The sequence below is a fragment of the Phocoena phocoena genome, chromosome 12 (assembly GCF_963924675.1).
Source record: "Phocoena phocoena chromosome 12, mPhoPho1.1, whole genome shotgun sequence".
NCBI classification, from domain to species: domain Eukaryota; kingdom Metazoa; phylum Chordata; class Mammalia; order Artiodactyla; family Phocoenidae; genus Phocoena; species Phocoena phocoena.
This window is the reverse complement of record NC_089230.1, coordinates 67,288,989-67,361,077: the sequence shown is the minus strand read 5'-3', so window position 1 is coordinate 67,361,077 and position 72,089 is coordinate 67,288,989. Positions and strand designations below refer to the sequence as shown.

At 40.0% G+C, this 72,089-nt stretch overlaps 2 protein-coding genes and 1 pseudogene across 2 annotated transcripts; 2 read left to right on the top strand and 1 right to left on the bottom strand.

Moving 5' to 3' along the window:
* Positions 1-22,601: 22,601 nt before the first annotated feature.
* PNRC1 (proline rich nuclear receptor coactivator 1) lies at positions 22,602-26,477 on the top strand. The gene is made up of 2 exons (XM_065889159.1): positions 22,602-23,288; positions 25,399-26,477. The coding sequence occupies exons 1-2, from the start codon at positions 22,749-22,751 to the stop codon at positions 25,840-25,842; spliced, it is 984 nt and encodes a 327-aa protein (XP_065745231.1). The 5' UTR covers positions 22,602-22,748; the 3' UTR covers positions 25,843-26,477.
* Positions 26,478-40,306: 13,829 nt separating this feature from the next.
* On the bottom strand, positions 40,307-56,691 carry SRSF12 (serine and arginine rich splicing factor 12). Its single transcript, XM_065889010.1, has 5 exons — positions 56,627-56,691; positions 48,200-48,321; positions 46,796-46,903; positions 46,476-46,617; positions 40,307-40,676 (listed from the first exon to the last, which is right to left on the bottom strand). The coding sequence occupies exons 1-5, from the start codon at positions 56,689-56,691 to the stop codon at positions 40,307-40,309; spliced, it is 807 nt and encodes a 268-aa protein (XP_065745082.1).
* Positions 56,692-59,652: 2,961 nt separating this feature from the next.
* LOC136131890 (high mobility group protein B3 pseudogene) lies at positions 59,653-60,278 on the top strand (annotated as a pseudogene).
* The last annotated feature ends 11,811 nt before the right edge of the window (positions 60,279-72,089 follow it).

Genomic DNA, 72,089 nt, shown 5'->3' with positions numbered 1-72,089 from the left:
CCAACATGTGGGGTGAAGAGAGAGCAGGAGAGGGTGCCGTGGGCAGAGAGGCCGTCAGAGGCCAGGTGGGCACTTGGAATTTTTCTCTGGCAAAATAAAGGAAGCCATTGAGTAGGGCAGTCATAGGATCTGATCCCATTTTAAAGAATCACTCTGGTGCTATGTGGAGGCTAGACGGTCGAGGGGTGAGACAGGGCAAAGGGAGACCAGTTAGGAGGTTACTGAAGTAGTAGGTGGGAGTTGAGCTTGGGTGGTAGCAATGAAGGTGGGGAAAATGGTCCGATAGGATTTGCTGATGCATTAGGTATGAAATGGGAGACAAAAAGATTAAAAAGATGACTCCAGGGTTCTGGCCTGAGCCACTGGAAGGATGTCATTTACTGAAATATGGAGTTTTCAGGGAGGAACAGGTTTGGGGAAGATGGTGTTTAAATCAAGATCACCTAAGGAGTGAGATACAGAGAAATGCAAGGCTTGAACACTGGGATGCTAGGGATAATGAGAAGGGGTAGGCAAGTAGACTGAGTCTTAATCGCTAAGAAAAATGCAAGAGAGGTGGGACAGGACAGGACACTGCAAACCAAGGCAGGGTGGGTGTTCAAGAAAGAGGAAGTAGTCCATTATGTCAGATAGTGATAAGGATGGAAAACTGATCATTGGGTTGGGCGAGGGGGAAGCCATTGAAAACATAGTTTCAGTAGAGTGGTAGGGGGGTAGAAAGTCTGATTATTTGGGGTTAAAATGGATCTGACAGACTCAGAATCTACTAGTACTGATTACAGGAATTGGGCAAATTCAACCTCTCTGCCTGTCAGTTTTCACATCTTCCAGTTTATCTTTCTCATAGATGTTTTATAGTAGTCTCCCCTTATTCGTGCTTTCGTTTTCTGTGGTTTCAGTCACCTGCAGTGACTGAATATGTTTAATATTTAAAAATATTAAATGGAAAATTCCAGAAGTAAACTATAAGTTTCCAAATTGCACACCATTGTGAGTATTGTTATGAAATCTCGATCCTTCCTGCCTGGGACTTGAATCATCCTTTTGTCCAGTGTATCCTGCCCATTAGTCACTTAGTATCCGTCTGGGTTGTCAGATTGATTGTCGCAGTACTGCAGCGTTTGTAATCATGTGACCCTTATTTTATTTAATAATGGCCCCAAAGTCCAAGAGTAGTGATGCTGGCAATTCCAATATGCCAACGAGAAGCCATAAAGTGCTTTCTTTACGTGAAAAGGTGAACGTTCTCAACCTTAATAAGGAAAGAAAAAAGGTTTGCTGAGGTTGCTAAGATCTACAGTGGGAATGAGTCTTCTATGAAATTGTGAAAGAAAAGTAAAGTTGTGCTAGTTTTACAGTCGCACCTCAAACTGCAGAGGTTACGACCACAGTGCATAAGTGCTTAGTTAAAATGGAAAGGGTATTAAATTTGTGGGTGGGAGACATAAACAGAAAAGGTGTTCTGATTGGTGGCAACGTGTTGTGCCAGAAAGCAACGAGCCTATAGGAAGACTTGAGCGAGGAACCCCCTGAAATGAGTGACAGCAGCTACTTCCTGTAAGTCAGGGATGGTTACACACTTGGGAACAGGTTTGGACAGGGCGAGAGGGGGCTACAAACTACTGGGTGTAAGATAGGCTACAAGGATGTATTGTACAACACAGGGAATATAGTCAATATTTTGTAATAACTGTAAAATGGAATATAACCTTTTAAATTATATAAAAATTTAAATAAACTGCAACAAAAAAAAAGGAACTGTCATTGTAGAATCCACAAAAATAAAAAATTACTGGAGAGATCAAGTCTGTTGATGAAGAAGCCACTGCCACATTTCGGGCAGAGTTGAAGAAATTGATTAAGGAAAGAGACCACATTCACATAACTTTTATCACAGTTGACCCTTGAACAACATGGGTTTGAAATGCACTTAAATGTGGGGTTTTCTTTCAATAAATACATACTACAGTACAGAATCCACAGATGTGGACACAGAGGGCCCCCGGTAAAGTTACAGCGGGTTTTCCACTGTACAGGGGGTCAGTGCTTCTAAGCCCCGAGTTGTTCAAGCAGTATGTATAGTGTTATAACTGTTCTGGTTTATCATTAGTTGTTGTTAATCTCTTACTGTGCCTAATTCATAAATTAACATTATCATAGGTGTGAATATATAAGAAAACACATAGTATATGTTGGTATATATAGGGTTGGGTTCTATCCATGGTTTCAGGCATTCACTGGGGGTCTTGGAATGACCCAGAGATAAAGGGAGCACTATTGTACAGATTAAGTAAGAATTCAGAAATTCTTAAACTATATGCAAAATCAACCCTAATATTTTAGTGTTATCATGTTTAATGATACATATGTTTTTAAAAATGGAAAAGAAACAAATATGTATTGAAGGCTTACTATAAGACAAGCACTTTGCATGTTTGATCTTTTAGTTAATTTTGACTAGCTCAAATATAAACACACTGAAGCGTTGTGGCCTTTTCCTTAAAAAGACCAAATAGAAGTCACAGAGGAAATGACTCATTTAATTTTCTGTATGGGATCCTAAACATTTCTCTTTTGTTATTATTGAAATAATCGGTGCTGAAAATCTTTCTAAAAGGATTTATGTCTAACTGAAATCTAGACCTTTGATATTCACTTTAGAGAAAGAAAACACCTACTTAATAACATTTTTCAAATAAGACGACTTTGTGGGGTTTTTTCCCTCAAAAAACAAACAAACACAAAAACTAGAGTTTCTTTTAAAGATATATTACCCAATCTAGCTATGTACACATACCACCCAGTATCAACTTGTATACTTGTTTCTGTGGTTCTGTGGGGTTTGCCCTGTTACTCTGTAATACTGTGTTTTCTAGTTAAAGTCCTTCCTCAGCCTCAGGCCCTCTTCCCTGCCTTTTCTGAGAGGGAGGGCCCCCCAGCCCCTAGGAGATCTACCTTGCCAACCACCCTCTTCAGGGTTCAGAGGCTGTGCTTTAATTTTTAAAAACAGCCTCTCCCACACAGACCCGGTGACTTCAGAGGTGGGAAATCACCCACGCATGGGCAGACTCTCTGAGTCCAGCCTTGCACAGCTGCACGGTGTAGTGGGAAGGGCACCGGCCTGGACACCAGGTGATCCAGCTTCTAATTCCAGCCCCAGAGGGGACCTCCGGCATCTGGGGAGGTGTCCCCGAGTGAAACACATGGGCCAGGAGCCCTGTCAAGTTCTCGCTGTCCCTATTCCTCAGATGACAACGCTAACACATGGAGATGGGAAAAGTATAACGATGGATTCCTCTGAGGCTGTCAGAGGAGAACAGAGTGGATATTGAGGATAATTCATTAATTTCTTTTGGCGAAGAAAATTGTACATGGTGAATAAAAGTCCACCTACTCGTGTACAGATTCACACTAAGGCAGTCTAGGGAAGAGAAATAGCAGCTTGGTACGAATGAGATTTTTCTTTCCATAAAACCAAATAGTGGAAATTTCAGGCATTTCTCAGAAATGCTAGTAATTAGATTTCTTGAGAGTCATTTTCAAAGCGGTTATATCTCTTAGGCCTGGGATTAGTGGGTAATTTCTATTTCCTCTTTTATCTCTTTATGTATTCTCTGAATCTTTTACTAATATGTATTAATTCTGTAATCAGAATAGGTATTTTTTTAAAAAAAGAAAAAGAAGTAAATGGCTTAACGGTGCTAATGGACGAAAAGAGGGAAGAACCTTAAAAACTAATAATGATGAAACTGACATTTACTGAGTGTCATTTATTATCTACTGGGTAGTAACTGGCTCATTTACTTCCTCTCAACTCTGAAGAAGCTATTATTATCCCCATTTTACATACAAGAAAAACAAAGCAGAGGGGGTCAAACAAAGCAGAGCTGGTAAATGCAGTCACTGGGACTCACTTCACCTAGATGGTCCAACATCAGGGCCTCTTGCCATTTTATCACCCTGCTATACTGCCTCCTAAATATTCTAAAATAAACTTTAAATAATAAATACATAACTAAATAAATTTTGCTGTGGATAACCAGTTCTGTGCTAGGGTTAGTTGTACAGACAAGTACTGGTCTATGCAGTGTTCAACTAAGCAAGGACGCTGTTACACTGAGGGGGTCCTAATGCCTTAGAGGCGTAAACAGACCCAAACCCGAGCCTATAAATACCTCACGGTGAAGAAAGCCGAAACTCAGGACTGCCAATCACAAACAGCCAAGCAGGTTTTCCCATATAAGGCAGGCACTTAAGCTATAGCCAATCAAATAATTTCCTTGCTTTGCATCCACCTTCTCTCGTAAGTCTTTCCCCTAGCTCCTATTGGTGGAGTGCTCCTGACGACTTCCAGTTTGGCATTGCCTGATTCCAACTGATTTCTGCTCAAATAAACTCTTAAAATGTTTTATATGCCTCCGTTTGTCTTTTAACAGCTGACATCCGGGTCATTTTGTGTAGGCACCTCAAAGAGAGTTGAAAGAAGGTGATTCAAATGGCTTGGGTAATGTTTGGGAACACAGGAGCTGCCTCTCAGCTTTTTAAAATATTTTTTTCTTTTCTTTTTCTTTTCTTTTTTTGGCTGTGCCAGACAGAGTTCCCCAACCATGGATTGCACCCAGGCCTCAGCTGGGAAAGCCCGGAATCCTAACCAGGCCACTAGGGAACTCCCAAAAAATAAATTTTAAAAAAGGCACAATCTATCCATGGGACAAGATTCCATCAGCACAGCAAACAGTCAAGGAGAAACAGCAAAGCTGTCAAGGAGAAACCACACAGCAGAGGGAGGCCTCATCACCACAATCTCATTTCCTGTAAACAGCACGGTCCCTGTGTCCTGCTCACAGCCAGGAATGGCAGCTCCTTTAGGGCTGGCGAATGTGGCTCTTCTTTCTCCTCTCATCCTCCACCTCCTGACGTTTCAGCCTGCTGTCCTCCTGTGGCTGGATCCATTCCACTGCATATCACATTTCAGGGAACTGGATCACAGAAGCGGTTTCAGGCCTCAGAACTGAGAAAAGTCCTCAAGCTCAATAAACATTAGCTGGATGAATAAATAATGCCTATAGGTGTGGTCCTTCTGAATCAGTAATTTCACCTAATATCCCAGGGTGGGGAAGGACACAGGACAGCAAGATACAAGAAAGACTACCTACACTAACCAATCATGTTCTGATTGTGGTGGGGTGGGGTGGAGCTTAGGGGGGCAGCAGCATGGATCACTGGCAACTGCAAATAGGCAAACCTGGATTCAAACCCTGACTTTGCTCCTTGCTTAGCGTAGGACTTCAATTTCTTTTCTTGAGTCTCATTCGATAGGCCTACTTAAAATGTCTGACTTTCAGGGATGCTACAGTTTGGGCATGAGAAGGGAGTCTACTCAGGCTCTTTCTTGGTCCTTGCTTTCATTCCCCCTCCAAAGAGGAGACCGCAATCTGATGGGTTAGGGATTGCGCCACAGGAGAGAGGGGCTCTCTCCCTTTCTTCTTTATCTTGTCTGAAGGTCAGCATGGAAGGAGACCCACCACCCCACCCCTGACACACACACACACACACACACACACACATTGTTTTTCTCTTAGCCCTCTCTTCTCTTTCTTTTTTTAAAAAAATTTTGTAAAAAATATTTATTTATTTGGCTGTGTTATGTCTTAGTTGAGGCACACGGGATCTTCCGTTGTGGCGCGCTGCCTTCTCTCTAGTTGTGGCATGTGTGGGCTCAGTAGTGGTAGCACGCGAGCTTTGTTGCTCGACCAGGGAGCGAACCCACGTCCCCTGCATTGGAAGGTAGATTCTTAACCGCTGGACCACCAGGGAAGTCTCCTCTCTTCTCTTTCTTGTGTGCATGCTGTAAGTGGTAAGTGGTCAGATCTCTCTCTGCTTCTTCCTTCCAGGTGGCCTAAGTGGCAGAGAAAATGGTTCCCATTTCCTTCTGGAGAAAAGACCTGTCCAACCTGTTCTCTTTTCCTTCTGGCATCTCTTCGCTTCAACTTCCTGTCTCCCATGTGACCAACTGGTCGTTACATCTGGGTTAAGGCTTAAGGAGAAGGCAGGGTCTAATGGGGTCACTATTGCCGGAGTTCCCTGCCCCAGGATTTCACTTACGAGCCCAGCAACAATAAAAGGTTAACACAGCCAGATCGAATTTTGATCACACATATCTCAGACGTGCAAAGAAAATGTTGGAGATGGAGCTTAAAATCACCAATGAAAGTATCTCACTCTTCTAATGAAAGAGAGTATTATCCCAGGTAACAACTCTCTATCAGAGCTGTTTCTCTCCCTTTTTTCCATTCCTCCTGGAGACGGTGTCTAGAGGGAAGATGTTACAAAGTTCAGGCACCCCATGATGGCTCTTCTCCTCTGGATTGTCACCAACCTGTGTTGCAAGGATGCTAGTCTGGTCTTGCCCTCGAGCTGCCAATCCTAAGGTCTGCTCTCCTGGTTCTGCTCCTTCCCCCACTCCCGTGGCTGGCAGGAACTTTTCTTGCATCATATCTACCTCCTCACCAAGAAGAAATCTATAAACACCTACTTCCCAGAACTGTACTAGCAGAATGGCTCCTGGGGAAACATAATTTATGGGATAGAAGAAAACACATACATACACCCCACATACATATCTTTGTCACATTGCTTTCCTTTATCATCGTCTGTTGTCTGAATATGACCTTTGGGAATCTTGTAGGGAAAGAAACCTGGAATTTCGGATTATTCCCCAAACTTCATGAAATCAAGCTCTTACAAATAATTTCTAGTATTATTTCTACATATGGCTCGATTTCCCATTATACTCTTTTTTATGTTCTCCCTATATACCCCCGGTAGAACATTCAGGGATTTTCTGTTTTGCTTGCTACTGTAACTGCAGCATCTAAAATAGCACATGGGGCTTCCCTGGTGGCGCAGTGGTTGAGAGCCCGCCTGCCGATGCAGGGGACGCGGGTTTGTGCCCCGGTCCGGGAGGATCCCACATGCCGCAGAGTGGCTGAGCCCGTGAGCCATGGCCGCTGAGCCTGCGCGTCCGGAGCCTGTGCTCCACAATGGGAGAGGCCACAGCAGTGAGAGGCCCGCGTACCGCAAAAAATTAAAAAATTTAAAAAATAATAATAATAAAATAAAATGGCACAGGATAGGTGCTCAATAAATATTTGTTGAATGACTGAATGGTCCATCACATCTTCTGTGTGTAGATTTATTCAGTCCAACTCTCAGGGCAGTCTTACTTCCCTTCTCTCCGGGTCTTTGCAGAGTGGCACCCAGGAGCTTGCGTGCTGCCCAGGGCAGTCACCAGCTTGGAGGTGGTAGTTGAAGCAGTGGGTCTTGGTAAGGTTCCTTGGGAAGAGCAAAAAAGAACGCACATGGGGGCCGAGATTGGCCCTAGAGCAGCAGTTCTCAAACTTTTAAATCTCAGAACCCCTCTACACTTTTAAAAATTGTTGAGGACTCCACGCAGCTCTCCTTACATGGGTTATGTCAATATTACTTGTATTAAAATTAACACAAAAAATTTGAAACATTTATTAATTTATTTAAAATGAAAATACTCCATGTTAGCATAAGTAATATTTTTATTTAAAACAGCTATTTTTTCTTTTCCTTTTTTTGTTGAAGCATAGTTGATTTACAATATTGTGTTACTTTCAGGTGTACAGCACAGTGATTCATATATATATATATATATATATATATATATATATATATATATATATATGTACATAGCATAGTTCCCTGTGTTATATGGTAGGTCCTTGTTGATTATTTTATATACAGTAGTATGTATAAAGCACAGCTATATTTCCAAAAGAAAAGTTACCGAGAAGAGTGGCATTTACTTTTTTTGCAAGTCTCTTGTGTCTGGCTTAATAGAAGGCAGCTAGATTCTCAAATCTGCTCCTCTGTTCAATCTGTTGTGGTATGTTTTGGTTGAAATCTGGCCTCACACTGACATGTAGCTAGGAAAGGGAAGATCTTGGGGACTTCAGGGGTTTCTGACCTCATTCTGAAAACTGCTGTCCTAAAGGGACAGTTGCTGCAGCAGTAATGACCATCTCTGTCACAGAGCCCCAGCCCTCCAGAAACTCTAGATCCTGCTGTAAAAACAGAATCCCCATTTCTCACCTTCCCTGCCTCCCGTTTCTTGGCTTAGGATTGCACAATTCTTCAGTCATGTATAAGACAGCTGGCAGCCTGGAGCAGGAAAGTTAGCTAAGATGTAAGTTCCTGAGGGAGGGTTCTGGTCTTGGAAGAAGGGCGTGGACTAGACATCCTAGAAAGGGGGTGAGGGAAAGAAAACATACCATCCTTCTTCAGCGAGAAAGGAAGTTCAGGCACATTTTTGAACAAAGATGACTCAGTGCCTGGGCTGAAAGAAGGAAACAAACAATGAAGCCCAACCTGCTGGGCATATGTGGAAGGAGCTGGTTCTCAGAAGGGAAGGAACTGGTGTTATAACATAATTGTCTTTCTACCTCTCTAGTATCTTCCTGGGCCTGGCTGGCAGGCTGGCTCTCAACCACTGCGCCACCAGGGAAGCCCCTGACTTTTAACTTTTGATCACTTAAAAATCATTAACTCACACAAATCAGGTCATTGTCCTGCTATCATTATTTCATTTTTTAAATTTACTTTTATTTTATTTTATTTACTAGATTGTATTTAGTTCCACTTCTCACTGTGGACAGTTCCCTGAAAACACAAAAATATCAGAGATCCTGGTTTTCTTGATTTTTTGACTTACCTATTTATAGTGTAATAATTTTGAAAAACTAAATTTTCTAAACCAAACATGGATAGGTGGTTAAAAACAGAAAGTTTGAAGTATAATCTCAAAACAGGTAAAAGAAGAAAAGGCAAAAAAGAAAAGGGGGGGGGCAGGGGGAATCAGAATAACCTAAAATCACTAAAGGTTGAAATAGACATGTCATTTCTTGTCCCCGGGGCACCCCGAGATGAATTTGATAGGAAAGTAGATGAGAAACAGCACTTGTACAGCTGTAACTACTGAATCATTAGGAAGGAACATAGGGTATTCTTAGATGCTTATTAAAATATGGGTTTAACCTGCAGTGAGTGTGCACAAACAAGGACCTTGATTTTTTTCTGTTTGAGAATACCCTGACCAAAAAATGGCAAGAGATTTTGCTTCTGCAGTCATATTTAAAAACCAATAATGGGGCTTCCCTGGTGGCGCAGTGGTTGAGAGTCCGCCTGCCGATGCAGGGGACACGGGTTCGTGCCCCGGTCTGGGAAGATCCCACATGCCGCGGAGCGGCTGGGCCCGTGAGCCATGGCCGCTGAGCCTGCACATCCGGAGCCCGTGCTCCACAATGGGAGAGGCCACAACAGTGAGAGGCCTGCATACAGCCAAAAAAAAAAAAAACAATAATGTATATCTGATAAGGGCCTAGTATCTGAATATATAAAGAATACTTACAGCTCAACAACAAAAAGTCTTATTTAAAAATGGGCAAAGGACTTAAATAGACATCCAAAGAAGACATGTAAATGACTAATAAGCACATGAGAAGATGCTCAACATCATCAGTCCTTAGGAAATGCAAATCAAAACCACACCCACTAGGATGGATATAATCACAAAAACAAACAAAAACCCAGAAAACAAGTGCTGGTGAAAATGGAAATTGGGAAATGGAAAACAGAAATTGGAGGACTCTTTCATTGCTAGTGGGAATGTAAAATGGTGCATCCCCTGTGGCAAACAGTTTGGTGGTTCTCCAATAAATGTATGATTACCACGTAACTCAGCAAACCCACTCCTGGGTATATATCCCAAAGAACTGAAAACAGGTGTTCAAACAAAAACTTGTACACAAATATTCATAGCAGAACTATTCACAATAGCCAAAAGATGGAAACAACCCAGATGTCCATCAACTGATGGCTCGATAAACAAGATGTGGTATATCCATACAATGGAATAGTATTTGGCTTTAAAAAGGGATAAAATACTTTTATGCTACAACATGGATAATGCTACATGGATATGCTACATGGATATGCTACAACATGGATAAGCCTTGAAAATACTATGTTCAGTGAAAAAAAAGGCAGAACCAAAAGGCCACATTTATATGAAACGTTCAGAAAAAGTAAGTCCATAGAAGCAGAAAGCAGATCAGTGATTACCAGAGGTGACAGGAGGGGGAAATGAAGAGTGGTTGCTTAATGGGTAAGGAGTTTTCTTCCAAGATGATAAAAATGTTCTGGACCTAGACAATGGTGATGGTTGCACAACACTGTGTACTAAATGTCACTGAATTGTATACTTTAAAATGGTTAAAGTGGTAAATTTTATGTTATGTATATTTTACCACAATTTAAAAAATAATGCAAACTTTCAAGGAAAAGTATATTAATTTTTTTTTTTTTTTTTGCAGTACGCGGGCCTCTCACTGTTGTGGCCTCTCCCGTTGCGGAGCATAGGCTCCGGACACGCAGGCTCAGTGGCCATGGCTCACAGACCCAGCCGCTGCACGGCATGTGGGATCTTCCCGGACCGGGGCACGAACCCTTGTCCCCTGCATTGGCAGGCGGACTCTCAACCACTGTGCCACCAGGGAAGCCCCATATTAATTTTTTCGAGACTTAAAAGCCACAGCAGAAACCTATTTAGTAGAAAGGACAAACAAATTACAAATTGCTTGAAGACCCCCAGAAAATTGATTGGGCCAAGAGTGAATAGCAAATACAGCAGGCTGGGTCACTCCAAGCCCTTTCTTGGGAATTTGGAAGAGGAATTCCCATGGCTGACTTGGCCACTGGACAGGAAAGCAGTACTCTGTGAGTTACTAGATTGTGTTGATGCTTGGTTAGTTTTCCATAGATTCCTTGAGCTTGGCATTCTTAGAGTAATCCTGTTTTGCTTGAGTTAGCTTGTATGGTTTCTTTTCCTTGAAACCAAACATCTGGGACTTCCCAGGCTACGCAGTGTTGGGAATCCCCCTGCCAATGCAGGGGACACGTGTTCAATCCCTCGTCCAGGAAGATCCCACATGCCGCGGAGCAACTAAGCCCGTGTGCTTCAACTACGGAGCCTGTGCTCTAGAGCCCGAGAGCCACAACTACTGAGCCCGTGTGCCACAGATACTGAAGCCTGCTCACCTAGAGCCTGTGCTCTGCCACAAAAAGCCACCGCAATGAGAAGCCCAAGAACCACAAAGAAGAATAGCCCCCACTCACCACAACTAGAGAAAGCCCATGCAGCAACGAAGACCCAACGCAGCCAAAAATAAATAAATTAATTGTTATTTATTTTTTAAAAAAAGAAAGAAAGAAACCAAACATCTAATCCTATATATAAGACATTTAGTAATTAGCTATTTTAGGACATTTAGGTAATGTAATACTACCAATTATACTAGGTTCCTATTTCTGCCCTAATAAATTATCACAAATTTAGTGGCTTAAATCAACAGAAATTTATTCTCTCAGAGTTCTGGAGGCCAGAAGTCCAAAAGACAGGGTCAGGCTCCCTTTGGACATTTGTCATTGCATTTAGGACCCACCCAGATAATCCAGGATGATGTCTGCCTCTCTAGATCTGTAACAATAACATCTGTAAAGACCCTAATTCCATATAAGGTAAGATTTACAGGTTCTAGGTAATAGGATATGGACATATCTTTGGAGGGCATCATCCAACCCACTACACCCATATATAATGTAATATATAATAAAATAACGTCACAGTGAAAGATATGCCCATTTTGAAGCCTGCTGATACATGTTGGCAATATGTATCAGTGTTTAATATTCCTGACATTGCTCAAAATGTTTTTTGGAACTTTTCATTCGGCATTGCCCTTAGAAGTTGAGTCAGATTCTTTAGAAAATAATAATGGCTATGATAGAATCACCAGTATTTGTACAGTGTAACAAGCACTTTCACATCCTTGGGACTTCATAATGACCCTGTGATAATGTAGGTAGATCCAACCAGTGGAAGCATTTTGTTTGCTTCTGGCCAAACTCAGTGCCTTATTTTCTTAAAGATCAAACTTTGGAGCAAACGCAGGAATGAGAAGGACAATTGACATTGGACAAACTAAATTTTGGAAAAACCCAAGTCCTTCTAAACTTTCTTTTCTCCTTGCTCCATATCATATCAGTAACGCAAATCCTGTCAGCTCCACCTGGAGTATTTCTCATATATCCAATCCCTTCCACTCCCACCCAAGGTGCCTTAGTTCCCTCAGACTAAAGGAAATACTTTAACTGATATTTTAATAGCCAGATGAGATGCTGCCCAACTCATGAGTCATTTAATAAAGCCAATTAGACCTTCAAATTTATTCAGTCGATTTTTGGTTTTTAACATGCCAAATAGCAGGAGATTGGGCTTGACATATATACACTAATATGTATAAAATGGATAACTAATAAGAACCTGCTGTATAAAAAAGTAAATAAAATTTAAAAATTAAAAGAAAACACCAAATAGCAATAGAATACAATTTAAATACTTATCAATTAAAATATTTTCTAAGTAGTCTTCTTGCCTTTCAGTTTTTGGTGTCTTGGCTCTCTCTTTTTTTTTTTTTCGGCCCTCTCAAACCCCTCCAAAATATACTCTCCCACACGTAGCATCTCTACTCCCCCACACGTAGCATCTCTACTCCCCCACCTTCTAGGGGTACCCACAGCACAGACAATGAATTCAAAATTCCTCTGCAGAGCCCTGAGTGCCCCTTTCAGTTGACCTCCATCTAAATTTCCAATTTCTCTGGATTATTTTGTTTCCTACCCATGCTTGCCCTGCACACTCATGCCTCTGTGCCTTTGCTTTAATATCGAAATCCTGTAGGTTTACTTTAAAAAAAAAATGCTATTTCTTTAAAATAAGTATAAGGCCTTAAATGAAATCAGCCTTACTCTACCCACCCTTTGCTTCCTGTCCAAGCTTCCTCCCGGCACCTCCCCCCGGCACCTCCCCCCAACCTTCTAACACTCTTATCCGTTCTTTTAGTATTAACCTTCATATTTTAAAATAAAATGCCAATAATGACATATTTGTTTTTTTGGTTGAATACAAACTGATGACTTTCTACTACAAAGAAGAGGTTTTCGCTCTGTTATCACCCAGATCCCAACTATACATATATACTTACCCATATACATATATGCATATACTCTCCTTCCCCATCCTCCTAATATAGTTATAAGTATGGATTCTGTTGCTATTTGGTGTGTTAAAAAACAAAAGTCAACTGAATAAGTCTGAAGGTCTAATTGGCTTTATTAAATGACTCATGAGTCAGGCAGCGTCTCATCTGGCAAGCAGAGAGGAGTTGTGCAAAATGGAAGGTTTCTATAGCAGAAAGAGGGTTGGACAAGGAAATTACAAGAGCAGATTATTTCAGGGAAGGTCACCTTCCCTAAGGGGAAGGCAGGGGGTTTTAGGCAGATTACCTCACTAGTGCCAACCAGAAAATTTCAGACTTAATGGTTTTAAAACCTTCCAGGAGACGCTAAAACAGCAATTACTGAATAGGTTAGGTATTAAGTCTTGGTATGACTTAGCACAGTGACTGCTGTTTGAGGCCTGTTGTTTCTTTTTAACAGGCATTGACATGTAACCAGTTTTACTATAAATATATTCTCTTTCTTGGGCTTTTTCCTCTTCTTTGGAATCAATAATTGCCTTGCTCTTTCCTAGACTTTATTTTCCTTGCTTCATTTTCCATTTACCCAGCATTCATTGGTCCCCAAGCTCTCTGCCAAAGGTGTACATCTCTTCTCAGTTCCTTCAGACATATTGAGGATTCTATCAATTTCATCTTTTTCTTGGAACTCCTCCCCTCCCCCCAGAGTCATCCAGCTTCCTGCTGCAGGCTGAGCTGGTTGCCCTCTAGGCCACAGTACAGCTATTGTCCTGAGCTCACCTTTCACCCATATCCTGAAAATTCCTTCTACTCCTCTCCTGTAGGCTCTCATGTTTCCTAGTTGCCATGTTTTCCTCTTTCTTGGTTTACTCTCTTTAATGAAGTGCCTCTTCTAGTAGCTTTCTGAGGGGAAAAAAATGCATGGGAGAAATTTCATGAGTTGTTTTGTGTTTGAAAGATTTTTATTGTGACCTTAGGTTTGATTGATAGTTGGAGAGGTATCTTAGTTCAGGTTGCTATAACCAAGTGCCATAGACTGGGTGGCTTATAAATAACAGAAGTTTATTTCTAACAGTTCTGGAGGCTGGAAGTCCAATCAATATCAGGGTGCCAGCCTGGCTGGGTTCTAGGGAAAGCCCTCTTCTGAGTTACAGACTGCAGACTTCTCATTGTGTCCTCACCTGGTAGAGAGCAAAGAGAAGGAAGCAAGCTCTCTCAGAACAGTTACAAGGGCACTAATCCCATTCACAAGAGCTCCACGCTCATGACCGAATCACCCCCCAAAGGCCCCAATTCTTAATATCATCAGGGAAGTAGGGTGTTAACATATGAATTTTGGAGGGACACAAACAGGAGGAAACAGACTTCTGAGTGGTAATTCATTTATCCTTGGAATTGAAGTCATTGTTCCATTGTCTTCTAGCTTCAAGCTGATATTTCAGATACTATTCTAATCTTGTTGCTTTGTATGTGACCTGTTTTTCCCTTAGAAAGAATTTAATAATCATGCCTTTTTTTTTCTTCATGTATGCCTATTTTCATCCATTATACTGAGCACTCAGTGGGCCATTTCAACCTGCACACTCATGTTCTCTAGTTCTCAGAAATTTGTGTGGTTTATTTGTTAATTTCCTTCTCTCCATTTGCCTTGTTTTATCTTTCTGGAATTCTTATTTCGAATACTGGGCCTCCTGGAATACTGGCCTCTAACTCTCTTTTATTTTCTATTTTTCAGACTCTTCAAATTTAGATTTTACTTTCTGGGAGATTGCCTTAAATTTACCTTTTTTTTTTTTCAACTGGAATTTTTATTTTTGCCATGGTATTTTACACTTTCAATAGCTCTTTTAAAATTCTATTTCCTTGGGACTTCCCTGGTGGTGTGGTGCAGTGGTTAAGAATCTGCCTGCCAATGCAGAGGACATGGGTTCGAGCCCTCGTCTGGGAAGATCCCACATGCAGTGGAGCAGCTAAGCTCGTGCACCACAACTACTGAACCTGCACTCTAGAGCCTGTGCGCCACAACTACTGAGCCTGTGCTCTAGAGCCCGTGCGCCATAACTACTGAGGCCACGTGCCACAACTACTGAAGCCCGTGTGCCTAGAGCCCATGCTCCACAACAAAGAGAAGCAACAGCAATGAGAAGCACGTGCACCGCAACAAAGAGTAGCCCCTGCTCGACGCAAATAGAGAAAGCCCACGCGGAGCAACGAAGACCCAACGCAGCCAAAAATAAATAAATTTATTTTTTAAAAATTCTGTTTCCTTTTTATAGCATCTTGTTTTTGTTTCATGGGTGTACTATACTCCTAACACTCTGAGGCTATTAATTAGAGGGGCTTTTTAAAACTTTCTCCTACTCTGTGTCCTGCAAGTTCCTTTTATTCCTGTTTGTTTGTCTGGTGATCCTTGCCTGACTGCTTACACTTTAGGGTACAGAAATAAGAAGCTGATGGTAAACTCTGTGTGCATGGCATGTATTATTGGCTACTGGGCATCACTATGGGATGATCTGGCTGGGCTATATCTTAAAGAATCCCTGATGTCAATATTTAAGCTAATCACATGATATGCACTTGTGGTACATGTAGAATGACTGTAATATGCTAACTTACTCATTAGGCCAAAATATCACTCGCACCTCTCCTGCAACTCAAAAAGCTAATGACATCATGTTAGATTATAGCAATGAGTCATATCTGACTGCAAGTCATAATCAATATCTCAGAGAAAACCTGGCAAAATATCAACATCACAGCTTCATTCTGAGCTTCTTTGTGCTTTTCTTTGGCTCTGCAATCCAAACATTGTTTTGGTCTTTCTCTGTGTGTTCAGGAATGTTAAAAAAAATGATATAACTCAGGGAATGTCAATTTCACCTTCTTATACTAATCTTAAATTTTCAAGAATAAAATAAAACAGTAAAGATAACTCAGGCAATGTTGATTTGGTTGTTTTGGACAAATCCTAAATCTTTATGGATATTATAAGGACATGGAAAATCTTCTTTCTTAGGAAAAATTAATAGAAAAATCATTGGCCAAACCTCATTTTTCTTTTTGTGTTCTGGGGTTACAAACTACAGAAAAAACTCTATATAGTTCCACTTAGACTTGAAAATCATAAGCATTTCTCTAAAACAAAGATTAATTTTGTAACCTTTTACCATCACATAGTTGAAAGAGCCCTAGAGTCTGAAATTCTACTTTATCATATCACCCTAAATTCAAATACCATAAAAATTAGGGCATTGCACTATTTTGTAGAAATGAGATATGCTATTTTCTTTGTGGTTATAAAGTAGAAGTATATCAATAAGTCAATAAAAATGTGCCAATATTCTAGAATGCATTCTGTCACACACACACACACAAATGGCATGAAATTTTTGATGACTTGATCTGGAATAGTTGCAAGTAGGGCTGGGCCTGGATGTCCCAAGTTTTACAAGTAGCTTAAATCATGACACAGCAATAACTCTCCAGAGTTACAAAACATTGTAGGGCTTCCCTGGTGGTACAGTGGTTGAGAGTCCGCCTGCCGATGCAGGGGACACGGGTTTGTGCCACGGTCCGGGAAGATCCCACATGCTGCGGAGCGGCTGGGCCCCGTAAGCCGTGGCTGCTGAGCCTGCGCGTCCGGAGCCTGTGCTCTGCAACGGGAGAGGCCACAGGAGTGAGAGGCCCGCGTACCAAAAAAAAAAAAAAAAAAAAAATTGTAGAGCAAGAATTATCCTTTATTTCCATGCTTTGAGTATTTAAGGGAAAGGAGATGAAATAAGGATGATGATGAGAACAGTAGAAAAAAACAGAAAGATTAAAAGGGGAGTAAGTCATGAGACAAAGCAGACAGACTAAGACATCAAAGTTAATGAGGTGTTTACAGAAATGATGACTGATGAGACACCTAAGGGTTATACATGAGGGCACAACTGCAGTTTGGGTGAGGGATTAAAAATTTAAGATTATGTTAGGTAGAAAACTAAAATTTTTTACAATGGAATGAACGTGTTAAATGATTCTGTAGTGTTTGAATTAAATTAGAATTAAAAAAAAAAAAAAACAGACTCATGACTTTAATTTTTTTTTTGGCCGAGTCGCGTGGCTTGCAGGATCTTAGTTCCCTGACCAGGACTGAACCCAGGCCATGGCAGAGAAAAACGCACAGTCCTAACCACTGGGCAGCCAGGGAATTCCCAACTTGTGACTTTGAAAAGAAATGTCTTCCAAAGTTGTCAAAGAAAAAAAAAAAAGGTCTAACAGTGATACTATCATAATCCCAATCTGTACTCATGCAGAACAATCTGATATCCATTCCTGATGCCCAGATTTTGCCTCTAATGTTTTTCTTCATTTAAAGGAACTAAGATTCCTTATAAAATAGCTCATTCCACGCTTTGGGTCAGAGAGAGATGAGGATAATCTGGAACATCTTGTGTATGCAAAGCAAGAATGTTTTCAAAAATGTTTGGGAGAAGTGCTGAAGAGACAATAGAACCATCCTAAAAGGCGTTTTACTGGCCAAGCTCTAAATATTTGAGCAAAAAAGGGAAAATAATTATCGATCATCAAAACTATGTTAATGTATGAAAGTTCATAATGATTCTCCAAAGGAAAAAGTTTGCAATTTAGTAATAGGTAGTTTGGCCATAAAAGATAGTGAATGTGATAATATAGATATGTTAATTTTTTTTAAGTACAGAGAATTGTATGTATGGGGTTTTATAAAAATTGAAACCATATATTAGCTTATAAAGTACAAACACGCCTTTTCTCTAATTGTGAAAGTAGAGAGGGATGAATGGAGGAATTGGGAATCCGCCAAGCAGCCCTGGAGAAAATTATTAACTATACCAACAACAGAAAGAACTGCTTCACATTATTTGCCACACAAAACAACCAGGTAGAAAGGAGATCCAACATTTTGGTTGCAAAATGACCAAATGGAGAATTCAGTGGTGTGTTTCACAGCAGTGAAAACGCAGAGTCCTAACCACTGGACTACCAGGAAATTCCCGACTTGTGACTTTAAAAAGAAATGTCTTCCAAAGTTTCCAAAAAAAAGATGATGATTTGCCAAATGTCCTGAGGAAAACAGAAGACAGTTAATAATGTAGATTCCATCCCTGTCTCATGAAAGATGAAACCTTTTAATGGTCATATTTATCATAATTAATGAATGAGACAAAATCAGTTTGCAAAAATGAACAGTCTAGATCAATCAATATATAATGTTAAGAAACTGGGTTCTGTAAGGTGGCCAAGTGAAACAAAAAACATTTCAGGAGAGGCGATAGGTTGCATTCTATGAGTGGTAAGGATTTTTAATGTTCTAACAGTGTATAAAAGGAGAGCCAGGCAGAAGGCACAACCAGGCCTGTGACCCCAACTAAGATTCAATTGGTTGAAACCTCAGCTGGTCTAAATAACATGCTTTTTCCTTTGGTTTCATATCTAAGATGAAATAGTATCAAGTATCCATAATATTATTGTACCCCAGGGCTGCCACTAGTTCTTCTGAAACCTTTGTAGCAATAGGAAAAAGAGATCCCTTCCTCCAGGTGGCCCCAGCCCCCGGGAAAACAGCTTTCAAGAGCAGACTTAGAGTTGTATTTCAGCACCCCCTCATCCCTTCAGCCAGGCACCCTTGTGCAAAGCACAGCCTGCAAAGGCTTGCTGTCCTTCTCAGGAAGGTTTAAGAAATAAACATGTGGTAAAATTACTGCAACCCCAGAAAGGTATAATGAAGGAGGATAGGGATAATGAAGACAACAATTTCGACCTACAGTAATAATACTTCACAAGCAATTGAAGTGTCAGTATAAATTTTGTGAAAATTTGTGCATATTTTGTTTGCTTTTAAATATAAACCTTGGGACTTCCCTGGTGGTCCAGTGGTTAAGACTCCTCGCTCCCAATGCAGGGGGCCCAGGTTCTAGTTCGTGGACAGGGAACTAGATCCCCACATGCCGCAACTAAGAGCCTGCATGCAGCAACGAAGACCTGGCGCTGCCAAATAAATAAATATTAAAAAAAGTAAACCTTAAATTTCAAATAAACTTTTCAGGGTGTGTTGATAAAATAAGGTTTGTGATCAAGGCTTAAATGTCAGGGAAATTTTTATTCATTAAGTGTAAACACTGTGATTTCATGGTTATGTTCAATGTTTAGAGGAATATTATTTCATAGATTTGAAAGAGTAATAATTTGAGAATTAAGCAAAGTATAAATTGGAGTAAGTGTTCCTCTTTTCATACACGTGTCCTTTAGAGCTTAGATGTTCAAGATCTAAGCAACAATAGGCAGAGGAAATGGAAACAAAGTAACAGTGAAGGGGGAAGAAGGACATTCAGAGCAGGAGAGAAAGATGATATTCAAGGTAGAGAGAGGGAGAGGATGAGGGCAGAAGTGAAATGTGAGAGAGACAAAGGTAGACAGAAGAGAGGGCAGAGGAATTCAGAGGGCTATGGAACGTCAATGCAGGTAAACTGCTTATTTCACAAATGGGGGGACTTCCCTGGCGGACCAGTGGTTAAGACTCTGCACTTCCACTGCAGGTGGGACAGGTTCCATCCCCGGTCTGGGAATTAGGATCCTGCATGCCTCTGGAGCAGCCAAAAATAAAAGAAAAAGAAACACAGGTGGGCTTTAATTCCTGACTACTTTTCAATTGTTTATTTAAACAAACAAACAAACAAAACACCTCCTGTAAATAAACTGTTGACTTAACAAAAATAAAACCAAGACATGCAATGGAACAAAAATCTTCAAGAACCCTAAAGTCCTCTCAAGATTAACTTTACCCTTGGAATGTCTTGCTACCTCCATATTGGCCCAGACAAGCGTATCTGATCTTTTCCTTTATATCGTATAGCACAGATGAAACCAGGTTTGAATATTAAAACCAGACTTTACTAAAGACTAGGAGTCTATGGGAACTATACACAAAGGGTAAAAATGAAATCCAATAATATGGTTTATAAAACCCAAATTACTCTCTTCCAGTGGTCCATTCCAGCTCCCAGTCTCTTGGTGGTGGGCACCATCTTAGCACCTACCACCCAGGTGGCCACAGCTGCAAGGCTACCTTTCTTTTTTTTTTTTTTTTTTTTTTTTAAGGCTACCTTTCTTAAAGTGCAGAATCCAGGGTTTTATGCAAGGCCTACACTTCAGGTCTCAAAAGGATAAACTACATACCACATAATAATCCCAACACCCACCCAAGACACATACATAGACAACAACAGGTGTTCTTGATCAAGGGCCCCATTGAACTGACTACAAATTAGCAGCCCCCTGAAGGGTAAATTATTCTTCAGGACAGTTTGATAGTACACCCTAGTAAAGTCAAATCTTAGGCCTTGGGATCTGGTGAAAAGAGCACTGCATTAGGAGTTCAAGTGATTTAGTCCCTAACTCGGACCTAAGGGACTGTGGCCCTTAGGCAAGTTACTTTACCTTTAGAGGCTTTATTTATATTATCTACATGTTGCTATTTACTTTAAAGGATTGGAGTAAGAATAAAATGAGATAACAGATGAAAAAGTCCTTTGAAAAAGCAGAAACTCTTACAAAAACAAAAGAACAAATTACCTCATTCCAGAGGTTCCATAATCTTCGCCTGCTCTTCTCCACCAACTTTTTTTTTTTTTTGGCCGCATTGGGTCTTCGTTGCTGGCACAGGCTTTTCTCTAGTTGTGGCAAGAGGGATTCTCACTGCGGTGGCTTCGCTTACTGTGGAGCACGGGCTCTAGGCATGTAGACTTCAGTTGTGGCACGCAGGCTCAGTAGTTGTGGCTCTCAGGCTCTAGAGCTCAGGCTCAGTAGTTGTAGCGCACAGGCTTAGTTGCTCCAAGGCATGTGGGATCTTCCCAGACCAGGGCTTGAACTTGTGTCCCCTGCATTGGCAGGCAGATTCTTAACTACTGCACCACCAGGGAAGTCCATCCACCAACTCTTGCCAGGCTATTCTCTTCAGATGGATCTTAAATCCAACTTACAGACCTGACAATTTCAATTACAGCCTGAGGAGCTTTTACAGGGTTGGAAGTATATGATTCCCATTCATCCAATGATCATGAGCACTTACTATGTATTAAGTGTTGGAAACACAACAATGAGTAAAATCCAGCAAAAATGATAAAGTCCAGCAATCAATAATGATGGAAGGTAGTATTAACAGTTTATATAAAGTTATTGGGAAGCATTATTCTGGATATTGCCTCTGTCCAACTCTGTTATCACAAAACACTTATCAAGCACCACAAAGCTGAAGAATATTGGTTAAAGGCTGGTAGGATACAAAGAAGTTTATTGTGGTTTTCTAAAAACCTATAATCTAGTGTGGCAGGTAGTACGGATGGTGTTAAAATTTTAGTTTTACCAGACCTGGAGTTCAAATTCTGCTACTAGCCTACTGTATGACATTTGACAAGTACTTTTTGCCTAAGCCCGTTTTCTCTCCTGTAAACTGGGGATAAAATATAGTACCGATTCCTTAGAGTTGTTCCGAGGTTCAAATGAGATAATTCATGCAAAGAACAGTTCGTGGCACATATGTGCTTGAAAAATAGCCACAGTTCTTTCTGTGTGTGAGCGCAGTGCGGGGAGATGAGGAATTTCTATCAACACAGACCTAGCAAAATACACTGTATGTTGCAGAGCTGTTTCACTTTCTCCCTTTGAGACGCAAGCCTCCTCCTTTGCTTTCTTCTCGGTATCAGGCACTGTTTCGTGATCCCAAAGTCCCACAGTATGAAATCAGTAACATTTCCAATGTGCAATTACGGATTTATGGACAACTTTTTATACGTTAAGAGGCCAATTTCAGTAAGTCACTCCCTTAATTTTTACTCCGATTATCATGGCTAATGACCAGCGTTTCTTACCCGAGTTAATGAAAAAAAACGTGAGCAACACTTCATCAAATGTAATTTAAATGTGGACTGGTTTTCTTTCCGACTGCGACGAATGTAACCCCTACCGCGCACTCTGAAATCTTAAAATTAAAAAAAACCAATAATAATGCTATTATGTTGAACTTGAAATAAGTACTTCCCCAAGGTCAGTGGCCTTGATGCTTCCCGATTCTTCCTCCCTGGTTCCCGCCCCCAACCCCATCCCCATCCCCAAGATTCAGCCTAGATCTAGCCATCAGACCACCGCCTTCAGGATGAGGTGCGGGGGTGAGGAAGAAGAGTGGGTAGGGGGGTGGGGCTGGTGGAACTGAAACTGAACTTCATTGTTCGCGGGACTGACTCTTCCCGAAATAGCCCGATGGCAGCGCCTGCGCAGTGCGCGCTCTTTGTGCCGGGCTGCAGCAAGCGGGTTGTTTGTGTGTGCCTCTTCAAGGCGGTGGAGGCGGAGCCGGAGGGGCGTGGCCTCCCTGTCGCATTCTGATTGGGCTTTCTCAGAGAGGTGGGCGGGGTAGGGCGGAGCTTCCGATAACAACACTCGGAGCGGAGGCTCAGGATATTTGTTGCTGCGCCGCCACCGCCCGACCCATGGTATGTTCTTTTCTTGGGCTCTGTTAGCAGCAGCAGCCGCCGCCGCCGCCGCCGCCCTGTGATTTCTGGCCTTATCTCCTCCTTCTACTCTTGCTGAGCCACTTTTCCTCGTAGTGCTATGACCGTCGTTTCTGTCCCACAGCGGGAGCCGCTTGTTCTGGGCGGCCGCCTTGCGCCCATGGGTTTTTCCGCCCGCGGTTACTTCGGGGCCCTCCCGATGGTTACCACTGCTCCGCCGCCTTTTCCCCGGATCCCGGACCCACGGGGGCTGCCCCCCACTCTCTTCCTCCCTCACTTCTTAGGGGAAGATGGTCCCTGCCTGACCCCTCATCCTCGCGCCCCGGCACCTCTGCCCAACTGCAGCCTCGCCACGGCGGGGGGCACCCCTCGGGCAGCACCAAAGAAGCGGCGAAAGAAGAAGGTGCGGGCCAGCCCGTCGGGGCAGCTTCCCAGCCGCTTCCACCAGTACCAGCAGCACCGGCCGAGCCTGGAGGGCGGGCGGAGCCCCGCGACGGGCCACGGCGGAGCGCAGCAAGTCCCGGCCCAGGCCGCCGCCTGGGCCCCGGCTCCTGCGACCGCAGCTCGAACTGAGGAAGCGAGCCCTTTCCCTGGCTCGCTGCCGCCCGCGGCGCCCGGCCAACCCTCGTTCAATAGAGAGGTAAGGGCCGCGAGTGGGACGGGGGTACCGCTGGCGTACCGGCCCCTAGTCGGCCACAGCCCGGACGCGAGGTTTGGGGCCCTGCGCTCTGGGGTCGGGAAGGGAGGGGCCGGGTTGAGGGTTGAGGGACGGTTGTTTACTCGGGAGGGAAGTTTCCGTGACGCCCGCTCTGTTCTTGCTGGTGGAGGGGGGGAGGGGAGGCCAGCGCTGGCGCTGCTGATTGGCTCCGGGGAGCCGGCCAATGAGAGCAGCGGCTGCGCCCCAGCAACAGCCCGGATTTAGAAGGCTGGCGACGTTCCAGGGGGTTTCGGCGTTCTGGGCGCGGGGTGGGGGGTGGGGGGCGGGAGAAGGAAGAGACCCGCTGGAGGCTGACGTCAGCGCGCGCTACGTGCGGAGCGCTTCGGCGCCCATGAAGGAGGCAAGCCGGGCGGGGGTTGGGAGCGCGAGGGCGCGGGCCCCCTGGGGGCTTCCCGACCGTTGGCAGCGCCAAGACTCGTCGGGACGCGCGTACGGTCTCTCGGTACCCGGTGTGGGGTTTGTCATGGGGCGGCAGCCGCCCGCTTCCGGTTGGCTTTTTGCTGAGTTGTGAGGTGCGCGGTGTGGGGCGCCGGGCCACCTGGGGCGCTGCTCCTCGCGGGGCCGACCTACTTAGCTGTGCTTTTCAACTTCGAAAGTCGGCAGGAGCGACGGCAGAGCTGTTACCTCTTTGAAGCGATAAGTTCTCTGGGCTAGTCTATCAGATGAACGGAATTTACTGCGCATCCCCACGGTGTACTGTGCCAGGCTTTGTTAGCGGAAGGTAGTTTTATTGCTTATGTCCAGAATGAAGTTTCCGAAAGAAGAGTTCCCAATTGAATTGACGATATGCTGCCCAGTTGCTATTGGACTAGGATAAAATTGATTAAAACGTAAACGGTATTAAGTGGCTATATTACTTAAAGTAACCTTTGTATCAAAATAAAACATTTTGACTTGAATTTCAGAAACCTTTATAATAATAATGAAAGTAAGTTACTGACATTTGTTGAAAGAATATTGGTTTGAGAGATTTGCAGCTCATCTAGCTGTGCCCTTGCAAAAACTTAAATTTGTCCACCGTGATTACTTAAATTTTGTATACGTTCCTTTCAGTTCCACGGCTCTTCTGTAATATTAATTACTGTAAAAGCGAGTTTTTGTACTTGTTTCCTAGTAAGATTCCTTTATTTTCTAGAACGGTATAGAAACCGGGAGCTCTGTTGTCAGTTACCCTTTTTGACATGGATTATGTTACCTTGTGCTCCGGCTTTCTATTTGTGTCCTGGCTTACCTACCGTATTACAAGTGTTGAAAGGGCAGTGATCGAATAGATTACCCTGTCTTTCCATCTCATGGCTTCCTGTAAGGATCACTTGAGTTAGGAAAGTGACTGGAATTAAGGCAGTAAAGTTCTTGAAGTAATTTTTACAACAGAAAGTAGGGGGCAGGCAGAAAGCATTTTTTTCTGACTATTATATGTGTAACTGGACGAGATGATAGAAAGTGGTAAGTATTTTAGTATTTAAATTTCTGAAATTTTGTTTTCACAAGCTGGGGGGATAATTTTTAATGTGTGTACTTAGTAACCATTATCAAAACACTTCCTCACTTAAAATCAGTCTCCTGCTAATCAAATTTCTATTCTGACATAATTTTTAAAGTACCTGTTTTAAAAGGTAAATAGTGTATCTATTAACATAGTTTTTCTTTCTAATCAACCAAAGCATTTGAAAATTTCTCTTGGAAATACGCTGCTGTAAAAACGCTGACCTTTGTTAGTTAGGAAGAGGTTGTCATACATGTTTGGAATATAGTTCATTACTCTTTATAGAAAGGTGGACTTGGTTACCTTGGGTTCTTTGACATTTTAGAATCAGCACTGGTAACAGTGATTACTAACTATTTTTAGTGGTAAAATTAGATGTGTGCGTATTTGGACTTCCAGGGATAAGTGCAGCAAGCATTTAATCAAGACAGTGAACTAAAGTCCAGGGGAACTTTTTAAAAAGAAAATATGTTAGATATATGGTGAGGTTCATGACTGATTTTTATCATGAGACTGTATTCACTTTTATGTTCCTTGTCTTTGTAGGTTTTAAAATCAAAGATGGGAAAATCGGAGAAAATTGCCATTCCCCACGGCCAGCTTGTTCATGGTATACACTTGTGTGAACAACCAAAGATAAACAGACAGAAAAGCAAATATAACTTACCACTAACCAAGATCACCTCTGCAAAAAGAAATGAAAATAACTTTTGGCAGAATTCTGTTTCATCTGATATAATTCAGAAGCAGGAAAAAAAGCCTTTTAAAAATACTGAGAATATTAAAAATAAGCATTTGAAGAAATCATCATTTCTAACTGAAGTGAGCCAAAAGGAGAATTATGCTGGGGCAAAGTTTAGTGACCCACCTTCTCCTAGTGTTCTTCCAAAGCCTCCTAGTCACTGGATGGGAAGCACCATTGAAAATTCCAACCAAAATAGGGAGTTGATGGCAGTACACTTAAAAACTCTCCTAAAAGTTCAAACTTAGATCTCAGATTTCAGTATGTATGTAAAACATAGCTTTTCCAAAATCCCTGGACTCTTGAAAAGCAGTGGTACAGAAATGGAAAATTACCTTGTTGCAATATACAAGGGCAAAAGATGAGTTTAAAAATTTACAAACAGCTTGTATTATATTTTATATTTTGTAAATACTGTATACCATGTATTATGTGTATATTGTTCATACTTGAGAGGTACATTATAGTTTTGTTATGAAAGTATGTATTTTGCCCTGCCCAAATGGTAGGTGTTTTGTATATATACAATGGAGAAATTTTAAGTGTGCTAAGGCACCTGAAAGACCGATTTATTTGCACAAGGTACTGAGATTTTTTTCAAGAAACAGCTGTCGAATCTCAAGGTGAAGATCTCAATGTGAACAGTTTACTAATGCACTACTGAAGTTTAAATCTGTGGCACAATCATTGTAAACATGGGGTTTGTCTATGTTTCTCTAAATTGATTTCTGCCTTCTAATCTGTAATTACCGGAAAACTCCTATTCCCATTTTTACCAAACTTAATTTCTGGGTTTTGGTTTATATCCATTCAAATTTAAAATTTTAATGCCAACAAAATCGGTTGTAATCAAATTTTAAAATAATAATAATTTGGCCCCCCCCTTTTCAACTAGTCTTGACTCTTTGTGTGTGATTGTTTTTTCATGTTTGAATGTGTAACTAGGAGATGGATTTTAACTTTCCATTTTACTGGCTAAATGTCTATACTAATTGTACATCCTCCCTCTGAAAGCTGGAGAGTCCAATAATTTAACACTACTACCTCTAAGGGGAGGAATTCCCCATCTCATGAATGGAAATGGTTGTGGGCAAAAGTAAAGCTGATTAGCTTATAGCTTAGAATATGTGTTTATTTTTTGAGCTGTTTCATAAAACAGCATTTGACTTACCACATATTTACAATGAAAGAAAACGGCACTTGTTTGATTTGCAAAATTTATACTGATACTGAATGGGATACTTGAATCAAAGCAAATACAATTGATGTTAAAATATTAGATGGAGACTTTGGAATCTCAAGCTTGCTTTAAGTTATGGCAGCATATGTATTTTTACTTTAAAATTCAAACTTCTACTCAGTAGTGTATCTATAAAGTCTATTCCAGTAAGAAATTCTAGAACACAATTTTCCCCATATCGTTTTTCATTATATTATACACGGCCAAAGTTTATGCCAAATAATACAAAGGAAAAAAAGTAATTGGTAATGAGTAATTGGTCAATATTTAGACATGTGAAAAAGTAAAGGTGTTCAGAGGCTATATATGATCCTATAAGGTAGTATAGATGAGAAAGGTGCTACCATCCTGAGGAAGAAATAAATGAGCCTTAAGTCTCAACTTCTTGTATCATTTTGGTTCACACAAGAAGGGAGGACACTTAACTAACCTTAACTTAGAATCACTATTGACTTAATAAGCAATGCCAGGATGGCATGATGACTTGTTATAGCCACCTCAGAATCTGAGAATTTCTAATAGATGTGGTCACTATACAGCTTGTCAACACCCCAACCAACCATTTTTCTTGGCATTGACTGTAACATGCTTTGTTCTTAAATGAATTCAGAGAAAGTTAACTTCATTTACATATAGGTATATGTAGATGGGTTTTTAAAAAGCACTTAGAGAAACTTAAGATACAAGTGCACTCTCGACCTTATAGAAGATAAGACTTGTTTTTAGCTAAGAGAAGTGTTAACACACTGGTAAAGAGGATGGTTAAAGTTTTTAAAGGATGATGTAAGGAAACACGTTGTATTATAAAGTAACAGATTTTATAGTTTGAAGAGTGGGTGAAATGGCCTACAGATATATTTAGTGAGAAGGTGTTAAATTTAAAAGTTGAATAGTTTTGGTGTTAAAGTAGAACACTTAGCAGCATGTCTTAGTCCTTCTGGGCTGCTGAAACAAAATACTAGACACTAAGTAGCTTATAAACAAATTTATTTCTCAGTTCTGTAGGCTGGGAAGTCCAAGATCAAGGCATCAGTGGATTTGGTGTCTAGTGAGATCCCAGTTTTAAACGTTCATAGATGGTGTCCTTTTGCTGTGTATGCACATGGCAGAAGGGGTGAGGGAGCTTTCTGGGGCTCCTTTTATAAGGGCACAAATCCCATTCATGAGGGTTCCTGCTCTCATGTCCTAATCACTTCGCCAAGTCTCTACCTCCTGTATGTTACCTCGGGGGTTGGGTCTCAACATAGGAATTCAGATCATAGTGCAGCCCAATTATTCAGCCGTTATTTTTCTCCTATTGGAGTGTCTTGAAACATCTCCTCCAATGTTCCTGTAATTTGTGTTTTGTGGGTGTATAGAGCACACTTTGTGTTTGCAGTTACCAGCTCCAGGCCTAAACTTTAACTAATGGTCTAGTTAAAAAATTACCATTGCAAAGGGGTAAAAGGTTTGTAACTGTAGTATGTGAGTGGAAGAAATTGTTCCATGCAGTGGCACTTCCCTATAAAACAAATACCAGTATGTGGTTTAGTATATTGTACTGAAGTTGCTTTTAGGTGAATTTGTACAATTTGATACTGAGTTTATTCAGCTCATACCACAGACGTAGTGAGACTATAGAAAGCTGCTTTTATTTGCATTAATCTTGGTGCTACGTAATTAGTGTCCTTGTTAGGAAGATAAAGGGAAAAGAAGGTAATAAAAGACCAAATTACAATATTAACAGATTGACAGGAGCCATTCTTTTCAAACTTAAAGGTGATTTGTAAGTTAAAATACAAATTTTAGGGTGGTTTATAAATTTAAAGACTAGAATGTGTTAGGCAAGTAATCTGCATTTTATCAGGACAAGCATTCAGGTTTTTAGGCAGTACTATGTAATTACCCCTTTCCTTCACAGATTTTAATACAAAGCTAGTATGAATGTGGGACTTGAATGGGATCCAGTCATGCTACACTTGGGGAAAACCATTTGCATTTCTTTTGCGTAGTACATGATTTTAAACTATCTCAAAACTCCCACAGTATTTGCTTTTGTCTTTGTCTTCTTTAAAAGCCCTGACTCAACTTTCGGTGTTGAGAAGGAACAAAACCCAGGCCCCAGGCCCCAGGGCCCAGCGCCCAGGCGTGTGCTTCTGCCCCTCAGCACTAGGGCCCAGGATGGACCTGGGAAGGAGGGCATGGTGGGCACCCGCCCAAGCCAAAGAAGTTAGGATTATGAGGAGCTGTGGGGGTGGTGGATAAGCTAGACTCCTCCAAGGCCTTGTCCCTCACCTGGCAGCATGTCCTCAAGTAAAAGCATTTCGATGTCGGGGGAAGGTTAAGGCTGTCTTAGCTCAAAGCCACCGACCTCTGCCCTATTCCTGGTTTCTTCCAGAAACGGTGCTTGGGGAGAGAACCATAATTATTAAATGGTTTGAGATTACTAAAAACGCAGGGCATGTGTGTGTGTGTGTGTGTGGGAGACTGGTTTTGTGATTAAGGACTTCAAGAGGTGGTATAAAGAAAGGCAGCTAAATTTTGAGTGGGGATATTAAGCAATCAGTTATAGAAAAGAAGGGAAAGGGTTTGAGGATGCAAAGGAACTTCTGCCAATCCAAATTTGATACTGGCATTTTGTATGAGTCTTCATTCCGGCTCACATAAATGCAAGTATCTTCCTTACAAATAGATGGGAAATCTCATTTTAGGAGTTAAGGCCATAGTCCAAAATTCCCCCAGTTGGTAGTCACCAATTTTACCTTTTTTTAAAAAATAAATTTGTTTTATTTTTTTGCTGTGTTGGGTCTTCGTTGCTGCACGCGGGCTTTCTCTAGTTGCGGTGACTGGAGGCTACTTTTCGTTGCGGTGCACGGGCTTCTCATTGCAGTGGCTTCTCTTGTTGCGGAGCACGAGCTCTAGGTACGTGGGCTTCAGTAGTTGTGGCACGCAGGCTCAGTAGTTGTGACTCAGGCTCTAGAGCGCAGGCTCCGTCGTTGTGGGGCACGGGCTTAGTTGCTCCGTGGCATGTGGGATCTTCCCGGACCAGGGCTCAAACCCGTGTCCCCTGCATTGGCAGGCGGATTCTTAACCACTGCGCCACCAGGGAAGCCCAATTTTAGCTTTTTTAAATAACGTGTTGTAAACATTACTAATGGGTTGGCCTAGGTGAGTTCTGACATCTCCCAAATCAGTCTAATGACTCCAGCAAACGGCTCATTTGTGCACATGTTTGATAACACATTTCTGCATATTATAAAAATCCTAACAATGAAACTAATATAGAGTCCCTGTCTTGGATAAAACTGCCTCAACCACCCCTCCCCTCCTTGTTTGAAGTATGTTCTTTCGTGTCATTTTTTTTTTTTTTTTTTTTTGCGGTACGCGGGCCTCTCACTGCTGCGGCCTCTCCCGTTGCGGAGCACAGGCTCTGGACGGGCAGGCTCAGCGGCCATGGCTCACGGGCCCAGCCGCTCCGCGGCATGTGGGATCTTCCCATACCGGGACACGAACCCGCGTCCCCTGCATCGGCAGACGGACTCAACCACTGCGCCACCAGGGAAGCCCTTTCGTGTCATTTTTGAGTAGCATGTCTACAATTTAGTGTGGCGGGGGATTAAGTGTGAAGTACGTTCAGGAGATGGTTGACCCCTGAACAACACAGGTTCAAACTGAGCAGGTCCGCTTACACACAGATTTTTAAAAAATAGTAAATACTACAATACTACATGATCCACAGTTGGTTGAATCCGAGGATGTGGAACCTTGGATATGGAGGAATCAGGGACACAGAGGTCAGACTATAATTTATATGCATATTTTCAACCGCAAGGGGTTGGTGCACCCAACCCCTGAGTTGTTCAGGGGTCAGCTGTACAAGGATAATTGGCAGAGCTAAAAGTTAACAGCGTAGGTGGGTGAGGAAGAAATGATGGCCATAACTGAAATACAAGCTTACCCTACAAGAAACGTTTTTAGAGGAGGTAAAAACAAAAGTCAAGTCATTGTCTCTTCCAGCAGGTGGTGACTAATGCTGGTGAGTAGGGATTGTCTAGTTGGGAATCGGGACATCTATTAGAAGTAGCATTGAGTGGGGCCTTAAAATATTCAGTTGTATCTGCCATGCAAAGAAGAGTTGAATATATTGTCAGATAAAAGTTTTAGCAGTGTTATGAAAAGATGTGGAATACCCAGTAGCTTAAGAGAAGTGCAGGGAAGGTAGATTCACTGTCTTGAATGGTGTATTGGGGTAGTAACATGAAGGGCTTTGAATGTCATGCTGAAGAGTTTCAACTTTATTCTATAAGCATGGCAGAGTCACGAAAGGCTTATGAGCAAGGTAATGAGATTTCTGCTTCAAAAAGAAAACTGGTGAAAATACATAGAACAGTTTGGAAAGGGAAAGCTTGAGACATGAAAGCCACTTGATATTTCAGTGGTTTAAAAAAGAGCCTTAAAGGATATTATCAGAGGGTATACAGGGGCATGGCCTTACTTGGGAGATACTTTGGAGGTAGAATTCAGAATTCAGCAACTGAATGAAGGGTTAGAAAAGAATTTTTAAATTGAGCAATCAGGAAGATAAAACCAGCAATTAGGGAACTCTGGAGGGGGTTGAAATTATAGAGGAAGGTAATTTTGATTTGCATGTTGAACTTTGAGATGCATGTAGGATACCCACGTGGAAACACACAGCAAGTAGAAGATAGGTCAGGCTGAGAGGTACAGCTTTGGTAATAGCGCACAGAAGCACTAATTACAACATGAATATGGAACTGAAATGTTTTGTCTTCCTATATTCTTTTTTCCCTCACTGGGTTTAACACCTTTACCAGTACTCTTGACCTCATCTTTTCTGCCTCCTATGGACCCTCAACTTCATCTATGATAGTAAATTAGTTGCTGAACTGAAAGTATTTCCTCTGAAAGTGTTAATGGTGGTTAGTTACTACTGACCTGTAAAAGGCTGTTAGTGGACGGTTCTAATGTTAAGTTCTGGATTCAGACAGCAGGGGCCCAGCTGCTGAAGAGGAACAAAGTTTCCTTCCCTTAGTCCAAGTTTTGATGCTGGGTGAAACTGATCTTTTAACATTCTGTATCTTTTTGTAAATCTCCCCCCTTCTAATGACCATCCCATCATATTGCTGAATTATCCTTTATTTAGAGAATGGAAGGCCCCCAAATCCCATGCACTCTATGCAGTTGATATCTGTTTCACGTTGAGGGAATCAAACATATGTACTTATACTTGGGTATGAAAGGCTGAGAGTCTCATTATCTTCCTCTATATACTTAAAACTTTGAAGGACATTGCAGAATGAAAACACTTAAAAATCACAAGCCTGCTCTTTCAGCCCTGAGCTATCCATAAATCTTTCAAAGACTCCCAAATACAAGTCTCCAAATGGGAAAGAGTGTGTCTGTGCTGAGATGAGATGGTGTAGGAAGCAGGATTGTGGTAGGCACAAATCGTGTAGTTCAGGAGCTGCTTGTTTTTGTATCTGAAAGGAAATTTGAGAGTACATTTTATATAGTGCTATTTATAAAAACTCATAAAAATTAATCTTTGAAAGAAACTTTCTTGAAAATTTTAGATAGGATTCTCTGAAGCTGTGGGGTGGATAAAGTTCTAAGATTAGGGATGATCTATTTTATGGTTGAACTAAACCCTTTTTCTTTATATCTCTTGGATTAGATTGTCTTGAATTAATCTGACAGTTTTCGGATTAAGTTACTTTTCATATCCTTTGCAATTCTCTTGGAGTTCTAAATTAAATATGCTAAAATGTATGAGTAATATTCCTAACACCCAGGAATTGTATTTGCCAAACTTAAACTTGTGAATTACAATTTAAGACTTATAGAAGGTGTTACATTTACTGTGGGTTCACTGTCAAGATCTCAGAATTCATTTTCTAAAGCAGAGTTTAGAGTAATGTTTCCTTAGTGTAGAACTGGTGACACAAATTTAAAGTTCCCTCTGTTAGAGGAATAGTTTGTCATAGATGATGTGGCATTAATTACAGTCTCTGAATTAAGTAATGGTAGGAAGGGGAAAAACGGGAGAATTGGCAGAAAGCAGCCTACATGGATAATCATGGAAAATCAGATGCACATTTGTCAAAGGAGGCTACAGGTTCTATTCAAGCTCTATTTAATTAGAAGAGATCATATATCTTGAATGTATAATAGCTTAAAAGACAAAATGACATTCTTAAGCAATAACGTTGAAAACTTCATTTCTCTAGTCATTCATACGATAACTTTTATGCATGTGTAAGAAAGGATCCAGGAAAGTTAAGTAATTTTTCCCAGTCTACTACATAAAGTGGCAGGAAAATGTGGTATTTTATATATGATTGTAAAGATAATAGATACTAATCAGACTCCTCCAAAACTGGTCATATATATATATATAGCTACTCCTAAATTATTACAGATAGTTCCATTGTTCTAAGATTAGAGATTAACCTGATTAGTTGTCAAAACAGAATTACAAATGTGTTCTTAAGAGTCTAGAATCTTGAGGAGGGGATGGCAAGTAGAAGACATTTTGATGACTTTTATTTCCAACATGGAAATGTTTGATTTAACTGAACTCAAAACTGCCTTCTAACAGTTAAGATCTTTAAATAGGAAGAACCTTATTATTTCACTCTATTTGGCAACGTGGAATCAGAGGGCTTTGGTTCTTCCTACCAAACCCTTGGAGAGATCTACAATTTGGGGGATCTTCTTGCTATAATAAGGGCTCTCAACCGTCCCTTCCAACGTTGAAATTGCCCTTACTCTTTTCAACTGATCAGACACTAAGGGCTCTCAAAATTTAAAACAAAAGGATTAACATCAAAGATTGGATTACCCTTTTCCATCAGCCTTCCAAGGGTCCTAGTCACTGTGCATTCAGTCCAGTCTCCTTAACCATTTGTGTGTTTCTTAGGTTACTGTAAATCATCTGATGTTTGAAGCCAGACCCTGAATTTCAAAACTAAGAAAATAGAATGTTTACAAAAGATATTCAACCAAGATTTTTGATCACTCTTTAACTGGAATAGCGCACTTATGAATATTCCAATTTTCAAAAATTTACTATATGTTAAATTCAAAATAATTGAGGAAAAGATGGATGGAAATATATGTGATAAAACAAGCATAACTTTTAACTGTAGAATCTACGTAGTGGGTATATGGGTGTTCATTGTAAGATTACTTTCTTATTAAAGAATTTTACAACAAAATGTTAACAGAATTCGGGAAAGTTAACGCTGCTTTACTAGTTCACTCCAACATTACACAGAAGTTGAGTATTTGCCAATAATTCCAAAAGCTCACTTACATGTAACATTAAGCACAAATAAGTCAATCTTTTGATGTAAACTTTGAATATCCTAAATGTTTTTTCTTTGCTCTTTCAACTAGGCTGGTTAGTTGGTTATAACACTTCTAAAATAATGGAACAGTTCTAGTCAATGACTGAAATACCAAAGCCATTGTAAATAAGAACTGAAAGATTAGAGAAAGGATACTGTATTTAAGCATTGTCTTATTTGGGAAATGTGACAGCTGACATTTAATGTTAATGTTGAAATGTTAAAGCTTGAAGAAACTTAAATTAGGAGAGGGTAAAGAGGTAGGTGGAGACTATAAAGATTCTGAAGGGCATTTATAACAACTGCCCATGGTTTGAGGGGAAAGTTAAAGAATTATCTAACATGGAATAACTTGAACTTCAAGTAGCGTAAGGAAGTGTGTCTGAGATTCCCAAAGAAAAAAGGGGATGGCCGAAGGGCTGGTAAGCACTGAGTGACCAGGAGGTAGAAGGGCAAAGCAGGGTGCAACTCTTAACACTTGGTTGGCGCCTACTCTTTAAAGCCTTTAATGTTGAATTAATATCAGTGGAGTTAATGGAAAGTTAAAAGCATTTAAAATTATTCCTTAAGTGTAGTTCCACTTTCCATGATAGATATTCATGTAAAAACACCACCTTCTAGTCAAGGTAGATAAAAGGTGGACAAAAGTGCAGTCACCAAAACCTCTTACAGTATCAGTTATATTTGACTACGGACAGGCAGCTAAGAGCACCTTATACAAGTGCTTTTCATGTATATTTTTTTATTTTTTAATAGATCTTTGACTATAATTGCTTCACAGTACTGTGTTAGTTTCTGTTGTACACCAAAGTGAATCAGCCATATGCATACATATGTCCCCATATCCCCTCCCTCTTGCGTCTCCCTCCCACCCTCCCTATCCCACTCCTCTAGGGCATCGCAAAGCACCGAGATGATCTCCCTGTGCTGTGCGGCTGCTTCCCACTAGCTATCTATTTTACATTTGGTAGTGTATACATGTCAGTGCTACTCTCACTTCGCCCCAGCTTCCCACTCCCACCCCGTGTCCTCAAGTCCATTCTCCATGTCTACATCTTTATTCCTGCCCTGCAACTAGGTTCATCAGTACCATTTTTTTTTTGATTCCATATATATGCGTTAGAATACAGTAGTTGTTTTTCTCTTTCTGATATACTTCACTCTGTATGACAGACTCTATGACACCTCACTACAAATAAATTTTAGAAAATTTTTTATCCATGTTTTTAAGTGGTATTTTTAAAAAAATCCCACATAGACTATATGGCAAGAGTAGAGAATTATAAAGTATAAAATAACACCAAAAATGGTTAGACTTTGTATACACATTAAAAATTATAATGAATATCCTAAACAAAACTAGAGCATTAGTTTTCCTAATTCAGTTACATTTAACATTTTAAGGCCAAAATCTTAAGGTTTACCGACAATGTGAATGTTAATTTTCCTTAAGGTTCTTATGAAATTATATATTTTACGTGTTAAAATAAATTTAAGTAACATTCCATCTCATTTTTAAAATGTAAGAATGCCCTGAAGAGTCAGACCAGTTATACAACTTATGTCGATTTTGAAAAAAGGTCTTCAACAGAGTACTTTTTCTCAAGGTGTAAAGTAGTATTCCCACGAAGCAGACACCACCTCACAAATGTCATAGGAATGGCTCTTAACTTCCCCCACAAAGAAATCCACTGAATTTTTCTTAGTATTGAAAAAAAAAGGCTATCACTTGAGCCTGGAAGACTATTTTATATTGAGATTTCTGTTGAAATTAGTCAATTTAACAGCATTTTACGTCTATACTATAAGGAGTAAGCCAAGAAAACCAGAATGTGGTTTTCCTCAATTTCTATGGACCCATTTCTAAAAAGCATATAGTTCTTAGGCATTTAGTTCACAGAATTATACTCCTAAATTAGAAAAGTGGTAATTTTGCTTCTTGTTTCAATTTACACTTTTTCTGAGAAACTGCTCATCCTACACAAGCTGCAATACATAAGATCAAACAGTAATAAACATGCAATCAATCCATTTCTAGCACAAAGCACTGATTACTGGCTAGATATTCTCATCTGGAGAGACTGACCCTTTAAATTTTCTATCTGCATTCTGAAAGAACCTGAAACCTGACATACCCTAAGATATTCCTGATTTTAATTTGTAACGTTACTAGTTCATAAACTTACAGGTAGGTTGAATATGGTGTTTTGAAACATGTGAACCAAACATATGCTTTAAATCACACAATACATTTAAAAAACAGTAACCATTAACCCACTGAGCATCCATCTATCTCCACAAGTTGATACTATTTCTTTTCATAAATTCAAAATTGTGGTACATTCCTAGAACATAAGATTCAAGAAAAACTAATCATATAACCCTTTCCCCAAAATAAAATAAAAACATTATACCTAAAAAAAAAAAAAAAAAAAAATTATACCTTTTTTTTGGGAAAATACTACTGATGTGGTATAGTATCCTATGTATATTTTTAAATTCAGTCTTTCCTCACATGATTCCTTTAAATAAAAAATGGTATTTGTCATTATTGTGAAGTACTGTTTTAACTTGAATGAAGTTCAATCAACCTGGAATATCTAACACTTCTATAAGGGAATATTGTATTTCTAAATAGGTTTTTGACTATAGTATCTCTACACTTAATTTGCTTCTTTTCAAAAGATGTACCCAATTTAATTCTATAATCACAGTCAATCCATCAATTACAGTCCATTCACCTTCTCTGTGGGCTGTCCCAGCTCTATTGTGTTCCTGGGATGGGGTCAGTGCATTAGGGGCATTCTCTAAGCAGTGGGGGCCAGGCCCTAGCCCAGTCAGGAATGAAGTGCTTACTCCCCCGAGGCTGTCTGTGTGAGGCAATGGAGCCTTGTCTGGGATGCACAAAGCTGTGGTTAATTTGCTTAATTTTAAGAGCATCTTTTTAAAGGTACATGATATAAAATTTCCAGAGGGCCTAAATTGACATGGTTAGATCAATGCCAGAGCTAAGGTTATGATCCTAAATACCCTAGTTTCATCAAGGGAGTAATTTAGATGCTAAATTCATAATCTTCATTTAATACTTAAATTTTTCTAATCAAATATATGAGTTTTGAGAGTAATATCCGTATGTCTCACTGAACCACTGGTCCTTAAAATACCAAGACTCACGGACTTGTTTGAATTAGAGGACCTAGATCTGAAGCTTTGGTTTCATGATACCAGATTAAGATCTCCTGCGTAAGTAGCATGTATTTATTTATACAGATACCCCAAATATTCTACCACCCTGTTTGGAAAACAAATTTAATTTTTAACTCTAAATAAGAAATTACAATTTTAATGTAGTATAGAAGAATTATAAAAGTATTTCTAAACGCTTCTTCCTTTAAACTTCGACTAATTTTGCTTCAAGCAATGGAATTGGAATAAAGGCAGAAATTCTTATTTGTAATACAACAGCATGTCTTAGAATAGTCGTATCTCAGATAACATATAAAGTCCTGAAATTAGTTAATATTTTACATTTAAAAATAAACATCCCAGAGGCACAAGATTAAACCCCAGACTACAGATAAAAAATTTGGCATATTCCCCCATTACGTTTGCAGCTACAAAATACCAGCTGCTACACAGAAATGTGAATTATTCATGGGGAGAAAGAAACCAAGCAGTCATGGTGGCCACCTTTATCTTCTTTGACATTAACTTATCCTCTATGAATCTTGAACAAATGGAGGTAGGTAGTGCCCCTACACCAAACATAGGAAGCACCTGAGTAAATATATTATCTTTACAGGAAGTGATCACAGATGTGTGATACATTTGCTTTATTTAACAATCTTACACTAAGTATCCTCTCTTAAAAGGTCCAAGAAACAATTCTACAGCAGAAGTGAACCCTAGAATAGATGTACCCAGAGGACAATTTTACAGGATATCAGCACAACTGCCAATCAATTTCCACTCAGTCACAGAATCCATTTTCACTGAACCCTATAATCATTTCCTTTCCAAATTCTATTCTCTCCTTTTCCTCTCAATATTATCTTAGTTTAGCATATATCTGTCAAAGACTTTTCTCTTCCAAAAAGACAAGCATGGTGATCAGGGAGGGCCGTATGGAGCCCAGCCACCACCCAGCTCCAAAGTGTAATGGTTGTGTGACCTCGTGCATGTCATTTAACCTCTCTGCGTCTCACTTACCTTATCTGCAGTGGTACTGACCTCATAAAGCTGTTGTGATGAGCGAGTAATGTAAAACTCAGAGCAGTGCCAAGCACATAGTAAATGATCAGAAAGTTTAAACTATTATCATTCCAGTTTTTCCATCAAACCAAACAGTACCCTCCTAAGCAGCCCAGGGATTACAGTGGAAAACCAAATCAGAGGTAAATCGAAGGATTAAGCATGTTCAGAAACACTGCCTTATTAATTTTTTACTAAGATATAATGATTAAATGTAAAGACACTATAATCAACTCCTAGTTAGTATTTGGAATAACTACATATATGTGTATGTAAACCCAAACATTTACTTAGAAGATACAAAAAATCAGTATTTGTCTTGCTCTTTCTTCAGACTGTCCTCTCAATTTTCAATACTGCCACATAATTTTATAACTAAATTTTTATTACATTTGAACACTTCAAAGAGCTATAATTTTGAAATAAATTTTGCTATGATTAGATAGAGAAAATCTACTCAGAAAGTACAATATACATGAATTTACGGTACCTGTCCAAATATTACCAGCATATAAATTATTTTGTAAAGTTATTTCTTACACACAGGATGTAAAATGCAAAAAAAAAAATGAAATTTGTATTCAGAACAAATAGAAGCAATATTGGCTCCTATATGCTAAAAATATAAGACATATTTTTTTTCTAAAGCACTCTAGATACAAATATTAACTGTATGGGCTGAGAACTTTTAATTTCAATGTAATTCAACAAGGTACACAAGTAGAGCTCTATAAATATATCCCCTATAATAACCATATGCAAAACCATTTTATCACAAATACTACCAGAACCCTCTGAAAAACGTAATCTACAAACACATTTTTAAAGAAATTCTTAGTTTTAACAACTACAAAAGCAATGAATATCGATAAAGCTATTTGGCTTAAAAAAATGAAGGGCAGTGTAATGTAAATCCCAATACTGCAAAGTTGTTTTTTGAGGAGGCAGTATTGAGTTTCTTAATACAAGGTACTAAACATTTCCAAAAATAAATAAGTTATTCTATACAGTTTAAAGTCATCAGCTAGAGCTCTAAAAAGAAAAATTAAGCAGTAGATGAAAAGTAGGTATGCAGAATTAACGGTATAAAGTATGATTTTTATACAAAATGTACCACTCTTCAAATGTGTAAGGCTTGATATGAATTTTTGGACTATGAGTGTTGCACATCATTTTTAGTCTCAAACCATTCAAAATTCAGAATTTTTATAACGTTTCGGTATTTCTGAAGTGAATAAATATGGTATAGGATGCAATTTAATGTCAACTTATCTAATACTGTTCCACCCAGTAAAAATAAAATCTTTTTTGAGCTCAGGAAAGAATGTATCTTTTGAATGCTTGATCTCTCAATAAACTCTACTTTTAGAAATGTCAGAATTTTGTAATATGAACTAATATCCATCAGGAATTGGCCCAAGTTTAAAGAGAAAACAAAAAGGAGACGTAAGATGTCAAATAGTCTTAAGTTTGCCCTATGCGATTATACAGTCATAATTACTTTTTACATGAAAGAAAAGTGCTTTAAAGTAAAAAATACTTTCATAAAAGTTATTAGTATTATTCTTAACATCCAAGTCTAATTTTCCAAATTAGTTCCATTTTATCCATTTTCTTTGAAAAGTACCCTTCTGCCACAATGTAAACAAAAAATGGTCCATAAAATGGGACATTACTCACATCATAATTTGTGGTATGGGCCCTTAAATCGAGACCAAATCTTAACCCAAGATAGAGAGATTTTATCTCTTGCACATGCCCAAAATAACTAATATCAACTCACTTTTTCTGTAATCCTTGAAGAATTTTTATTTAACATAACGAGAGGTTTAATAACATATTAAATACTACGTAGCACTCTTCTGTCGCTGTTCACCAACTGTTTTTATGACGGTAACTCTGAGATCTGGAATGCGATCGAAAATGAGAGTGTTTTGCTGTTTGTGCTTTAGTTTCAGAATTGGTATACCCTTTGGGAGATTTACATGGGGATCTTGCTATGGAGTCAGAATGTCTTCCATGTGATCTTGATTTTGTTCCTGAGCTAGTCTGCTTTTGAGGTGAGCTTGATTGTGATTTTCCTATCGACTTGGACCTTTTTTGCAAGGACTTGGACCTTGACCGTCCTCTAGAACCAGAATTCCTTCTTGGGGTTCTTGACTGCCTTGCTGAGGTAGATCGCCTTGGTAGTGATTTGGAGCGAGATTTAGACTGGCTGTAAGAAAATCGCCTGTGTCGGGACCTGCAAACATCCATAATATCAGAGTATATATTTCACACAAAAATACATAATAGGTTAGGAAACAACACTTTCAGGAACTTATATACTTTACATAACATTAGTTATGTTTTTATTGGATAAGCTAAAAGAAGCTCTAATTTTATCATGCATGCTTCTGGTTCAAACGTTAAGTACAAGTTTGTAATATCTGACCAAAAGATTTTGACTTTGCTAGATATCAATATATCTTATGCGCCAGTTCTGAAAAATATATTTATTTTGCATATTTAGTCTGGGTTACATAATCCTAAGAGGTTAGAAAATCTGAAGGGAAAAAAAAGAAAGAAAATATTTAAAGCTTATCAAATGTTTATAAAGACATAAACCTAGATGGACTTCTGAATCTTGCCATGACACAGCAGCTTGTTCTAGACTAATCTTCCCATAGAAAAGAGCTATATAAAAAAGGTAGACAACATTTATAAAACAACTGTTAAAAGGCACTGGAGAATTACCAACACAAGCAGAACTCGAGGGGTTATAAGCCATGGCTCTTTTCCTTAGACCATTTTCCAAATGCCAGCATGGCAGACTTGAGCCCAACTAGAAAACAGCTATTGGACTAAGCTGCAGAGACAGAAGTTAGAATTCAGGGCCACGAAAATGGCTAGGACTGGAGAGACGAAAATCCCAGAGGTGAGGACACCGCAGGCAACCCCCATCCCCTAAGATCTGCCTACAAGTTCTCCTCAGGTCGCTGGCCATCTTCCAAGTTGCACATGCACAGGATGAGACTCTAAGAGGTCAGCAGAAAACAGCAGCTGGAAGATTTAAGAACTTAGCTGAGCAGGAGGGAGGGGATATGGGGATATATATATATGTATAGCTGATTCACTTTGTTATAAAGCAGAAACACACCATTGTAAAGCAATTATACTCCAAAAAAGATGTTAAAAAAAAAAACTTAGCTGAAATTTTCTCAGATACAGAGTTGCTGGTGAGAGAGGCTGGAATTCAAGCCCCCCAAAAGGTCAAGGAGCCTTGAGTGACAACGCAGGCTTTCAATTAAGTCAGAAGGGCCTCATCCTCCAGGTTAAGGGTCATGCCCTAGGAGTAAGTGTAAAGCTGAAATGGATCAGCCTTAACAGTGCCTCAAACCAAGCCTTGACAGGATCAAGGTGATCTGCCAATGCTCTGTCTGCTAGAAGAAAACAGCTTTCTTTGGAGAATCATATCATCCAAAACCTCTATAATCTTTCAACAGTAATGTCCAACATCCAAAAAAAAATTATGAGGCAGGGCTTCCCTGGTGGTGCAGTGGTTGAGAGTCTGCCTGCCAATGCAGGGGACACTGGTTCGTGCCCCGGTCCGGGAGGATCCCACATGCCGTGGAGCGGCTGGGCCCGTGAGCCATGGCCGCTGAGCCTGCGCGAATGGAGCATGTACAACGGGAGAGGCCACAACAGTGAAAGGGGCCCGCGTACCACAAAAAAAATAAGTAAATAAATTATGAGGTATGTGAAAAACAGAAAAAAAATGACTAAAAGCTAAGGAAAATAAAACGAAAGAGACCCAAAATAATTTGGATATTGGCATTATTCAGAAAATTTTTTTAATTACTATGATTAATATGTTCAAGAAAATAAGGGAATTCCCTGGCATTCCAGTGGTTAGTACTCTGAGCTTCCACTTCAGGGGGCCCAGGTTTGATCCCTGGTCAAGGAACTAAGATCCCACAAGCCACGCGGCACAGCCCAAAAAATACAAAAAAAAAAAAAAGAAAAGAAGAAAAGACAAAGAAATAAAAAAGATGGGGAATTTAAACAATACTGGAATCTATAAAAAGAATCAAATGGACATTTTAGAACCAACAACATGATATTCGAACTTAAAAAAGTCATTAGATGGATTTAATAGCAATCTAGATACAGCAGAAGTAAGAAATAGCAAACTGGTTATTAGAAAAATATTATAGTGAAACACAATGAGCAAAGAAGTTTTAAGAAATCCAGAACAGAGCATAAGAGTTATTTGGTACATACTCACGTGGCCTAAGGGAAAAATTGAGTAAAGGTACAAGCAATGTTTGAAGAGATGATGGCCTAGAATTTTCCAAAACTAATGAAAGGCATAATAACTCACAATTTCAAGGAACTCAGTAAACCTCAGGTAGAATAAATACAAAGAAACCTATGCTGGGCATGTCACAGTGAAATTGCTGAAAACCAAAGTCAGAGAAAAATCTGAAAATCTGCTAGAGAACAGTAGACACATTACCTTCAAAGGAGCAACATTAAGACTGACTGTGGATATCAGAACAATGGAATGACATTATTAAAGAAAGAAAAAAACTTCCTGCCAACTTATAACACTATCTTCAGCAAAAATATCTTTCAAAAATGAATATAAAATGAAGATGTTTTCAGACAAACAGAGAATTCACTGCCATTAGACTTGTACTCTAAGAAACGGTAAAAATGCTTCAAGATGAAGGAAAATAATCCCAGGTAAAGCATGGAACTACAGGAAGGAACAAAGAACACTGGAAAGTATAAACATATTGATGTAGAATATATTTTAGAATAAAAGCAGTCTTTTATTTTATTTTTATTTTTTTAAAAGCACAGTTTTTAAGAAATTGTTACATTCCTATTGTAGATAGTTGTAGAAAACAAAATGGGAAAATTGCCCTTGGGGAAAAAAAACTCTAACGTAAGAAAGAAAAAGGATGCATATAAACACTACTACATATAAAATGGATAACCAACAAGGACCTACTGTAGAGCACAGGGAACTACACTCAATATTTTGTAATAACCTATAAGGGAAAAGAATCTGAAAAAGAATATATATATATAAATGAATCACTGTGCTGTACATCTGAAACTAACAGAACACTGTAAATCAACTACACTTCAATAAAACTTAAAAAAAAAGGATGCTATATTTGGACTAGGGGCCATTTTAACATTCTTCAGGAATATTTAGGAGTATATACACATTCACTGACACAAATTTAACAAAGATTTATGGAATATCTGAGTAAGGGACTACTGATAAATGCTAGGGATATTAAGCATTAAGACAAAAGTCCTTGCTCCACAAAGAGTTCACAGTCTAATGATAGCAGCAAACTAGTTTTTTCCCACATCCACTAAAGGCAAAAGCAGTGACCTCTTTTTATCTAAGGTAATACAACACATACATTGAATATATTTACAGTACATGTTAGACTTACCTATATGCTGACCCATACACATACACACACATACAATCTGATCCTTATGAAACTTAAAAGCTGGGTAAGGTTTGCATTCTCTATAATACAACTTTACAAATAAAAAACACTGAGGTCAGAGAGGTTAAGCAACGGTCTTATAACTAGAACAGAGCAGAACAGCATTGTCTTGCAAGAAAATGTGGTTTTTTCTTTTTTGGACGCTCTGCATGCAGGATGTTAGTTCCCCGACCAAGGATCAAACCCAAGGCCCCCTGCAGGGGAAGTGCGGAGTCTTAACCACTGTACCACCAGGGAGTCCCCGTTCTTTCTATTCCTGATACGCCATGATGACTGGGATAACTGACAGACTTCTTTTTTGTTTTTTCTCCAGCCAAGTAGTATACTGCCACTAGAAGGCAGAAAATGCTGTGAATGTTCTGGTTAATCAAGGCTCTAACACATTTGGAAACCACTTATATTCTTAATGGATCAGATGGGCAATTTTTTCCTTTTCTTTTAAAACTAAGTCTTTTTCACCAAGGCCAGTAGATATTATTCAATAAATTAGGGCAGTGCTGCTTTAGATACAATATTACATCTACTTTGATTTTCGGTTTATTAACCATTCATTAATTTATAGTAATGTGAACTGCTGAACATCACTTTCTTACTATTCATGTCCTTCATGAAGCCAGAAGCAATACCATTGGTACTGGTGTGACTTTCCTATACACATGGCATGTAAAATTTCTTAATTTGTTCCCACATTTTACGTTCTATAAATGTAACTTGTATTTGAGTGTATCAGTGTCAAAATCTCAAATAATCAGTAGGAAAATGGCTCTCCCTTAGCCATGGAACAAAATGGATTATTCTCCACAGACACAAGGGAGGTTTATATTCTTATACTATCAAAGTATGATAAAAAGAATCAAATTCCAGAACACAGTATGACTGTTCCTAAATATTTCTTTACCAATCTTGGTGATGGCTCAATCCTGACCTGGGTTCTTCTGGCTTATAAAAGGAGCTTGGGCTTCCCTGGTGGTGCAGTGGTTGAGAGTCCGCCTGCCGATGCAGGGGACGCGGGTTCGTGCCCCGGTCCGGGGGGATCCCACGTGCTGCGGAGTGGCTGTGCCCGTGGGCCGTGTCTGCTGGGCCTGCGCGTCTGGAGCCTGTTGCTCCGCAGCGGGAGAGGCCGCAGCGGTGAGAGGCCCGCGTACCACCAAAAAAAAAAAAAAAAAAAAAAAAGCTTAAGGCTTCCTTCTACTTGCATGCCTCCCTCAGAATGAGCCAAAATCAAAGCATTTGATTCATACCCAAGGAGAGGGACTGAGCTGACATGTAAGATTCTAGGGCTCTGAAGAGGCCACATTTTCTAGTAATCAAGATTCTTGGATATTTCTCTGTTCCTATATTTTCTTTCCACTTGGCTGGAGGGACTGGAGCCAGGCCACTTCACAGTCTTGTTTTTAGAACTAGGGACTTGGGGCAAGGACTCTCTGTCTAGCTCTGGTACATATATCCTATGTTGGGCTTTTCCTTGTCTAGGCTCTTGGAGTTGAGGAATGGAAGGACTGGAGTGAAAGTGAGCAGTTCTGCAGATCGTTTTTGATTTGAGGCTATGTCGTCAGGGGACAGCGTAGGGGTACAACATATGGCCCAGGAAAGCCAACTTGCACAGCTCAGCACGTGGGATCTCAGTTCCCCAACCAGGGATCAAATCCTCGCCCCCTGCAGTGGAAGCACAGAGTCTTAACCACTGGACCACCAGGGAAGTCCCCAGGAGAGCCAACTCTTATTACTCATAGAAAGAGGATACTAGTGTAAACGCTGATCATTCTTCAAGGACAGAATTCACCTTAAAATTCTACATGCCTATGAAAAAAATCACAGCATTAGAACTCAAGATAAATAGTGCCTAAGTGTTTAGGAATTTAGGCATGCTAGTACAATTTCAGTTATTACTTAAATAGCTTCACCAAATAATTAATTTCCATTGTGATTTACTATTATTCTAACAGAAACAAACTCCTAGCAGGCAAAATAGATAACTTGCAAATATCTTTTTCTGAAAAATCTACCACTTTTATGTCTTCTTCCTACAATACTACCATACTTGTAATATATTCTTGAAAATAATTTGCCTTTTATAAATATATTGATTTACATTAACTTTAGTCAACTTCCTTTCACAGTGATTACACTGTATTTCTTATGAGTTTTTAATCATAAGACTTCAAGATTCTTAATCTGGGGGTTCATTTAGGAAAATTTTATTTTTTTTAAATCCTCATTTTATTTGTCAAGTGTACACTTTTTAATTTTTTGTTTTTTCCTCAGTATATATTATCTTTCTACTAAAAAGGTTAAAGTTAAGTCTGTCATGAAATGAAAACACTGGAAGGTATCTAATAAACCCAAGTTAAAATAACAATACATGACAAACAGAGAAGAGCATATCCTTCTACAAAAGTTGATTCTTTTATGTATATTAAATAAAATGATTCTGGTGGCCTGTTTTTGAAAACTCTTTAAAATCGTTTCCATTTTAAAATTAAGAAAATTAAGTTTTCAATCCCCTTATATTTTGTACTCACTCTTTAAGGCTATCAGACCGCCGCCTATTTCTTCCCCATGAAGAACTCCTACTTCGAGTTCTCCTTTGGCTGGGGCTTCTTGATCTCCTATGATCACTTGGAGAACAAGGGTGACGTTCTTTTGATTTCATTTGGCCTGGTGCTAGAATATGAAGTTCAAGATTTATAATTCATTACCTGAAAACCTCAATAAATAACCACTCTATTATAAATAAACTACTCGAATAGTATTTTCGGAAGGAATTTTAAATTAAAAAAATCTGTCATTGCTGAAACTCATTCTGCTAAATAAACAAGATCCACTATTTAGCCACACTTACTTTTGCGATCACCTTGTGCAAACTGTATTTCAATCTGACGGCCACATACCCACTTTCTATTGAGGTTATAAAGAGCATCTTCAGCATCACGAACATCTTCAAATATGACTAGCTGTTAAGGACACTTTGAACATCAGATATCAAATAAAAATATTATTTTTAAAGAATTATTTACATGTGACATGAAATTATTAGGAAAAACAAGCTCAAGTTATTAAGCTCACATCTCTAATATAATATGAATAAAAAGAAAAAAAGTCACTTATTATCAAAACAAATGGCCCATTATGATTCAGAAGAGTGAATCTAAAAATAAAAAGAACAGAAACAAATCTCTATATTTTTAATGTATACATCAGTGTAGCTGTAGTATGCATGTATAATTAGAAACATGTTATGAGAAAAAGATAAGTCCAACATTGGCTAGTATTATCAAATAAACTGTTGAGGACTCACTCCCTTCTGTTAGGTAAAAGATTTATCAGGTTTTTCACTGAAAAAAAATCAGCATGCAGAAATCTTTATTCTGAAATTAAAATTACTCTTTCATTAAAAGGCTTTTTAAATTAATTTAGGAGAAATTACTTATAAACAAAAGTGCACACATATAAGTGAGCTAAAACATATATTCAAAACTGATTTGGTTCTTTAAAAATGATATTTAACTTTGAACCTACTGCTTTAAAATACCTTTATGTTTTTATTATTTGGGATATGATTATAAAAGATATAAACAATCTGCAAACATCTGGAATTACATATATTGATTCCTAATACCCCACTAAACTCCCTTATATATATAAATTATATATTAAACCTAAATAAATGGAAACAAATTATATAAAACGACTAAATAGTTGTATTTCAGGAGGTTGTTGCTGGATTTACTTTTTTAAAAATAGAAAACAGAAAAAGCTCAAGTAATGCAATACAAAATGAGACTTTGGCAATTACCTCAATGTCACTTGATCTTGAACCTTGACCTTTATTCTTTAGGGCTTGCAAGATGGACTTTATAAGAGACGCAGAACCAACAACATCAGACTTGGCTTTGATTCTGGAACTCTGAGTAAATGTAGGAAAGCCGAAGTCTCAACCTGGTGTTGGCTTTGTCTTTTGCTTGATAAAGACTTCCCCTCTTCCAGGTCTTTATATCTGTGTCCACCCTCCCTCTTTACTCCTTGATGCTTGAACTTTAGGTGCCTTTTGTCTCGCCTGCTCGGTTTATGCTTGGATTCTAGCTAACAGGTTGGTTCAAACTGAGGGGCGCTTGCCAGCTACTGTGGACTGCTTTAGATTTTCTGAGATAAAGAAATAAACACATTTAATTAGGCAGTATTAATCTCATAAAATATACTCCTGAGTACATATATGCACATGTATGTAGTCTATTCACATGCACACAGTAAAATAAAGGATATTGAACATAAGCAAATCCTCTCGGGCGGCGAGTGTAGAAGTCAAGTGGAATGTAAACGTCTACTATAGGGCCATATCGACCAAACTCACGGCGCAAGTCCTCAGGCCTGAAGTGTTTTAGAAATAAGGTAAAGAAATATGAATAGCTGGATTAAAATATTTTGCCTACAGAAATCCAGTTGAAACCTTCAAAAGAAAGTATATTATCTGGACTAGCATTATCTAAAATTGTCTCTCACAGGAATCACCCAGGATTTAGCAAAGAAGGAAAAAATAAAGAAAACAACAAATTCTCAGGTCTCATTTTTGGAGATTCTGATTCCTGACATCTGGAAATCTGTACTTTTACAAGCAGTCTAGGTGGGCTTTTATGCTTAGTCAGGTTGAGGAAACACTAACCCAGGACATCCACTTTTTTTTTTGTTTTTTTTTTTGCTTTTTTAAATTGAAGTATAGTTGATTTACAATACTGTGTTAGTTTCAGGTGTATAGCACAGTGATTCAGAGTGTGTATATATATATATATATATATATATATATATACATTCCTTTTCAGATTCTTTTCCCTTATAGGTTATTACAAAATATTGAGTACAGTTCCCTGTACTATACAATAGGTCCTTGTTGGTTACCTATTTTATATATAGCATATCCACTTCTGAAAGTTACTCCTATTACAAGACTTTTCAATTGTCAATATATAGAGAGTTCTATTAACTCATTAAGAACACATTCATCTCACTATAATTTCACATTTTATGTTCATTGTTTTCAGATAGCAAGAATTAGATTCTAAAGAAGTCCTAAAATTATTTCTCAGGCTTTAAAGAAAAACGGTTGCTTTACTAGTAAACATAAAGCAAAAATAACTACCATAATCTCAAATCTGACAAGTATTTTTGAGTCACTTGTATGCTTTCTACTGTGATAGGTACTAAAGAGGGGACACCAAAGAAATACATGGCATAATATTTGTCTTCATGGAGCTACAATTTAACTGAAGAGATAAAATACTTAGCATTAATAGCTGACAGTTATAATGCATTTATAAATTCCCATAACAACATATGTTTACAGATGAGGGCACAGACAAGTGAACTCACCTAAGGTCACGAAGCCAGCAAGCAACAGAGCTGGAAGCAAACTCCCACAGTCTGACACTAATCTGGGTTTGTAACCACTCTACCCTGCTGCCTCGTGGAGATCTTAGAGATTCAAAATCAAGCTATGAGCACAAAACAAGGCTCAGAAGATATAAGAGTATTTCAAAACATATTGTGTAGAAAAAAGACCCTAAGATGACTGCAAAGCTTCTACCTTGGGCAAATGGAAGAAAGATAGTGTCCACGATAAAAATTAGATAGCTGGAAAAGACAGTTCAATAGAAGAGGGAGGAGAGGCAAAAGAAGAAACTTTCAGGGTTAGAAATGCCAAATCTGAGGTGATGGTGGAATATCGGTAAGAATTCTGTAAGCAACTGACAACGGTGACTATACGAATTACATTAGTTATTATATTAGTTATTTTCAAGACTAGACGTCAGTGATTAATGCTAGAGATTGGATTTAGGAGTTATTACATAAAGATTCAACTAACACTGACTAAGTAGCCACTATATACCAGGCAGTGCCAACAATATTATGACAAACTTTATTATATTTTTACTATTTATTATATTTATTTCATTTAATACTCAATATAACATGTTTAATTGTCTGCCTTCCCTGAGAGACTATTAACTTTAGATTTAGAGGACAGTGATAATGTCTTTTTTCTTCTGTTTATTCATTCAACAAATACTTATTGAATATGTACTATGGGCCAGGCTCTAGGAATATGATAGAGAACAAGAAAAACACAATTCCTGCTCCCATAAAACGTAGACTACAGGGTAAAGATTCTCAACCATTCCTGAATATTGCAATCATCTGTGAAGGAGATATTATAGAAACAGGCATTCCAGCCTGATGCATTAATCCTTGACCTAATTCGTGCTTCCCATGGTGAGCCCCAGTTATGTTTAAAGTTTTTAAAGGTTTCATAGGCAATTCTGAGGCTCAGGATTGAGAATCGCTTCTAAAGCAGGTGTCTTCACCTAGTGTATCTCAGTACCTAGCATAGTTGCTTGGCACATGGTAAGCGCTCAGTATGCATCTGCTGTATTAATGAGCAAAGAACACATTGTTACCATTTAATAGTCAAGGAGACAGAGTGAGAGCAGTCACCTTGCCCAGAGATACACACAGCCAGTAGCAAAGCTAGTATTCAAATAAATGTCTTAGGAGGCAACCAATTCCATTAACCAAATGTGAGTGGCTGACAGAAGAGGATCCTAGATAATATAAAAGAGGCTGGAGCAGTGTGTGTGTCACAGAGGCTTAGAATCCCAGAAGTCTGAAGGAACAAATCTCAAAAGAGCTGGTTCTCTTTCATTGTCTCCACTCCCTCACCTGTGAGCTGTTGTTTTGTTTTCATTTATTTTTGCATTTTTGGTGTGATCTATTTTGACATTCAGAAATGTATAGAGATAATAAACACCCATGTATCTACCAACAAGATTTATTATATCTCAACACTTGCCCTATTTGCTGTAATTTTTAGTATTTTTAAAGAAATATTACATCCTCCTACCTTAGAAACAACCGTTGGTGTTCCTCATTCCTCTGCATAACTTTGTATTTCTACTGCAAATGCACATAAATGGTATCAAACTATTTGTAAAATTCTGCACCTTTCCTTCTCCTCCCTTGAGATTTCTCCATGTAGCTCTAGTTCACTCATTTTAACTCTGTATTGGTATGGTTATGAATAAACCACAATTTATTCATACATCTTTCTGTGGATGAACATTTTAAAATGCTGCTTTTTTAAACTGCAAACTGTGCTAGAGTGCACATTATGATGCATGTGCTTCCTAGAGCTCTTCAGAGTTCTCTGGGATGTACCACTAGCTATGCAACTGATGGGCTGGAGAGTACAAATATCTTCAGCTTCATTACATGTTCTCCCAAGTAGCCAAATCCACTTAAACTCCTCAAGACATGCATCAGAATTTCTAAGGATCCAACTCCTCACTAACATCTTTTACTCCTTGCCATTCTGAAGGATATAAAGTGAATGTGTATCTCATTATTTGAATTTTAATTTACCTAAACACCAGTGAGGTGCAACATCTTTACATGCTTATGGGTCATTTATTCCAGGGGCAGAATTTCTGGGTTTTTAGAGAGGATGTATATATTTAATTTCTATGAAAGAGCCAAACAGTTCTGCAAAGTGGTTGCACCATTTTATACTGCCACCACCAACATGTAAGTTTCAGTTGTGCCAATCTTTGTCAACACTTGGTATTGTCAGTCTTTTTAATTTTAGCCATTCAAGTGGGTGTTAAGTGGAACACTGTGGTTTTAATTTGCATTTTCGCAACAACAAATGATGCTGAGCACTTTTTCATGTGCTAAATGGACATTTGCATATTTTTCTCTTGAAAGTGTGAGTTTTTTGCCCATTTTTAATAATAACATCTGTCTTTTTATTATTGAGTTGTAAAAGTTCATTATTATTCTGAGAAAAAGTCCTTTGTGAGATATATGTTTTGTGAATATTTTCTCCCAGTCTTTGGCTTGCCTATTTACTTTCTTAATGCTATTTTTTAATGAACAGAAATTTTCATTTTGGAGAAATCTATCAATATTCCTTTTTATTTTATGGTAATTACTTTCTTTGTTCTATAAGAAATCTCTGCCTATCCCCAAGTCATGAAGATATTCTCCCATGCTTTCTTCTACAAGCTTTACAGTTTCATCTTTTACATTTCAATTGATGATCCAGTTCAAATTACGTGAAGTAGAGGCTGCAGCACATTTTTTTCATAAAATTAGTATATACATCCAGTTGTTACAGCACCATTTGTTGAAAAGACTTTCCTTTCTCTAATGGCTTTAGTGCCTTTGTCAAAAATCAAATGACTCTATATGTATGGATTATTTATGGACCCTCTATTCTGTTCTACTGATATATTTGTCTATCCTTAGGCCAATATCAAACTGTTTTGAGTACCGTAACTTTTTAGTAAATCTTTAAGTCAGGTAGTATAAATCTTCCAGCTTCAATAACCTTTTTCAAAATTATTTTGGCTATTCTAGATCCTTTGTATATTAATATATTTTAGAATTAACTTGTTAGTTTCTGTTTTTTAAAAAGCATTTGATCAGGAGTGCCTTGAATCTATAATCAATTGGGACTGAATTGATAACTTAATAAAATTTCATCTTCCAATCTAAGAACAAAGTATATCTATCAATTTATGTTGGTCTTTGCTCTCTCTTGGCAACGTGTTATAGTCTCCTTCAATGCAAAGGTTTTTACGTGTTTTTTTGTGAAACTTATTCCTATGTTTTTATGTTTGTTTTTTAAAATAAATTTATTTATTTATAGCTGCGTTGGGTCGTCATCATTGGGTCTTCGTTGCTGCGTGCAGGCCCTCTAGTTGCGGCGAGTGGGGGCCACTCCTCGCTGCGGTGCGCGGGCCTCTCATCGCAGTGGCTTGTCATTGCTCTAGGCGCACGGGCTTCAGTAGTTGTGGCACGTGGGCTCAGCAACCATAGCTCGTGGGCTCTAGAGCGCAGGCTCAGCAGTTGTGGTGCAGGGGCCCAGCTGCTCCGCGGCATGTGGGATCCCCCAGACATGGGATCAAACCTGTGTCCCCTGCACTGGCAGGCAGACTCCCAACCACTGAGCCACCAGTGAAGTCCCACCTAAGTATGTTTTTAATACTAAGATAAATGGAATTCATTTTTTTTCATTATTTATTTGCTGTTAGTATACAGAAATAGAATTTTCACTAAGTTTACCTCATATCCTAATAACTCACTGAAACTCATTACTAGTTACTATAGCTTTATGTAAACAAACATGTCACCTAAGAATAGGGACAGGTTTTACTTTTACCTTTATAATTTTTATGTCTTTTTTTTCTTGCCTTGTTGCATTGGTTAGGACCTGCAATAAAATGCTGAATAGAGGTTGTGAGAGTGGACATCCTTGTCTTGTAAGAGGAAAGCATTCAGTTTCATCATTAAGTATGTTATCGGCTATAGGTTTTTCACAGATGTCCTTTATTAAGCTGAGGAAGTTCCCTTCTCTTCCTGGTTTGCTGAGACTTCTTATCATGAATCTTGCTGGATTTTGTTTAATGCTTTTTCTACATGACCACTGATATCAATATTAATGTAGCCTCATACACACTGTAACCAAAGAATGCTACTAAGTATATCCAAGAGAAGTACTTAATGGGTACTCCCCAACCTAACATAATGGTAAGTATCAAAGTGGGAGTGTTTTGAGATTTCGACATTACTTTGTTCCAATAGAAAACTATATCTGACATTAAAAAGATTACTGTACACAAAATGCCAAGATTTAAAATTAATATTCTTCCTGGTCCACATCTTACTTCACCAGTGAAGAGAAACATAACACAAATTATAAAATTTTAAAATCTTTCTTTAGTTCTTGTGCTCAATTTCATTCCTAACAAATTTAATGCTAACCTATAATGTGTTTTAATGTCTTGTGCTTTATCATCATATGTATTAAAATGGCCACTTCAAAGAAACATTTAAAATAAAATTTGGCTTCGTTATAAAACTAACATTAAATAAAATATGAAAACAAGATAAAGAAAACCACTCAGGCTTCCCTGGTGGCGCAGTGGTTGGGAGTCCACCTGCCGATGCAGGGGACACAGGTTTGTGCCCCGGTCAAGGAAGATCCCACATGCCACAGAGCGGCTGGGCCCGTGAGCCATGGCCGCTGAGCCTGCATGTCTGGAGCCTGTGCTCCGCAACAGGAGAGGCCACAGCAGTGAGAGGCCCGCGTACTGCAAAACAAAAAAACAAAAAAAACAAAAAAAAACAAGATAAAGAAAACCACTCAAAGGGATTTCTTTCCAGGATCATTTTCTATAATATATATATAGATTTTCCCTTCATTTTTTTATGTAATTGAAATCAAACTGTATTTATAGTTTTATACCCTGTTTGTTTTAACATATATCCCAATGATTTTCTTTATAAGCATACCAAATGTTAAAGCTAATTTAAAACGTGTCTAGGGGGCTTCCCTGGTGGCACAGTGGTTAAGAATCCGCCTGCCAATACAGGGCACACGGGTTCGAACCCTGGTCTGGGAAGATCCCACATGCCACGGAGCAACTAAGCCCGTGCACCACAACTACTGATCCTGCGCTCTAGAGCCTGTGAGCACGTGCCACAACTACTGAAGCCCATGTGCCTAGAGCCTGTGCTCTGCAACAAGAGAAGCCACTGCAATGAGGCCCACGCACCGCAACAAAGAGTAGCTCCTGTTCGCCTCAACTAGAGAAAGCCCACGCGCAGCAACAACGACCCAACACAACCAAAAATAAAATTAATTAATTATAAATAAATAAATAAAATGTGTCTAGGTGTCATATTGCTAGTTAACTTAGACTATATGCCACCTTGTACAAAAAAAACTATTAATTAAGGTTGCATGTGATGATTCTACTTTCATAACATTACTCAACAGCTGTGCACTTTTAGGAAAGATCCTTAATGTCTCTAAATCTCAGATTCTTATCTGTTATATAAGGTTACTGAAAATTTAATAAGATAACATAGTACAGTTTTTAGTACAGTGCCTGGTATACAGTGAGTACTCAACAAATGTTAGCGATTATTATAATTTCATTAATACAAACCTCCTAGATTTTGACTGTCCCCCAGTGGCAGTCATAGAAAGTCGTGAAAAAAATGGAAAAGGAAATCAATAAATCTCAATTATCAGTCTTGATTATCTAGATCAGAGGTCATGTGTCACATGTGTATATGTTTTGTTTGGCCTACACAATGTTTAAACATTTAAAACAAGTCCAAATGTCTATACAGCAGTTATCAGCTGAAGCTTGGTAGCAGTCACTGTCCCCTTGAGATGGCACATGTTCTTTTTCATTTGCCAGGGTCCATACCGTCCTACTGTCCCTTAACGTGACATCTTCACTCATTCATATTACCCTGGCTGGCCCCTGTGGCCATTAGAATTGGAAACCTTTCATTTTTTTGTAGGCACACTGGAGAGGCTTGATCTTATTCAGTATTCAAGTGGTCTGTTTAACTGTGGGAATTGTTTTAACCTTACCCAAGTTATAAATTTTGCTTGTTTTCTATGTAATATATTGATTAAACAGGTTGAGAGAAGAAATGTAAACACAGGCATTTTAGGATGTTAAAGTATATTAACTCACAGTTTACAGTTGTGACATATATATATAATAGCAGGGATCAAATTTTTTAAAAAGACCTAACATTTACTTCTCAAAGGTAAATTATGATGATTACTCCTGATGGCTCTGGAGTCAAGCGCTCCAATATGTTTCCAGCTGTGAAGCCCCAGGTAAGTCATTAACACGCTGACTTGCAGCTTTCCCTTATGTACAATAAGATAATCCTGCATACCTATAAAGTTTGGGATGGTGCTGGAGAGTAAATTAAGCAAGCCCAGTGATACGAAAATGTCTATTATTTTAGACATTTATCAAAATGTCCACCCGCCCCGGCATTCCTTCTGGCCCCTATTAAGGGAGAAAGACACTGTTATAAGAAGTCATTCCTTAACATCTATGTTCAGGTACTATGTAGACAGAATTCTCCAAAGAGGGTCGGGTGGTTTGAGTGCATCAGAACCGACCAGGGAAGTCTATCCAAACCGTTATGATGGGTGTTTATATTGCACTCAGAACTTTAAAGAAAAACACAGAAATCTCATCCACTGAAGTTATCCTTTGTATATAGTATAAAACTGCAACGAACAGAATTTAACCAGCACCACCTGTAAGTAGACCAGACTACCGACTACAGGCAAAGGGAATCGTAAGGCCCAAGGTACGCATTATTCCGTAACGCGTTCTCACCATCCCCAATTCCTTCCCATTTAGGAGGCAAGATGCGCGGCTTTATCCCGGTACAGCGACAAAGGGGCGAGACCCAGGCACCCACTCGAGGAACACTGAGGGCCAGAGGCGGGGAGGGACCAGCTCCCGGGCAAGAGTCAGCCGGCGCTCCGCCGGTTCTCGCGGTGGGGATGGGTACCGGCCCGCCGCCCAGGCGCTGGGGGCGGTCAAGCGCTACGGGGCCCGGAAGCGGGGCCGCAGCGGGGCGGAACGCCGGCCGGGAGGGCTGAGGCGCGAGTCCCGCCCAGGCCCCGAGTAGCCCGAGGGCTCCCGCCGGCCCCAGGAAGGGCTCCTCCGCGGAGCGCCCCGGCCCAGCCGGCTGGGAGGTGCTAGGCAGACCCGCGGGCCGCCGCCGGGCTCCGCCCCGCGGCCGTTACCCGCCCCTCCCCCGCGCCCCAACCTGAGGCGGCACCGCCGCTCACCTGGTGGCGTCCGCGACGTTCCTGACGAACAGGGAGGTGTTGGGGGGCCTCGTGTAGCGAGACATGACCGCTTCCTCCGTTCCCTCCGGGTCTGCCCGTGGCCGCCGGGCTCGCTCCGTCTCCTGCTGCCGCCGCAGCCAAAGCAGCTCCGCCGGCCCCCGGCGCGACCCCCTCCCCTCCGCCTCGGCCCCGCCAGCGCGCAGCCGCAGAGGCGGGCGCGGGGGAAGCGCTGTGCGGCGCGAGTCAGTCTGTGCGGACCTCGCGGGGGCGGGGGCGGGGGCGGGGGCGGCGCCGACGCCGACGCCCATAGGGGTGCGGGGAGGGGGCGACGCGGCGTGCCAGGATTCCAGGGCGTCTGAAAAGGGGGCAGCGCAGGAGGCCAGGGGTTGAGGGGATCAGGAGAGGGAGTCGCGCGGGGGTCCCGGAGTCAAATGGGATTCGGGGAGGAGACGACTGGGGTCATAGTGTAACAGGAGGGCAGGAACCAGAGCGGTTGTAGGGGCTGAAGCGGATGAGCTGGGGGCTAGAGAGCTTCCGGAGGGAGGGTGTCACGAGGGGGGGGGTGGGCGGGGTGAAGGCTGAGTTCAACCGCGCAACGGCCGCTTGGACGCTGGGGCCTTCATTCTTGCATCCTCAGCCCAAGGCGGGGCAATTGTTCCGCCCCCCCCCCCCCCCCCCCCCGTCCCCTTTAGTGTTGAGACTCTTTAGGCTTTCAAACTGGGAGGATTTTTTTCTATGTGTTTTGATTCTTCATCCATTATTCATTTAGGATACGCCGTTCAGCTCTGAGTACGTTCATTCAAGTGTTTATTGAGCACCTGCTATGCACCAGGAACTATTTTAGGTGCGTTTTAGAGCAACGAACAAAAGAGGCCAAGTCCCAGTCCTCATAGAGCTTACATCCATGAGTGAAGACCAGACAATAAAAGAATGAACAAATGCATACATGGTGTAGAGGGATGCAGAGGCAATTAAGCAAATTTAAATTAGCCTCTTCACGTCTCTCCAAAATGCCATATCCATCCTCTTCTGGTTATCCTCCTGCCTTCACATTTGCTCCTGTGGTCAGTACAGCCTGTTACCAGGACTGTAGCCAGGTGACTTGTAATTGTTAGTAGCACCCCTTTTCATTCTCAGGAGTGGTCGCTTTGGAGGGTAAATAATATGGTCACCCTACCTAGCCCACAGCGGTCTCAAAGGCTGTGAGAGTTTACCAAAGTCGGCAAATGCTTCTGGAATAGTGGCCATTCATTCAAAAAGTGATTGCTATGGCAAAGCAAGCTCAGGCCTGGCCTGGGAATATAAGGGGTGGGGGAGGGTCCCCCATTCTCAGGAAGCTTACAGTTTGGCAGAGGAGGCAGACTCGAATTATGGCACTAATAAACACACAAACTAGGCTAAGGGCTATGAAAAGAGCTACATGCTTCTAGAAGGGTACCTTATGGGGCTTGGTGAGCAGGCCTAGAGGGTCACTGAACTTTTCCCTGAGGAGTGTTGGAGAAATATTTGAAGAATGAAGAGGAGCAATCCATGCACTGGAACAGCATGTGCAAAGGCTTTGAGGCAATACAGGAAATGAAAGGAGGCAAACAGGAGCATCAGGCTGGAGAAGAACAGGAAAATGAGGCTGGAGAGCAGGCTGAGTGTATGATAGGGCAGTTTGGAATGCTGACCATATGGGTTTGCTAGGGCTCTTGGAACAAATTACCACAAACTCAGTAGTTTAAGCTGATAGAAACGTACTCTCTCACAGTTCAAGGGGCCAGAAGTCTGAAGTCCAGGTGTTGGCAGGGCCACACTCTCTCCAAAGGCACTTGGGGGGGATCCTTCCTTGCTTCTGGTCCCTGGTGCCTCCGATCTCTGCTTCTGTCTTCATGCGGCTTTCTCCTCTTTGTCTTACGAGGACACTTGTAATTTTTTTGGGTTTTTTTGGCTGTGCCACGTGGCATGCGGGATCTTAGTTCCCCCACCACGGCTCAAACCCGAGCCCCCTGAAGTGGTAGTGTGGAGTCTTAACCACTGGACTGCCAGGGAAGTCCCAGGACACTTATCATTGGATTTAGGGCCCACCCAGGTAATCCAAGATGATCTCATCTCAAGATCCTTAATTGTATCTGAAAAGACCCTTTTTCTAAATAAGATCAGGACTTGGTAATGTCTTTTCTGGGGCCACCATTCAACCCACTACACTAACCTTGCAGAGAAAAGAGACTTGGGAGGAGGTGAGAGTTATTAATAAACCTCCCCCCTGACATATTAAGTGGAGTAAAAATTCAGTAGACTCTGTGTAAACCATGAACCTATTTAGTTAAAAATATGTGTATTGGTATGTTCATTTATAAATAGAATTGTTTCTAGGTGGAGGCATTACACTCTGATTTTCACTTCTTACCTTTGGTACTGTCAGATTAATTTATTTTAATTATTTTTGGCTGCATTGGGTTTTCGTTGCTGCATTCGGGCTTTCTCTAGTTGTGGTGAGCAGGGTTTACTCTTCGTTGCGGTGCACGGGCTTCTCATTGCAGTGGTTTCTCTTGTTGTGGAGCACGGGCTCTAGGCGCGAGGGCTCAGTAGCTGTGGCTCACAGGCTCTAGAGAGCAGGTTCAGTAGTTGTGGCGTGTGGGCTTAGTTGCTCCATGGCATGTGGGATCTTCCCTGACCAGGGATCGAACCCCTGCATTGGCAGGCGGATTCTTAACCACTGTGCCACCAGAGAAGCCCCTGTCATATTATTTTTAAATACTTTTTATAATTGGAAAAACCCTACAAAGCTCTTTATAGTTTAAAAAAAGCTTTTATTGGGATATCTGAAAAGACTTAGTGACTAGGTAGGAGGTTTTTTTCCTGTTCCTATTGATAGAAGTATTTGAGGAAAGGGACAAACTGTGGAAGGAGGTTCAATTAGAAACTTGAACTTTAAAGGTAGCTGGAATTGATTTAAAATAAGTTATGGAGCGCACAGCTGTGGAGCGCTGAGCCACGCGTCACGCCCTGCGCTGCCCAGACTAGCGAACAATACAGTCAAGATGGCTAAAGGTGACCCAAGAAACCAAAGGGCAAGATGTCTGCTTATGCCTTCTTTGTGCAGATGTGCAGAGAGGAACATAAGAAGAAAAACCCCGAGGTCCCTGACAATTTTGCAGAATTTTCCAAGAAGTGCTCTGAGTGGTAGAAGACAATGTCTTGGAAAGAGAAGTCTAAATTTGATGAAATGGCAAAGGCAGATAAAGTGCTCTATGATCGGGAAATGAAGGATTACGGACTAGCTAAGGGAGGCAAGAAGAAGAAGGACCCGAATGCCCCCAAGAGGCCACCGTCTGGATTTTTCCTGTTCTGTTCCGAATTCCGCCCCAAGGTCAAATCTACAAACCTTGGCATCTCTATTGGACATGTGGCAAAGAAGCTGGGCGAGATATGTAATAACTTAAGTGACAGCGAGAAGCAGCCATATATCAAAAAGGCAGCGAAGCTGAAGGAGAAATACGAGAAGGATGTCTCAGACTATAAGTCTAAAGGGAAGTTTGATGGCGCCAAGGGTCCTGCTAAAGTTGCCCGGAAAAAGGTGGAAGAGGAAGATGAAGAAGACGAGGACGAAGAGGAGGAGGAGGAGGATGAATCAAAAAAGGGGCTTCCCTGGTGGCGCAGTGGTTGAGAGTCCGCCTGCCGATGCAGGGGACACGGGTTCGTGCCCCGGTCTGGGAGGATCCCACATGCCGCGGAGCGGCTGGGCCCGTGAGCCTTGGCCGCTGAGCCTGCGCGTCCGGAGCCTGCGCGTCCGGAGCCTGTGCTCCACAACGGGAGAGGCCACAACAGTGAGAGGCCCGCGTACCGCAAAAAAAAAAAAAAAAAAAAAATTAAAATAGAGGCACATACGAATTTATTTCTAATGTTTGAAACTTTACTCCTAAGCCCTGTCTCTGGGGAAACTGCTGGTAACACACTTGTTGTCATTTAGAATCCAAGCGCTTATGATCTCCCCCTCATTTTCCACCTGCCTTCACACACTCAGCTGGCTATCTCTTCCCTTATTGTCACTCTAGAGCATCTATTCCAAATGGTAAACAAGAGAAACACTACCCTCTCGATTTCACCTATAGATTTTTTGGGAAGGAGTGTGAAAGGAGAAAATGACTGTTTCTAGCTTATTTGTAAAGTTTAAAATTTAAGGCTACCTCTATTTCTAATAACCACAGATAATCAAGGCTGGTTTATAAGAACGATGTATTTTTGTTTTTTGCTTTATATATATATATATTTATTTAAAGTTTTGTCGATGTACAACATTATGTTAGTTTCAGGTGTACTATATAGTGATTTCACATTTACATACATTATGAAATGATCACCACAATAAGTCTAATAATCATCTGTCCCCACACAAAGTTATTACAGTATTATTGACCATATCCTTATGCTGTATATTACATCCCCGTTGCTTATTTATTTTATAACTGGAGGTCTGTACCTCTTAACCTCCTTCATTTGCCCAGCCCTCTACCACCCTATGGCAGCCACCCACTTGTTCTTTGTATCTATGAGTTTTTGTTTTGGGCAACACATATTTGTTATTCTACAGCAAACCTATAATCCACGTGGCTGTATAATGTTACTAACCTTTTTTCCATTTCTTAAATGGGTCAAAGTAGTCTAATTATCAGGTCTGTAATTAAAGAGTCAAATCATGAAAAACTAGTACACTATAATCAGATTAATTAAAGAGTTTTGTTTTTGACTATCATAGTAGAGAACTAGACCTGACTGAAAATTAAATTGTACTTGGGTATGCATGAGTGTCTTGAAATTTGTATGATGAAAAGAAAGTACTTTGGAGAAATAAATTCCGGAGTAATGAAGTCAGCTGATAGCATCTTATGCTGTGAACTCACTCCCCAACAGATGGTGCTAGCTCACCTCTAGTGAGAGCTCTTCTGGTCTACCCTCCCTTAAAATGTACCATGACCTTGATGGTGAAAACTGATGTGATGATTGGAATAGAATGTATTGTTAACCTTCTTCTATTGCCCCTGAACGTTGGCTTTTAAGACCTCATTCCACACAACCCAGTTGGAGAATCTATGGTCGTATCCTCTTGTGAATTTGATTTCTTCCATGGTAGCTATAGGAAATCATTCTAAACGTCATTTATATGATAACAATGGATATTATTTAACTTTTTCAGAAAAGTCAGTTACAGAAGGCCTTTCACTTTAGGTATATATCCCCCAAAATGACATTGAATCTTGAAAATGTTGGAGGTGGGTGTTTCTTCCTAACTTAATTTGACAAATATTTAGTGACGATCTACTGTATATTAAACATAGTACTAGGAACTGGGGATGAAAATAGAAGTTATGCCTCCTGCTTCTGAAGGACCTAGCCCAGTGTTTCCCAGAGTTAAGTCATTTTCACATATCCTACGAGAATTTTGCCATAATGATGCACTTTGTTACCATTATATGCTTACTACTTTTCTTTATCTCACTTTTATTTTAAAAGAAAAATCTATCATCAATATTAATTTTTCCTAGAAATACAATTGATTTTATGTGTTGACCATGTTATCTTTTTAAAAATATTTTATTTATTTATTTTGGCTGCGCCAGGTCTTTGTTGTGGCACGTGGGATCTTTTAGTTGCGGCATGCAGGCTTTTTAGTTGTGGCATGTGGACTTCTTAGTTGCAGCATGCATGTGGGATCTAGTTCCCCAACCAGGGAATGAACCCAGGCCCCCTGCATTGGGAGCACAGAGTCTTACCCACTGGACCACCAGGGAAATCACTCATCAATATTCATTTTTAAAGTTTCATAGACAGAAAGTAATCATCAGAAAATATCATGAAGAAATATATAAATTCTAGCCAATTATTGTTATCTACAAAGTTTTAAGCTTGAGGCCTGCTCTCTCTTAAAAAAGGGAAATTAATCACACAATAATAGAGAGATGTTAAAGCCATAAGCACAAAACTAAAACTTCCTCCCTAAAGTATTAAAAAGGGGATAACTCTCACACTATGCAATTCAATATTTAACGTCATATCAGTGTAACACGTAAAACCATCTACAGTACCACTAATGGTAAGTGCCCAACACTTTGGGGGACACTCTAGCTAGAGAGAGATGCATGTAAACAAATCATTATTATATAGTTTCATTAGTGCTATGTAAAGACATTTGGAATACTGTGTAGGATATGATGGAAACAGATTAGTCCTCTGTAGGGAAAGGAGACTGCAATTTATTTTAGAGAAAATGATGTTTGAGATATTTATTGAAGGATGAATACAAATTTACCAAGAAATAGAAAAATCAGGGTGTTTCAGAGAAAGTGAACCAGATGAGAAAAGGCACAGTGTGGCGGGAGCAGTACGGTGTGCTGAACTATGGGAGAGGGAAGAATGAATGTTAAAGAGGTTGGAATGGAAACCAGGAGACAAATTTTTAGAGGATCTGTATGTATACCATGCCAAGGAGCTTTGGCTTAATCCTTCTGGCAATGGGACTCCATCACAAGTTTTTAAGCAGGGGATTATGAAGATCAGATCTGTGTTTCATAAGGATGATTCTGACAGAAATGCAGAGCATGAGTTGGAAGGAGTAGTGAAGTAGAAACTGGTATAAGCAGATCAGTTGAAAGGTTCTTGCATGTGATAAGTTTTCTCTCTCTCTTTTCTTTTTTTCATATGTCTAGGAGTACATTCTTTTATTTATTTATTTGCGTTGGGTCTTTGTTGCTGCACACAGCCTTTCTCTAGTTGCATCGAGAGGGGGCTACTCTTTGTTGCGGTGCGTGGGCTTCTCATTGCAGTGGTTTCTCTTGTTGAGGAGCTTGGGCTTTAGGCACGCGGTCTTCAGTAGTTGTGGCACATGGGCTCAGTAGTTGTGGCGCATGGGCTTAGTTGCTCCGTGGCATGTGGGATCTTCCTGGACCAGGGATCAAACCCATGTCCTCTGCATTGGCAGGTGGATTCTTAACCACTGCGCCACCAGGGAAGTCCCTGATATGTTTTCTCTTTAAAAATATATATATTTCTTAAGTCAGATAGAGAAAGACAAATAGTATATGATCTCACTTACATATGGGTTCTTAAAAAATGGAGCTCACAGATTCGGAGAACAGATTGGTGGTTACCATTTTCACTCAACAAAATGAGTGAAGGTGATCAAAAGGTACAAATCTCCAGTTAGAAGAAAATAAATCCTGGGGATGTAATGTGCAGCATGGTGAATATAGTTCACAATACTGTATTATATATTTGAAAGTTGCTAGAAGAGTAGATCTTAAAAGTTCTCATCATAAGAAAACAAAAATTTGTATCTATGTGTGGTAATGCATGTTAACTATACTTTTTGTGATAATCATTTCACAATATGTACATATATCAAATCATTGTGTTATATGCCTAAAACTAATACAGTGTTATATGTCAAATATATCTCAACTTAAATAATATTTCTTAGCTTTGTTCACTGAAAAGGCTTAGAAACAATGACCAGTCAGTAGCACTCAGCACCCCGAGCACAAACTATGGTCTCTAAATATCATTTTCTCCTCAAAGGAGCCATGACTTTGAACGAGTGCCTAATGTCAGGTCTGGGGCAGGAAATGTACAAGATAAACCCGGAATAACTTGTCACATCAGAAGGAAAGAAGCCATCAAAGCCTTCTGGGGTCCGGTCAAAAGGATTCAAAAGACAATACTAGCTAAAGAAGGGATAATTTGAGTATTGATAATAATAGTAACTGCAACGAATTAAAACATATCAAATATCTGTAAGAGTGCAAGGTCATACGTACACTAAAAAGCAAGTCTAATTGATCACCTTTTAAGCCTAACTTTTCTGTACAAATTTATACCTCAGGGAAACCCAAATGGTTGATGAGGGAAGTTTTCTTTCCCAAAGTATTTCAGTCAGTAAAATAAAGGAGGGGGCTGGGAGGAGGTGGAGTGAATGGGGAGCAAGAGGGGTGGGCTGATGTCCAATCATGTGCGCCTGTACAATGGCATTCGACTCAGAACGAAAGAAGGGGTGACCACCATGGGTGAACCCCAAACACATGATGTTGAGCAAAAGAATCCAGATACAAAAGAATACATTCTGCATGATGCCATTTGTATGAAGTTCAGAAAGAGTCCAAATTAATATATGTCGATAAAAATCAAAGAGATGATTGCCTTTAGGGAGTAGGGACTCCTGGAAGGGGGAATGAGGGAACTTTCTGAAGGTGATGAAAGTGTTCTATATCTACATTGGCATATTGGTTATACAGGTGTATATAGTTGTCAAAAGTCATCAAAGCATATACATTTACGATATGAATACACCACAGTGTGTGTGTGTATATATATATATACATATATTTTTTTTAATTTTAATTTATTTTTTGGCTGCATTGGGTCTTCATTGCTGTGCTCAGGCTTTCTCTAGTTGCGGTGCGCAGGCTTCTCATTGCGGTGGCTTCTCTTGTGGAGCACAGGCTCTAGGCACGTGGGCTTCAGTTGTTGTGGCTCGCGGGCTCTAGAGCACAGGCTCAGTAGTTGTGGCGCTCGGACTTAGCCACTCTGCGGCATGTGGAATTCTCCCGGACCAGGGATCCAACCCATGTCCCCTGGCTTGGCAGGCAGATTCTCAACCACTGTGCCACCAGGGAAGTCCCTTATATTTTACCTTAATAAAAATGTTTCAGGACTTCCCTGGTGGTCCAGTGGTTACGACTCTGAGCTTCCACTGCAGGGGGCATGGGTTCCATCCCTGGTCAGGGAATTAAGATCTCGCATGCTGTGCAATGCAGCTGAGAAATAAAAAGTTTCATAATTTTTTCTTAATTAAGAAGAGAAGAGGGGTAGTGGGCAGTAATTTTGAGAAACTTTTTAAAGTTGATCTCTCCATTCTCTGGGCCAGCTCCACTGTGGCCTGCTTAGGCTGCCAGTGTGGGATGTTGCGGGGGTTAAGTAGAGGGATCTCAGAAGTTTTCGTGACCTGGGAGAGGTGTGGTTACTCCATAGAGCTCTGTGGTGGGCTTCAGTGCCATGGAACGGCTTCAAGCCACCACAGAGCTTGGCTTCAGGCATCCTTGGAAAGCCACAAGCAGTGGTGGTGGAGCCATGGCTGGATGATGGGAATCCGGGCCCTGCCCTCTGCAGCCTCCAGCCAGAGTCCATGGTGTGTGCGCCTGTCATCGGCTTTTTAGTGGGTCTCATATTTGTTTAGACTTGTCTAGTTGTCTGGAAGCTGGCGTCATGTGAAATGGGAAATGCTGCTTTCACAATGCTGGCTGAAATTTCACAAACATTGGCATAACAAATTCAAGAGAAGTGTCAGCTCCTTGGCAAGGATGGCACTGTTCAAAGGGGGACTGTAGCAACTGAGTCATCTTTGGAGGATATTAGCCTAGAGAAAGAGTCAACAAAAATTCAGAGCCTGGCGGACACCTATGGAATGCTGACGAGTACCAACTCTATCCTGAAGGAGGAAATAATAAAATAATACTTCCCTAATAAAAGAAGTAGATGAAAGATCCAGACACTCAAGAAAAAAGGAGCTGATGGCTGAAGTTGCAAGAATGATCTGGTCACTGAACTAGGAGTCACCACATCACAATAAATTTTCCAAACAATAACTCCCTGTTGTCCCTCCAGATGGTGGCCTTGTGCTGCCAGGCCACATTCACCCACCTCCCTCTAATACGTTATCGTCACTCCAGATGCAAGCAGTTCCTGTAGAGACCTCCTTTTCCTTCTCATCCTCCTCTGGGAAGAGCTTATAGAGCCCCCTTCTTGGGCAGGAGTTTCTCCTCTACCCTCAAATCCTAAAAACAGAAGTGAGTTCCTTTGAAGTTAGTCCGAACTTCAAATGAACCGACTATTGGAACCAACATCAAGAAACTAGAGACTTAAAATCAGGTCTCTTCAAAATGAATTTTAATCTCATTTGTTAGCATTTTAAAAACTTAAAGGGGGAGGCTTCCCTGGTGGCTCAGTGGTTGAGAGTCCACCTGCCGATGCAGGGGACACGGGTTCGTGCTCCGGTCCGGGAAGATCCCACATGCCGCGGAGCAGCTGGGCCCGTGAGCCATGGCCGCTGAGCCTGCGCGTCTGGGGCCTGTGCTCCACAACAGGAGAGACCACAACAGTGAGAGGCCCTCGTACCACACAAGAAAAAGACAAAAACAAAAACTTAAAGGGCCATACTTGTGCTCATAATAACAATCAATAGAACTTTAGTTCTCAGAATAGGGTTTGTAAAATTATTTTTATATAAATGTTATAATTAAATTATTTTTACTTAATTTTTCTCTATACATAATATAAATATTATGTTTTATTTAATTATACATGCAGTTTATCAATAGCATACAATTCCAAGAGGATTCTATAGTTCTTTAGAGGGTCCCAAGCAGGACTGAGCCTGAGCTGTACAGGGTGATAACCATTCAATGACACACATTTTATTGGCTTTCTCTCCTTGCCTGTATCACTCTCCATTTTCTGGGATTACCTTCCAAATAAGTTACATGCACGTGAGAGTATGTCTCCGGCTCTGCTTTCAGGGGAAACTAAGCTAAGACGGACATTGTAATGTACAGCCAGCCACACAATATATAACTAGGCCCTTCAGGCTGACTTGCCCTTGCCTTCTACTACAAGGGGTGTGGACACTGTCATCAATAAATGAAGCTTAGTTACATCTTTCTGAACTGTAGTCCCCGTTGTTAGAAAGACAGCATGTAATAGGGACAGTGTCGTCTCCAGGAAGTGGATGCCTCTGGTCCATGAATTCTCTAGACCCCTCCCATCCTGCCCCCTTTCACACGTTCCTGAATGTATCGGTCACATTAAATCAATGAGACTAACTGAGCTGCTCCTTCCTTATTCCACTGTTTCTCTGACATCACCCAGGAAATTACTGGAACCTTTGGTCTTAGCTGTCCCTCAACTGTGGTGCCGTCTCAACCAGTGTCTGCCAGGCTAGTAATTCGTTTTCAGTAGAGAAGTAGCAAGCAGCTACATTGGGTAATTTTAGGGGCCAAGAGCCTCGAGTTCTACACTTAAGCCAATCCTGATATACGTCAGAGACCATCTCATTAGAGCATTTATTGCACCCCATCAATCTTGTGGTGCAGTAAACAAGACCAAGCAGAGTACAGCATAGAATACCAAGCATGAACACTGTTTTTTTTTTTTTTTTTTTTTTAATCACCTGCAGCCTTTCAGGCCAACATATGCTTCTCTGAACTGAGAGCTTTGGAAGTAGCATAAATGTTAGTTGCAAGCATCTCTGGGACTTATGCTCACAGGCCTTTAGATTGCCAATAAAGGCGATCTTGCAGAGACATTCTTAAAAGTCTAGTGATTTTTGGCTCTCTGTTCTTATTTAAGAGAGAAACACCAAAAATGGCTTGGAAACTTGGCCAGGATGTTAACTAGTGGCTTCAATGTACAGTTTACTGTAGACCTGTACTCAGGCCTTACTTTGTAGATGCCCAAATGTTAGCGTCTGTAGGGTTTTTTTCTCTTGGGCTAGTTTTCTGTTTGTTTGTACTGTTGTTATTGTTCTGTATTTCAGGAGAGGGTGTAAACCTGGCTGCTATTATTCTAGGAGCTGAGTAAGGGCAGGGGACTAAAGTTCTCACAACTCAGTATGTAAAATTTAACTTTACCTCCCTATTTACCTTTTGTCTTACTTCCCTGAAATATTCCTGAGGCTAGAGCTCTGTTTCGATTTTTCCAGTGAGAATACCTGGAATGTCTTCTTCTGTTGGGGTGGGAAAGGTTTAGGTGCCTGGCTATGCAATGTTAGGGCTGGCATCTAGAGAGCTAGCTGCTTTTTATTAGACTTTCAACTAATCTTGTTTTTAATCCACGCCCCATTCAAAGTGACAGGTGCCTCCAATTCTGCAGCCGTTCTTGTCTTGCTTTATGGCTTTTCCGATGGCAGATGCTTAAATTTCAGCTTTCTCTGCTTTTTTAAGTTTCCACTTGTCCACCTGCTTGCCATTTTCCAAGTTGTATTCTAGCAGCAAATCACCTATCTGAAAAGACTACCTATCTCAGCCTCCTTTGCATATAGTTCTGGCCAAAGGGGAAATGCTATGAGAAACATCAGGAATGGCCCCTTAACGGGATTTGATTCGGCTGTGGAGCACATCCTTTTATCCTTCTCTTCTCCCTTCTTCCTACTGCCTGGAATGTGGACATGATAGCTAGAACGCCAGCAATTATCCTGAACTCATGAGGGAACCTTGAGGAAGGAAGCCACATACTGAGGATGACAGAGCAGAAATATAGGAGCCTTGGTCCCTGGTGGCTGTGGAGTTACCCCAGACTAACAGCAGACTTCTTTTATACTAACAGTAATTCTGATAAATTCTATCATGTACGATTTCCTTCAAAAGAGGGGGAAAGACTATGATACATTGATAATTGTGTACATTGCATTACTGAGTATGTTGCCGACAGGACAGAACTTCTTTTTGACCAGGAGGATAAAAATAGACTTCTCTCTCCCTAACAATTTTACATATCTAGTGATTGGAAGAATTTCCAATAGACTGACTCATACCTCCTTTCCTTTTAATCTTTGTATATATGGTGCCATCCACTGCAGTATAAAGTCACATTGCAATGTAACCTCTGGCCCTGCACCTTTACATGACAGGATCCCAGGTGAGTTGGCACAGAGGGCAGTAGGAATATTCCTGGGAGCCATTTCTATTCCTGGATGGCTAGCAATACTTACCTCTACACAGAAATACTGCACCACACATAATCACATTCCACGAAACCCAAACCAATGTATGCTCAGTTCAACTTCCCATTAACTGGATCCCATTAACTGGCCACACTGTGGCCATTCCAATGTGACATGACTAAGGGAAGTCTATCAGAAGGAACATCAGAATGGAAGGAAATAGAGGTCTTAACTGATCGTGATGGAAATATCTTCGGCGAATTTTACTCAAACATATGACCACATGAGATCATTTCTAGGCCCTTAATGGGCTTGGAAGGAGTCTGTGGAAGTGAGGGACCCTGAAGCTTAAGCTCCATTAGCTTCACAGTATATTTGCCTTGGGTAGGACAGGTGGAATAACATTTAACAAACAGGAGCACTTAGTTTATTTATGCTGTTGCAGCCACAGTACCAGGAGAAACAACAGTCACTATGCCCAAAATTTCTTGTGTTGAATGGGACTTGGGGACATTCTTTTATTCACAAACCCAACACTTCTCTGTGGTCTTAATCACTGGCTTCTGCATAAATTCCTCCCAAATTTCACTTCTGTTTCTCCTTTTTTTTTTTGTGGTTGCAGGAACTTCAAACTGTGAGGTCTCATCCTCTTTGTTGGACCTATTTCCAAGTATCTTGCTGACCAAGACACATTCTTAGCAAATGAGTCATGTTTACCTAAACCTGCTAATACAGTACAATTTATTTCTAACTTATTAATACACAAAGTAGTTTTCAAACACATATATCCACATGATGTTTTAATCCTTTATATAACTTCTATCCAGATATATCATGCAAAATTTTATACTCAGAAAAGTTCCATGTTTTATATACTTATTAATTTTATAAATTTCCTCAGAATATATTCTTCTTTTGATCAATTCTACACTTCATTATAAGTTAAAGAAAATGGCAGTGTAGCAATGGGATGGTGGATGATTTCTCTGGTATGAGTAGCAGAGGCTAAAAGTAGAACCATTACTACAGTACTTTCACCTTACAGAGCAGTCGATATTTTTCATAAGATTTTTCCTCTGGATTGTTCTGCCAGCTTTTTAGGTTTTTCAACCTCCACAGGCTTGCTGTACTATCAGAATCGTGGGTTGGTTTAGCTGATTCTCTGTAGGGAATAACTGCTAATAATTGCTGTTTCAGAAAGCAAGTCAACCAAAGTTAACTAACAAACACTTGCTGAGATTCTATATTGATTTAAAAATATACAATAAAGCTAATGGAAATATTAGTACTGTCCAAAAGGGACATAAGAAGCACTTTATAGAAAGAATTTAGGAATCTGAAACTAGATTCTAGGTTAAGGTTTGAGGAGTTTGTTTATTTCACAGTGTTCGTATGTGAAGATCAAATTCTCTTGGCTTAGCAGCTGTGATGGGTCATCCTATTGTGCAATGTAGAAACTCAGGTTTAATATGATCTCACATAAAACTCATTTAGCCATTAATTGAAAATAGACAAATAGGCTGGTCATGGCTTGGCAATTTGGGCCTTTTTACTTATTTAATTTAGCCTAGTTTGTTTTCTTCAACTTCACCTTCATTGTGCATTCCTGGGTTAAAAAAATGCATATTTGTTTGTGTGTTTAATTGTATTTATTGCATTTAATTTTAAATGCAATTACACTTTAATTAAAAAAATAAAGCTATTTAAATAAGACTACAGCAGTAGTAACATTTCACAGCTGCAAAATGTCTCCTTATTCCCCCTCTTTTTCTCTGTCTCCCCTTCATACACATTGCATTGTTTCTCTCAATAGTTTCTCTAGTATTCTAAAATTATGTGGTATAAGGTCTGTCTCTTTTAATGATGAATATAAACCTTGGACATTTCAGTGTAGTAACTTTGACTTCAGGCCTTTTATTCCCACTTCAAATATAATTTTGGTTCACTTCCATTCAGTGGTATACACTGTTCCACGATTAACTTTGTTCTGTGCTGAGCTCTGGTACTAAATGTTATGTTCAAATCTGGGCTTCAAAGCTTTCAAAGCAACATGATAGATCCATATTACATGTCCTCATGATTGCAGATCTCGGCATGGTCAAGTGTTCCTGGAGAAAGAAGCTGACCTCTTGGCAACAACAACTCTTGGGTAAAATTATAAACTAATTTTGGACAAGAAAAAAAACAAGAGCATCAATTGCTACCATTTGGTATGAGTTAGACAATGATAAAATATTTGTTTTTGTGAAATGATAATAGAAGTGACATTCTAGATTTTAAAAAATTGGCCAGCTATCATATTTGCCTGAAAAAATTAAAATATTGAATGAAATATCTCTTCTCTCATAATTCAGCTTGACCAAATTTTTCTCCTAAGCCATATTAATTTATAACAAATGAAGCTAGTTTTGGTGAAGCTGAGTAGCTTATAATAATAACAATAATTAAATTTTGTTAGTTGACATAAAATGTATTAGAGCAAATAGGACTGTGAAATGCAGCTTTTGAGGAACACTTTAATCTGATTCATATTTGTCACTATGAAAAAACATGAAATTTCAAGGAATGATCTCTTGAAAGGAAATGAACATTTTCAATTCTAATGTTATCATAAATGTATATTAAGAATTTTTAATTTCTCAAGAAAAATACTCAGGAAGCCCTTATGAAAAATTTATCTAATTCTGTTAGGTGTTTACCATACGTGTCTCTTTTTAGAAATACTTATTATTATAGCCTATAATGAAATATCAGAATAAATCATCTGCTTTA

Excerpts from the sequence above, each read along its gene's own strand:
- PNRC1 (XM_065889159.1), top strand. The coding sequence starts at position 22,749 with ATGACCGTCGTTTCTGTCCCACAGCGGGAGCCGCTTGTTCTGGGCGGC. Across the intron at positions 23,289-25,398 it reads AACCCTCGTTCAATAGAGAG|GTTTTAAAATCAAAGATGGG; the intron begins GTAAGGGCCGCG and ends TTGTCTTTGTAG.
- SRSF12 (XM_065889010.1), bottom strand. The coding sequence starts at position 56,691 with ATGTCTCGCTACACGAGGCCCCCCAACACCTCCCTGTTCGTCAGGAAC. Across the intron at positions 48,322-56,626 it reads AACGTCGCGGACGCCACCAG|GCCTGAGGACTTGCGCCGTG; the intron begins GTGAGCGGCGGT and ends AAAACACTTCAG. Across the intron at positions 46,904-48,199 it reads TCAATATCCTTTATTTTACT|TCATATTTGAAGATGTTCGT; the intron begins GTGTGCATGTGA and ends CTTAACAGCTAG.